Source organism: Salarias fasciatus, chromosome 1 (assembly GCF_902148845.1).
Source record: "Salarias fasciatus chromosome 1, fSalaFa1.1, whole genome shotgun sequence".
In the NCBI taxonomy this organism is placed as follows: Eukaryota; Metazoa; Chordata; class Actinopteri; order Blenniiformes; family Blenniidae; genus Salarias; species Salarias fasciatus.
In genome coordinates, this window is record NC_043745.1 from 5,514,286 (window position 1) to 5,578,247 (window position 63,962).

At 46.8% G+C, this 63,962-nt stretch overlaps 4 protein-coding genes across 7 annotated transcripts; 2 read left to right on the forward strand and 2 right to left on the reverse strand.

The window, feature by feature from the left end:
• Positions 1-2,649: 2,649 nt before the first annotated feature.
• Positions 2,650-10,003, forward strand: LOC115387992 (adhesion G protein-coupled receptor G3-like). Its single transcript, XM_030090907.1, has 12 exons — positions 2,650-2,787; positions 2,955-3,012; positions 3,750-3,837; positions 3,990-4,112; positions 4,211-4,363; positions 4,440-4,488; positions 4,562-4,653; positions 5,531-5,649; positions 5,754-6,034; positions 6,166-6,277; positions 8,521-8,846; positions 8,925-10,003. The coding sequence occupies exons 1-12, from the start codon at positions 2,718-2,720 to the stop codon at positions 9,038-9,040; spliced, it is 1,587 nt and encodes a 528-aa protein (XP_029946767.1). The 5' UTR covers positions 2,650-2,717; the 3' UTR covers positions 9,041-10,003.
• Positions 10,004-19,951: 9,948 nt separating this feature from the next.
• On the forward strand, positions 19,952-22,772 carry slc7a6os (solute carrier family 7 member 6 opposite strand). Its single transcript, XM_030097749.1, has 5 exons — positions 19,952-20,170; positions 20,809-21,138; positions 21,313-21,516; positions 21,662-21,794; positions 22,359-22,772. The coding sequence occupies exons 1-5, from the start codon at positions 19,982-19,984 to the stop codon at positions 22,487-22,489; spliced, it is 987 nt and encodes a 328-aa protein (XP_029953609.1). The 5' UTR covers positions 19,952-19,981; the 3' UTR covers positions 22,490-22,772.
• Positions 22,773-23,072: 300 nt separating this feature from the next.
• On the reverse strand, positions 23,073-32,859 carry slc7a6 (solute carrier family 7 member 6). Of its 3 annotated transcripts, XM_030090705.1 has the most exons (11): positions 32,411-32,522; positions 28,276-28,366; positions 26,696-27,244; positions 26,494-26,619; positions 25,708-25,852; positions 25,479-25,602; positions 25,306-25,409; positions 25,131-25,227; positions 24,882-25,031; positions 24,607-24,790; positions 23,073-24,498 (listed from the first exon to the last, which is right to left on the reverse strand). In XM_030090705.1, exons 3-11 carry the CDS (start codon positions 27,180-27,182, stop codon positions 24,431-24,433), a joined length of 1,485 nt encoding a protein of 494 aa, XP_029946565.1. In that variant the 5' UTR covers positions 27,183-27,244; positions 28,276-28,366; positions 32,411-32,522; the 3' UTR covers positions 23,073-24,430. The 3 variants fall into 3 exon arrangements, with proteins under 3 accessions (XP_029946565.1, XP_029946554.1, XP_029946544.1); XM_030090694.1 differs by lacking the exon at positions 32,411-32,522 and adding an exon at positions 32,841-32,859 and having other exon boundaries at positions 25,306-25,602; XM_030090684.1 differs by having other exon boundaries at positions 25,306-25,602.
• Positions 32,860-33,775: 916 nt separating this feature from the next.
• LOC115387835 (adhesion G-protein coupled receptor G5-like) lies at positions 33,776-59,676 on the reverse strand. Of its 2 annotated transcripts, none has more exons than XM_030090673.1 (15): positions 59,404-59,676; positions 44,490-44,539; positions 42,927-43,192; positions 41,632-41,818; positions 41,097-41,145; positions 40,831-40,930; positions 40,075-40,188; positions 39,885-39,995; positions 38,654-38,693; positions 38,445-38,551; positions 38,237-38,352; positions 36,860-37,122; positions 36,686-36,785; positions 36,322-36,596; positions 33,776-35,998 (listed from the first exon to the last, which is right to left on the reverse strand). In XM_030090673.1, the coding sequence occupies exons 2-15, from the start codon at positions 44,527-44,529 to the stop codon at positions 35,871-35,873; spliced, it is 1,896 nt and encodes a 631-aa protein (XP_029946533.1). In that variant the 5' UTR covers positions 44,530-44,539; positions 59,404-59,676; the 3' UTR covers positions 33,776-35,870. The 2 variants fall into 2 exon arrangements, with proteins under 2 accessions (XP_029946533.1, XP_029946532.1); XM_030090672.1 differs by having other exon boundaries at positions 38,654-38,696.
• Positions 59,677-63,962: the final 4,286 nt, after the last annotated feature.

Here is a 63,962-nt window from a genome sequence, read left to right on the forward strand (position 1 = left end):
TAGCTAGTTAGATTTCTCAGCTCATCTCAGTGTTGTCTTGTAGCCACTCCTCTTCATAAATTGTTGAAATTAAAAAAAGAAATTTTCTTTGACACTTTTACATTTCATTTGGTGTTTTTTCAGACTGAACTGGAGCTTCCTGCAGGCCAGTTTTGGCCCATGGACCATTTGTTTAACACCCCTGTCTTGCAATCAAGAAGACTTTACGACTCTCAATAACTTTTTGCCCCACATCCCCCACCCACAGATCCAAAAATATCTTGATTTTACGGTGAGAAACATCACACCTCCCTTTTTATTGGCTAAACACTTTCATCACATCCTTCCGTCAAAATGTGGAAAGAGAAGCAAACTGAGGTCAAACTGAGAAACAAAGACTTTCGCTCTTTTGTCTGGAGCCGGATTCTGCAGGATGGATGAGAAATGGTTGAGATGTGCACACTATTTTCTTATAAAGACTTTTCTTTCTCAGTAACTGCCTGCATGATGTGAAAAGTATTGCTTAACTTCTTTAGCTCATTTCTGGTGAAACTTTGTTTTGTTGCAATTCTTGCTACTTAAAACTGGAAAGTTGAACAATTTGCAATTTTCAATGTTCTGAGAGTTCTTCACCATTTACTTTGGTCACTTCCTGGAAGTACGGGATCCCCTCAGGTATCATGAATTAACCCATTCAGTCCACAGACAACTGAAGACAAATGTCCATGATTTCATTCCACCTCAGACTTTACTAATATTCCAGTACTGTTTGATATTTAACCTCAATGGCAGAAAATGCAGCTTGAAGTTTGAAAACTGAGGGAAGAAACTACTAAAACAGCAGCTGAATTGCAGCCTATGTGCAAGAATAAACCTCATAAGCATGCATCGTCCGTCCAAGGAAAAGAAACTGGGGAAACATAAACGGAGGCCTCGCCCCTGTGGCTTTTATGTAGAGATACATCTCCAAAAAGGAGAACATGGATGCAGTCGTAGCCAGTTTAACTGGGTAAATCTACCCAGGGTTTTCCAATGGTGATCAGCATCAGTAGCAGCTGTTTTCAGCACCTGACCTGTGACAGTCAGGGAGAAACCCATCAGAGCAGCTCCCTTCAAAGAGGAGCAGACAAATGTTCAACAAAAATTAGGAATTCAAACATCATCCAGGACAAAGCAACACTGCTGCTGCAGCAAACGACAAGGAAGGAATGCTGGGAGAAACCTGTCAACTCTGTTAGTGCATCGCTTGGTGGGATTATATAATATCAATTCATCAGACAACAGAAACAGACGTTTGGAGCAGAGCTTCCTCAGTGTTCTTCCTTTACTTTAATTAATGTGTTGGAATATTAATTCCTCACTGTGACAGCACCAGTAGTTGTGCATCCGATGAATTCATGTTTCTGCAGTTCTGCCTTTAACTTCATTAATCAGATGTAACTGTAGTGGAGATAATTGGACTTGGGAACAAGTGAAGAATAAAACCTTCAAAGCTGAGTGTCAAGTTTTTATTTTATTATGACAAAGGATTTCATCTCTCTCCGAAAACTCTTTCCCTCATGATCTGAGCATCTTCTAAGAATGGGCTGATCCCTTATCCAGAACATAACCTACGTAACTTACCGTGGTGATTTACCTGGTAAGAACCAGCATCACATAGCTGAGAACCGGGGTTAACCCAAAGTCATGATGATGAGAGAAAATCCCACTTCGGAGAATATTCCTCAGGTCTGAGGGTCAGTCTGTGTTCACATACGCAGGTCTAACACTTTTCAACAGCCCAAACAAAAGAAGCAGCCTTTTTTCCCTAGCATGGCCTACTTCCTCTCAGCAGTGGAAGCAAAGGCAGCCATCCACTTGAGGTTCCCAGAGAGAGTGTGTGTGTGTGTGTGTGTGTGTGTGTGTGTGTGTGTGTGTGTGTGTGTGTGTGTGTGTGTCTGTCAGTCAGTCAGAGCAGTCAGTCTTGAGTCTGCCCTGTCCGTTGTGATGATTGTTGGCAGTTCAGGGCTACAGACTAAAACTTTCCACATTTATTCCACAAATACCGATATAACCAATAATAAAGGATCTCTGAACTCCCTTTTGTTGATTTGTTTCTTCATATTAATCATAGTAAATACTGCACATAATACTTGCTCTCTTTTATAATATGTCTGTATATATTAGTTTCTATGTTTTTCTTTGTCTCATTGCTGCCTTGTGGCCAGCGAGTCGATGTTACTTCACACATACATGTCGAAAAAAAGGAAAAAATGAAGTAAGAATAACTACAATTGTGTAAATAATCTCCAGATGATATTTATAGGTTATTGGGTGCAGATTGTTTTTGAATTTCTCTCTTTCCCAACTTCATAAAATAAATGACGCATGAGAGCGTTTCAGTTCCCGCAGAGCTCCTCACCCTTTATGACTGGGATCTTTCGCAACGTTTAGAAACTTCCTCTTTCTTCTGAGAAGCCTCTCATGAGCCCAGTCAGGGTAACAACAGAACAACCGCCTATTTCTACTTTAAACGGAACAAAAACCGATTGATTGTTGATCAGTAGATTCTCCATTGTGAAGCAGTCGTCCTCAAACTGTGAAAGCGCAGACGGAAAGAATCCGATGTAGACGTCGGAATCCTGTCATGAATCACTTCCTGCTGTGGGCTGCCAGCCTCCGCACTGCCTGAGCCATGTGACAGTTGCTGATGTGAAACTCACCTCACCCAGCGGAGCGATGCCACGCGGCGACCAGTCATGACCAGCAACACCATGTGGATCGCTCGTCTCCTCGCTGCGCTCCTCTGCTTCTCGACATCCTGGGCGGGTGAGCAAACTTATCGGTTTGACGATGATCAGAGCAAGAGAAACGTGTTGTTATTTTAGTTCTCTGTGATGAGAATAGAAACCACAACCAGAGCATGAAATAGCCTAAACAGACCATCTTCTGTGTCTGTGACGGTGTTCTGAATTCTGACTGTTTCTCTTTGACAGGCAACTGTCAGCACGTCCTCGATAACTGCTATAGCAGCACAAACACCAGCTGGATCCAGTAAGTCTGAAGGACCATCCTCAACCTGACAGTGACAGCTGAAGCCTTCAGTTCTTACTGTCCACACAACAAAAAATATCCTTATTTATTGATTTATTGGTCTTTTTTAACCACTCTGTATATTACCTGCTTTAACACCGTTGCCGATTCTGTCACACTGTAAGATTTTCTTCTATTTGGCCAGTTTTAACAGCCAAGATACATAGGTTACAGCATCTATCTATGTGCTTCCTGTAATGTTCTGCGCCCTATAGGCACTCCGAAATACCAGTTTCCCATTGTTCAAATCTCCAGCAAAGGGAACTGATATTTTGGACACTCTTTCATGGTTTATCTCACCAAAGTCCCAGAATACCCAACACTCATGACAATAGAGCCAATCAAACACTTCTGTCATGATCAGACCTACTACCTAAAAAAAACCTCCTAAGGCCAGCATGTAATCAAATGTTTTTAATTGTGGTTATTAGCAGAGACTTTAAGGGTTTGGACAGAAAGCTGTCTCCCACTATATCTTCTGTTTACTGTCCCCTTTAACTCTAGACATGGAGTGTTTCCAGTCGCATGTAAGAAAAACTGTCTGATATTGAGATTGTGTCTCTGGATTTGACTGAATTGACAAAGATTTCCATGAAAATGTAGAAAAACATCTAATGGACTCGATCTTGATGATGTTGGAATCTAACTATTCTTGTAGACCTGCAATGGTGAAAAATGCCACGTGTCTGTCTTTGTAGGTGTTATGAGAGCAGAATCTTAAGGTGTTCTACTGGACGTTTGGATATACCCGGCTTTAAAAAAAAAAGGGTCAGCTCATCTGTAGAGGTAAGGAAGTGTGTGGCTGGTAAAACCATCTTTTAAGGCATTTCCTGGAGCTTTGGCAGATTTGCTGGCAGTTTTGTGAAAACGTGTGTGTGTGTGTGTGTGTGCGGGTGTGTGTGTGTGTGTGTGTGTGTGTGCGTGTGTGTGTACTTCAGGCTGAAGCCATTCCTACCCCAGAGCACAGGGTGAACATCCCGTCCTCAGCTCTGCAGAGGAGCTCAGGCTCTTCAGAGGAGGTCGTTCTGGTGGCCACCGTCATCAACAGCACATATTTCCAGGTTAGCTCGCTGTCAGGCCGCCCTGCACGGTCTCTCAGGTCCATTTGATCCACAACAGTTTCACGCCATGCTTCACCTGCTCCTCAATCCCACTGCAGCTGAGTCCCCCCCGGAAGAGTCGGGCCTTCCCCCGGCCTGCCCCCCTGCCGGGCTCTGTTTTAGGGGGTCTGGTCTTGGCCGTGAAGGTGGGAGGACGTCCGCTCCGAGACCTCTCCGAGCGCGTCAACTTAACCTTCAAACACAACAGCAGTGTAAGAAACGGCCGCGTCGGCTGCTGTCGGATCAGGTCTCCGCCATGTTGTGACGTTCTCTGTTCTTGTGGTTCAGGGGGAAATTGGAACGTGTGTGTTCTGGGACGCTTCCCAGGATGGAACAGGTGGGCTTTGATGGCGTTTCTGCTGTGGTGACGTGAGGAAAATAGGTCACGCTAACAGTGCGCTTTTTCTCAGGTCAGTGGAACACTGAGGGCTGCCTTACCGCAGACACTGGATCTCATTACATCTGCAGCTGCAACCATCTGAGCTTCTTCGCTGTGCTTGTGGTAAAGAAAGACAATGTTACACTCTGATAAACTCGTGACAAGTCATCGCCTCAACTTCTCCCACAAACCACTGGGGCATTTACACAACACAAGTACAAATGCTTGTTTTGGCATTTTCTTTTCAGAAAGTTTTTGTGTGTGTGTGTGTGTGTGTGTGTGTGTGTGTGTGTGTGTGTGTGTGTGTGTGTGTGTGTGTGTGTGTGTGTGTGTGTGTGTGTGTGTGTGTGTGTGTGTATAGCAGTGTTTTGAAAAAGTGGAAATTATGTAGTTAGCATGTTTTAGCTATTTGTGTGTACTGTTGGTTGTTTTTGTTAAGGAAGCCACCCACACCATCATAAGAATTTTCAATAAGTCCAACCTTTCAAGCCTGTTTTAAAAAGTTGGATTTTCAGTGACTCTGACCACTGTAGTCGTGGAAACGGACTCCCAAAATGCACTGTGCCTTGGAAATGGGACAGCTCTGCTGCAGCGGATGCGACGCAGACGCGACACAGACGCACTGCGTTCGGTGTAAAATTAGGCCTGAGTCCTCCTCAGTCAGAGCAGTTGTCTTATCAGTTTTAGTGTCTGTGGTTTGGCTGTTTTTTTTTTTTTTTTTTTTTTTTTTTTTTGTGCAGTTTGCTTGTGAAAAACTGATATAGTGGATGGAATAATCATGTTCATTCATTAAAGAAACATACTTAAGCATGCAAGATACCGCTTTCTTAAAGGACAATTACAAGTATGAGTACTAACCCTTAGATACTTGCCGATACACAATACAGATGAAGAGTCCTTATTTAATGTGATTAAACCTAACTGAAAGCAGCAGGGAGCGCTATGGGCTATCGGGCCACACCAGAGGTCGCAGACCTGAGAATACTGTCCTCTGTTACAGAACCCGAAAATTTCACTGGACAGGGAAACTGTGGTGACTCTGAGCTACATCACGTACGTGGGATCCTCGCTCTCGGCGGCGCTCACCACCATCAGCCTGATCATCTACATCTGTTTCCAGTCAGTTTTCCTGAGCAGTGATAAAAGCACCTCAAACATGCTCCATTTTTGTAATGAACTTGTCATTTGTGGCACCTAACTGTCGCTATGGGATTGTGTTTCAGCGGGCGACGTCCTGAGAAGTCCATCGGTGTTCACATGCAGCTGACGGGAGCGCTGCTCAGCCTCCACCTCAGCTTCCTGCTGTGCAGCCTCTGGTCCAGGCTGCAGGGGCGGAGCCTGGACGGCTGGGTCTGCAGCGGTCTGGGCTTCTTCCTGCACTGGTCCCTGCTGGCCGCCCTCAGCTGGAGTGTCCTGGAGGGGTTCCACCTCTACCTGCTCCTCATCCGGGTCTTCAACATCTACGTCAGGAGATACATGCTGAAGCTCAGCCTGGTGGGATGGGGTGAGGACAGGCTGTTTGAGCAGGATTGTTACTCTACAGGCAAAAAAAAAAAGGGGGGGGGGGGGGTTGTCACCAATATGGCTTTAAGTCACACTGAACTCAGAGATTTAATGGGTTTTGTCTGTTGTCAGGTTTTCCCACTGTGGTCGCAGCTGTCTGTGCCGCCTCTGGAGTTTACGGTACTTATAGAGTGAACGTGACGGACACGACCAGTCATGTGTCAGAAGCACCAGAAGCACAGATGTAAGAACACACTCTCTCTCTCTCTCTCTCTCTCTCTCTCTCTCTCTCTCTCTCTCTCTCTCTCTCTGTTCATGATGTTTAAGGCCTGTACTATGGAGCTCGATTTTGTCTCATCGAGGTAACTTCAGGGATCCCGGGTGGATTTTCTGTCTTATGAACAAGACCTGCAGATCCCGAAACAGCCCATGGACTCTAGACTATTTGTTCCCAGACCATGTGGTCTTCTGCTCTCGGCCATGCGGTCACGCTTTGTCTGGACATACAGGTTGATAACCTGCTTCACAGTAACTCTTATCAAGGACATTGAGGATGTCTGGTTTGTCAGTCCAGATAGCAAAGATATAGTTGGTATGATGATTCCAATTGGTGGTATCAGCATTTGTGATTCCTGGCAATTGACAATACCCAACTGCCTGGGAAATTAAAGTCCTGGTGCTTCTAGTTTGGCCTGCTACCCCGGGTGTTGTGGCCCTTGGCAGTTTATGAGGTGCCAATCTCAAGAGTAAAAAAGATGGAGAGGAGAGTTACTGTCTACATCAAGAAGTGGCTTGGAGTTCCATGCTGCCTCACCAAAATAGGCCTGTACTTAGAAAGTGTCCTCAAGCTGCCTCTCACCAGCCTTACGGAGGAGTTCAAGTGTGCCAAAACACGTCTGCAAATGACCTTGAATGAATCCAAAGATCAAGTGGTTAGGGACAATGCACCTATCTTGGCTACTGGGCATAATTGGACACCAGCAAGAGCGGTGGAAGAGGCAACTGCAGCTCCTAGATATGCTGACATTGTGGGGAATGTTCAGCAAGGAAGAAGAGGTCTTGGATTAACAGCCAGCTGTCCAGCTTGGAGAAGTGCTACTGCGCCACCACGGAGAAAGATGGTGGTGGAGGAAGTGCGGCATCAGGAGGAGGCGGCAAGATGGACCCAGGCAGTTGCCCTTGGTAAACAGGGTCTGTGGACGCGGTAGGAAGGAGTTGAAAGAAGGAAGCTGAGTTGGAGGGATGTATGGGCTATGGATGCAAGGGACCAGAGCTTCGTCATCATAGCTACATATCTACATGTCCTTTCAACACCAACTAATCTCCACCAGTGGTTTGGTAAAGATCCTGCCTGCTTCCTGTGCGCCAAGTCAGCCTCCCTCCGTCACATACTCACAGGGTGCAGAACCAGCCTCACCCAGGGTGGTACACTTAGCGGCATAACCAAGTCTTGAAGAGCCTTGCTTCTACACTGGAGAGAATTTGATCCAGCATTAACGCCCTACCAGTGTCAACATCTAATACCTCATGGAGAACTGCTTTCATCCATGAAGGGGCCACTGCTAGCAGGAGCAACTCTACACCATCAGAAAGAAGCCAGCTGTGCCCAGCACGCGACTGGAAAATGCTGGCAGATGTCGGCAAACAGCTGGTCTTCCCCTCAGAGATCACCACTACCACATTGAGGCCTGACCTGGTGCTCTGGTCCCCTTCCCTAAAGAAGGTGTAGTTGAGCCCACTGTACCCTGGGAGGACTCCATGGAGGAGGCATATGAGCGGAAGCACCTTCGGTATTTTGAGCTGGCCACGGAAGCTCGAAATCGTGGCTGAAATGCTGAAATTCGCCCAGTGGAAGTTGGATACAGAGGCTTTATTGGAACATCCACCATAAAACTTCTGGCGGACTTGGGAGTGAGGGGCCACAGCCAGCGCACAGCCGTTAAAGCTGCATCAGAAGCAGCCGAAAGGAGCAGCCAGTGGCTCTGGCTGAAGAGGAGCGACCACAGTTGGTCCCCTAAGTAATGAGACAGGAGGTGTGCGGATATCCAAGGTGACTCATAACTAATTAAACTTGGGACGCAAGCTCAGGACTGATCATCCTGCAGCTGGCCGCCTCTGGAGAGGGTGTATAGTGTTAAAGGCCGAAACACCCTTTGACCCAGAGGAACACTACCGATGATGCGTACCCATAAATTTATTCCTTCTTCAAGTCTACCAGTCACCATTTACCAACAAGTCCACCGATTGCATGTGCTCGCACAAGAATAACAACATCACATTCTTTGTTTTCTAGAATCAGGATGTCTGATGTTCTGGATGTTTGGTGTTCTGCGTGTTTGGTGTTCTGGATGTTTGGCGTTCATGATGTTTGGTGTTATGGGTGTTTGGTGTTCAGGATGTTTGGTGTTCATGATGTTTTGTGTTCTGGATGTTTGGTGTTCAGGATGTTTGGTGTTCATGATGTTTGGTGTTCTGGATCCTCGTCAGATGTTGGCTGAACAGCGACTTCCCACACATGCTCCCGGTGGCCTACAGCACTGTGGTGGTCTTCCCCTGCCTGGTGGTCCTGTATAACACCTGCATGCTGGTCCTGGTGGTGCTGAAGCTGTGGAAGCTGAGGATGGGTGGCCGAGGCTTCGAGCGCGGCTCCGACTGGAGGAAGATGTGCCGCGAGCGGGGGCGCCAGGTGTGGAAGGACTGTGCCACCGTGTTGGGTCTGAGCTGTGTGCTGGGGCTGCCATGGGGCCTCGCTGTCACCACACACATCTCCACCGCCGGCCTCTATATCTTTACAGTGCTCAACTCCCTGCAGGGTGAGTTCCAGAGTGATCCCGCTGCGGTCACTGAAGGTCATCCTCTGGACCATCTGACTGTGTGTCTTCTCTGTTCAGGTGTTTTCGTCTTCCTCTGGTCTCTGGCTTTGACCTGCAAGTCTCGATCCGAGAACAACTCATCAAGCAAATACCCCTCCTCACAGAAAGTCATGACCACCTCCTTCAACAGCTGATAGTCGCTCACATACGCACACTCGTCACCTACATTAGGTGACTAATGGACTCACATTTCTCTGGTTCTTCCTCAATGAATCATAGATGTTAATATTGGATACCTTGTTTGTAAATGTGTTTTTCAATATTACGTAAAGATGATCTGAACTTCTTTCTGAGTTCTTTATCAAAATGACATTTTTCCCAATGCTATCATTGGCCTTCATGAAAGACAGCTATGTAACTGTTCTTCTGAGATTTCTTTTTCTTGGGGGGAAGACGACTGTTGTGAAAACAGACACTTAACAGTTCTGAGAATTTGAGGCAGAGTGAGAGCTCTGTTGTCAGACGTAAAGGCAGAAAATCAGAATTTAAAAAACGACTATTTATTTGGGGGCAATAAGGTGGATAAAGAGAGGCATATTGAGGGAGCGACAGAAAACACAAAGGTGTGGTGGGCAAAAGTAGTGGATAAAGGACAACAGCAGAACTGCTGCCGGTGTAGGTACCAGATCTGTCCAGCCTGCCAAATCTGTCCGGGGGCCCGCGCCTGCCGATGACATGTCACATTCTGATTGGGCCAAATGCGCATCCGATGACGTGGCACATTCTGATTGGGTTTAATGACGTATCACATTATGATTGGCAGTATGATTGGTTGTAAAAATACAGCGTTTGTTTTGATACCGGTGAAGAGCGAGATGATAGCGAACGACATGGAGAATAAGAAGGAGAACGAGAAAGCGTTTTATAGGAGATTTGGGATTTTTTTTTTTTCCTGTGTGTATGAAATGTGTAATATAATTGTGAAGTTTGCAGCTCTTTTTGGTTTCATGTCTATGTTGACTATGTCTATGTTATTTTTTGCCTTTGTCAATGTGAAATTGTGCTGGGAAAAAAAGATTAACAGAAAAACAATATGTTGTAGCAGCCCTGCTTTCATTGCAGTTGACACAAGTATGCCAAATAAATACTGTAGTTATTCTACACTTAAAGGGCAACTTCGGTTTTTTGACATCTGGACCTTATTTCTAGGTGTGTACATGCTCATATACTCACTCAGACAAACATTGTGCAGCACGGAGTCCTTCAGAAGTTATTTAGATCCAACCGATTTAGCCGCGCTTAGCAGGGGCCACGGCAAGGGAGCTTCAGCGTGGGACATAATCTCTGCAAAGTCGCACATTTCGGCTATATTTCTTCATCCATCGCCAGTGTTATCATAAAGTCAGCTCGTCTACTGTCTTCAGGTGGGTCAGCTCAGCTGACAAGCTGACAGTTTTCACAAACTTAGCCACAATTAGCTCGGATGGGAACTTCGCGGAGCTCCTCTCCCGAGCAGAGAGGCACTTTGGCTGGGCCTTGGCTGTCAAGTCGCGTGGGCGTCTGACTTCCAGGGCTGAGTTGGTCCGAGTCGGGGCCGAGGTGGGTAAACGGCCCGGAGTTTGCTCCACGGAGTCTCCGGAGGTCTCCAGGCCAGCCTGGCTGCACCGGGCCGCGGTGCGCGCGGGGACCCGCTGCGTCCCGCCTGGATGTCTCTCCTCACCGAGGGTCTCCGGAGGTCTCCAAGCCGTCCTGGCCACGGTGCGCGCGCACAGCCGCAACGCGGCTGCCGGGTCTCTCCCCTCGCCGGGAGGACCCGGAGGTCTGCAAGTCGGCCTGGGCGCACTGCGTGCGCACCGCGGCCCGAGCGCGGTGCGCCCGGGCCGGCTTGGAGACCTCCGGAGACCCGCGGTGAGGAGAAACATCCAGGTGGAATGTGGCGTGTCGGCCTGGAGATCTCCGCAGACCCTCAGTGAGGAGAGACATCCAGGCGGAACGCGGCGGGTCCCTCCGGAGACTCCGTGGAGCAAACTCCGGGCCATTTACCCACCTCGGCCCCGACTCAGACCAACTCGGCCCAGGAAGTCAGACGCCCGCGCGACGTGACAGCCGAGGCCCAGCCAAAGTGCCTCTCTGCTCGGGAGAGGAGCTCCGCGAAGTTCCCATCCGAGCTAATTGTGGCTAAGTTAGTGAAAACTGTCAGCTTGTCAGCTGAGCTGACCCACCTGAAGACGGTAGACGAGCTGACTTTATGGTAACACTGGCGATGGATGAAGAAATATAGCCGAAATGAGCGACTTTGCAGAGATTATGTCCCGCGCTGAAGCTCCCTTGCCGTGGCCCCCGCTAAGTGCGGCTAAATTTGTTGGATCTAAATAATTTCTGAAGGACTCCGTGCTGCACAATGTTTGTCTGAGTGAGTATATGAGCATGTACACACCTAGAAATAAGGTCCAGATGTAAAAAAAAAACGAAAGCTGTTCTGTTGGGCTTCATTTTTACACACTATCATTAAATCACCATCCAAGTGCACTCTAGCCCTGATCACTTCCCCAATTTTCTCCTGCAGAAAGCGAAAGAGAGCCACCGGCCAGAGGCGGGCCGTGCCAACAGGCAAGCCAGGCAATTGCCTGGGGCCCCGGCTTTTAGGGGGGCCCTCGCAAGGAGGCCCCTGAGAGACCGGGTACCCCAAGTGGTAATACATGTACTGCACAGAAACGACAACAATCCGCATTTATGATGCAATTATGAAACGACGACGTCGCAAACCCCCTTGCGGGGCCACGCACGGCCCTGTCAGCCTTCAGCGCTGTCTGCGTCAATCAGGCCAGCCGCAAGGGTTACTACCTCCGCCAGGAGGTTATGTAATCATGCCGGTTTGTTGGTTGGTTTGTTGGTTTGTTAGCAAGATCCCAGAAAAAGTGACTGACGGATTGCAATGAAACTTTGTGGAAAGGTGGGTCTTGGGCTAACTTAGAATTGATTAAATTTTGGTGATGATCCGGATCACTGTCTGGATCCAGGAATTTTTTAAAGGATTCTTTATCATTGAGAGATAGGGAGTCTTTCACATGGTTGGGCAGGCCCGCCGACAGGGGGGACAAACGCCTGGTTCACAAGGACGCGCCGCTTTCGACGCGGAAGTGAGAAGCGTCGCGCACCGACTGTCAGATCAGTGCCCCTGTTAACCTATCTGACGGTTCATACAAGAGGCGCAGGACAGCGCAGCGTGTGTAGCAGCGTGCGTAGCAGCTCGCGCCGTGGACCGCGGCCGCTCCGCTCCTCTCTATTTTCTCCGCGAGCCGCACGCCGTGCACCGCCAGTTGTAAAGCTGGACAGAGCAGATTGCACCACACAGGAAGTTGGGAACGGAAAATACGAGAGAATCCGGTCAATTTTCAAATTAAAATGAAGTAAAATAACATTAATTATGTTGCTTTTCCGTTTTCCTTTTCAGATAAACACACACACACACACACACACACACACACACACACACACACACACACACACACACATACACACAGGGAGAGAGGGCGACAGGATGACAGACAGAGGCACCGCACGCTGCAGCGCTCGGCTCTGATCACACCTCGATCACAGTGTTGTGTGATTATATATGGTGTTCTTATGGTTGCTGGTGACTGATTTGAGCTGTGGCGGAGGTCTGCGCTCTCTGAGTGCCAAATTCTAGTTGTATAATATAATTATTGATAAGCCAGGGCTTCAAGGACTTCTGTTGGTCCCTGGATCTAAAAGAAGAGATTAGGGGTTCTCTAAGTTTTTCAGTATACATAGTATAGCTGGGCCGTTAACGGCGGTAACGTGCTGCGTTACTGCGAGACTGTTATCGCGCGAGAAAAAAAATGTCACCGTTATCTCTGTTTTTCAAAGTTGGGTCTGGGAGCTATGCCTACACATGCAAGCTATGCAATTCGCTTTGATATATTTTAGTGTGGATGTCTGCCTGGCCCAGCCTGGCTGAATAACGCTGTGGGGGGTGAAAAAGCCGAACCTGTCCTGCCGCGAGAGTCACACCGCGTACACTGCTGAGCGTAAAAAAAAACACACTCGTGCTTTTAGCGGTGAAACACGGTCCATTCCTCATTATTTGCCATGTTGAACTCGGCCGAATTATCAGAAAAATCATGAGGAAAAGGCCGGTATAAGGCACAAACTGAAAGCAGGAGCGCAAATATGAAAAAAATGAAAATCAAACTTAAATTCCGTGTTTTGCCGGTGCACCGTTTCTCCCGCTGGGCTTTCTTCAGGCGCTGAAAACACGCAAAACAAAGTAAATTTCCCTTCAACACACAATCTGGCTTAATAAAGATAAGGATGAGGCACAATTCGGCGTGACTGAATTTATCCTGCCTTCTCTGTCTGAGAGTCGGAGATATGAAGTTTGAGGAAGTGTGTGCTCATAACAAAATTTCATTTTTCATCTGTTTCTGACTTGGTTGATGACACATGAACACAGAACTGTGTCAAATTACCTGTTGTTACCTGTGATGCCTGCTGATTATTTATGTCTAATTGAAGAAACAGAAACTCGTTATTGATTACTTATTTCTTATTTATGTAAGACATACGTTTTGAATGGCCTTGGCTGACTTCAAATGAGCCATTTTAATCACGATTAATCGCGATTAACTCTAGGATTACAATTACTCCCGATTAAGGAATTTAATCGTTGTCCCAAAGAATGTGTGCAAAAAAAACTTTTTTTCGGTGTGCATGGATGGGGTGGGGGCCCGATGAATTTTTTTGCTTGGAGCCCCCAAGGACCCTTGCCCCATCACTGTCACCGGCCCTACTGTTCTAATATCATGGCCTTCCTTAAAGGTGCATTAAAGGTGCATTAAGTAGTTTGCATGTTTTATGCAAAACAGCGCCCCCTGCAGGCCTTGGGCGTAATGCAGCTTAGTGAAAAACTCGTGCCTGTGGCTCGTGTGCACGGAAGAGGGGAACTCCTTCCTCGCTCTTTTAATAGTGCTCGAGTAAAATTTAAGTTTCTTTTACCTGGTGGAGTCTGTGCTGGAGCTGTGGCAGTGCTAGAAGCCAGTCTTTTCTTGCTTTCTGGAAGATCCTGCTCAGTTGTTGCTCACTAAGCATCTGGCGGAGTAATGGCGGACAAAACAAAACCTAACCAGCCGGAGCGTGCATTACGTCATTCCTTTCAAATTCTCCCAAGAAAAATTCTGGTGCCAGACCAGCACTGCAACTTTCAAGTGACAATTTAGCGCTGTAAGAGGTACTTGTAATGAATATGTCAGGGCACATTGTACACATCATTAAAAATGTGTAACATATTTATGGTGGAAAATAAGTATTTTTAAGGTTGTAAAACGAAAGTTACGCATGTAACTACGGTTCTATGAATCCTGGATGACCGCCAGAGGCGGTGCATAAAGCACTGAATGATCATCTTTGCGCCCTCGCAGGTCGAGAATGTATACAAACAAAGTCACCGGTGACCTACGTGCACCTATATAAGTCACGTGACACCGGAAGCCAGTCCCTTAGACTTTCTCGCGAGCACACGAGGATTCCGAGGGACCCGACGCTCTGGCGGTCATCCAGGATTCATAGAACCGTAGTTACATGCGTAACTTTCGTTCTATTTCATCCTGTCAGACCGCCAGAGGCGGTGCATAAAGCACTGGATGACACATACCAACAAAGTCCCGAGGAATCGAAAGCAACCCCCGCAGAACAAGTTCTCACCTCAAGACGATGACTATCGCCCCAGGACCCCCTGAAGCGGATGATGCACCGCCACATTCACTCGGTAGAGCCGGGAACGTAGACGGCGGCGTCCATGAGGTAGCCGCACAGATGACGTGGAGGGGAACCCCGCCATCGCAGCCCATGAAGTGGAGAGCCCCCTGGTCGACTGACACCGCACACCATCCGGCGGGGGATGGCCCTGCGAAACATAAGCCTGTTGAACAGCGCCCACCACCCAGTGAGTGAGTCGCTGCGTGGACAGCACCAGGCCCCTCCGAGGACCGCTATAACATAGAAACAGGCAAGTAGACCGGCGCATCGAAGCTGAGGCCCGGATATACACATCCCAGGCACGAACCGGCACAACAGCTCATCCGCCGTTGGCGGCCCCAACCGTGCCAGCTTGAGGGGGTGGATCTCGCCCCTGGCTGTAGCCCCCCTGGGAAGGGAAGTAGCATCAGGCCACAGTGTAACACCAGAGCCCTCAGCATTCCATTTAAGCAGAACTCATGAATAGACACTGCGTGCAGTTCTCTAATACGTCCTAATAGAGAGAAATAGAAAGTCATTTCAGATCCGCCCGTCCCAGTGGTCAACAGGAGCAGCCCACAGGACCTCCAACACCACCGGCAGGTCTCCCAATGGCGCTATGGGACGTGCCAGGGGATGGAGCCGCCTGGCACTCTTCAAAACAGAGACACATTCCTGTCAGAGCCCACCGAGCAACCGTGGAACCCTTGATGCCAGCAGGAAATCCCTGCCACATACACAGTCAGGGTGGATGGCGAGCGACCCTTATCCAACCGGCCCTGTAGGAAGACCAAGATAGAGGCAACCAGGCAACGAACGGCCTCAAGTTCCCGTCCCCGGCACCGGGCCTCAAACAGTTTCCACAGATTCGCGTACAAGCGCTGCGTGGTGGGGGCACGAGCACTGGAACAGTGCGTCCTACTGCCCCCCAAACTCGGAGAAGGAGACTCCGGGCCCTGCAGTGGCCACACCCACAGCTGCAGGCGCTCCGGACTGGGATGCACCAACCGCCCCCCTAGTTGTGACAGGAGACCCCACCTGGAGGGCAGAGGAACGGGAGAGCTGCAACAGAGCCTGTGCAGCAATGGAACCAAACCCTCCCCGGCCAAAACGGAGCCGCCAGGAGGAGACGGTGACCCCCGTGAAGGACCCTCATCAGAGTTGGAAAGAACAGGGGAATGGGAGGGAAGGCATACAGGGGAGACCGGGGCCAGTCGTGCGCCAGCGCATCCTGCCCCAGTGGACCACTGCCGTCCTCGAGGGAAAACCACAGGGGACAATGGGCGTTGTCCCTGGCCACAACCAAATCTACCGCAGCCTTGCTGAACAATGCCCAACTGCGGTTGACCACCTGTGGGTGGAGCCACCACTCCCCGGCCCGGGGCCGCTGGCGAGACAGAAGATCTGCCACCAAGTTCTGCGTGCCCGGAATATGTGCAGCCCTCAGGCTGAGAAACCGCAGGGCAGCCCAGGACAGAAGCTGCCGCGTCAGTGACACCAACCTTCGAGAATGCGTCCCGCCCATATGGTTGATGTGGTGAACCACAGTGGTGCTGCCGGAACGCACCAACACATGTCTGTGCCACAGTACCGGTAAGAAGTGGTCCAACGCAAGCTGCACTGCCAATAGCTCCAGCGCGTTGATGTGGTCCAGGCGCAACGTCGGGGCCCACGTCCCCCGAGCTGAACGCCCCTGCCACGTCGCGCCCCACCCTGTGAGAGACGCGTCGGTGTGGACCACCTCCCTCCGAGACGGAAGGGAGCCCAGTGAACACCCGCCACAATCTACGCCTGTTCCTCCATTGGGACAGGGATTCGAGGCAAGGGGTCGACACGCGGAGCTGTCTATGCCTGTGCACAACCCTGGCGGGATCCAGGCAAAACCCGTTGAGCCACATTACATCGGCCGCAGGGAAAGCAGACCCAACGGAACGACCGTGGAGGCAGCAGTGAGCTTCCCCAGAAGACGCAGGTACAGGATGAAAGGCAGGAGTCTGCCGGCGCGAAAGAGGCCCAGCATGACCCTGATACTGTCTACCCTCGGGCAGAGGGCTGAGCGAGCATCGTTACCGAATCCAACTCCACCCCCAGAAACACTGTGCGTTGCGCGGGCATGAGACTGCCCTTGGCCAGCTTCATCCGCAGGCCCAGCCGTGCGGCATGATCCAAGACAGCCTGGGAGTCTCGTACAGCCTGAGCCCGAGAGGGGGCACACACCAGCCAATCGTCGATGTATGGGAGGATCTTCAGCCCGGTCGCCTGCAGCGGAGCCAGCGCAGCAGCGACACAACGTGAAAACACCCTGGGTGACAGGGAGAGGCCAAATGGAGGGACGTGAAACTGGTAGTGGCAACCCCTGAATGCAAACCGCAGGAACTGCTGATGCTGTGCCGCAACTGGCACATGAAATGATGCGTCCGTCAGGTCAATGGATGTGAACCAATTGCCCTGGGAAATCGCCTGCAGCATCTCCTGTGTGCGCAGCATGTGAAACGGAAGTCGTTTCAAAAAACATTGAGCCCCCTCAAATCCAAAACCGGGCGCAAACCGCCGGTCTTCTTCAGCACCAGAAAACGAGAGTAAAGACCCCCCGGATCGCGCTGGTGTTGACGGGCATAAAAGCGCCCTTGTCCAGTACGTTGTGATCTTGGCATCCAGTGCCCGTGCTGTCGGAGGGCCGTGGATGACCGTCCACGTGACCCGACCGGGTACGGGTGGCCGACGATGGAATTAGGGGCGGTAACCCCGGGACAGTGTGGCCAGCACCCAGGCGCCCGGAGTGCTGCGGGTCCAGTAGTCCAGCTGCCACTGGGTAAACAAACCCAAAATCGGCCAAATGGCCTCACCCCGACCCTGGGAGGGTCCGGGGGACGATGGCAGATGACGCAGGCCCAGGACACTGAGAGGACTGCCTTCTCCGGACTGTCACGGTTCCTGGGCAATCGCCGCACGCTGTCGGGGCGGGGGCGCGCTCCCACAGCAGGCGACACCCCCGGCCGCCTAATAGATTCCCGACGGGCCGTCGAGGTGCCACGGGCTGACGCAGGGCGCCTATATGTAGGTCCACAAGCCGGTGCCTTGTCCGAGCGGCTTGGGCAGTGCGTTCAAGCTCCGTCGTGTCAGACGGACCAAAAAGTTCGCGAGGAGCAACCGGAACAACCTAACGGTCCTCTGACCCGCCTCTGACCACAGGGACTGCGTCAGTCAAACCTGTTGGCGTGTAAGCGTAGGCGTGGAAAGGAGGCGACCCAGCTCATGCGACATCAATGCAAACACCTGCAGCGATGCATCCAGCAGACCCAGCATCTGGTCCCAAACCGCCGAGGACTTCAGCGTGGCCGAGGGATCCACAGGAAATGGGACAAGGCTTTACCCATCCGTCCCCTACGTGCACCTGCATCAGAAACCCTATGTAGGAGCTCGTCAGTCAGCTGACACCGTGAGTCAGGGCTGTGAGGGTTAGACCGAAGGGCCTCCTCAGAAGACAATCAAAGAATCAATGGCTGGGTCCACAGGGGCATGTGGCCCAGACCATATTGAGGTGCAGCCTGCATGGACGCCGGAGCCCTGCCATCAGACGTCAACCACGACAGTGCCTCGGTATCAGTCCAACAGGCACGCAGTTGCTTGACCTACTCCGAGGACGGAGGGACAACACAAGCCGGCTGCACCCTCTGGTGCTCGAAGAAAACGCTATCTGACGCTTCGGGAACCAGCATAACGTCCAGATGCAGGTGGGCGAGAGCAGCGCAGACCACCGAGGGGCCAAGGGCCCTGTCACACTCCTGGAGACCAACGGAGGCGTGAGACCCACACTCCAAGGACCAGCGTCGGGTCGGACTCACTCTTTACGTGTCTCTTCCGGGTAGCCCCCGCCGGGGTCCCCGTAGCCGGGCGCATCAGCTGAGTGGCTGGCGTGAAATCAGACTGCGCAGCAGTCGGCGGCTCCAGAGCGGCAAGGCAGGAAACGCACACCGCACAGCAGTTGGTGGCTCCAGCGGCAAGGCGTGAAACGCCCACCGCGCAGCAGTCGGTGGCTCCAGAGCGGCACGGCGGGAAACGCACACTGCTCGGGGTCCAAAAAGCAGTTAGGGCAAACCTGCTCCGTAAGCCCCTGGCACAGATGCTCAACGCCCAGACAGGACAGCAAAGGTCATGACCATCGTCCTGTTGGAGAGGCGCCAGACAGGCCCTGCAGGCCAGGGTGTCCATCCTGGCGTCACATCCGAAGTCGCAATCCCTTCAGGTCGGGCAGAGAACGCCCCCCACGACCAGAGCAGACAGGAAGCATGCCGAATCAGGTCGGGCAGAAGACGCCACTCCTGACTCGGGATCCTAGGGGCACCGCCGTACACGCCCCCCCAACCCCCGCAGGCTGCCGAGCCGAGACGCACCAGCCGCGGGGAAAATCACAACGCAGAGCAGAACGAAGACGGCCACTCGTGGAGAAAGTGAAAAAGAAAAGGCAAGCAGCCACACACGGCATCACAGACACACGCGAACACACGCTGTACTGGAGCCATCAATTAACCCACGCAAGCCGAACACAGCTGCTGGAAAACACAATACTCACCACTCCGTCCGCTCCGGAGAAGAAACGAGATGAAAATGAAACCAGCCGTCGGTGCCCGCACCCGCGCGGAAACACGCCGGCCGGCCGAGCCGCTTGAGCAGCCTCTGAAGGGCAACAATGTTGCAGCTCCGACCGAAGTCACGAGGCTCCCAGCAACAAGCGGTAGAAAAACGCTGATATACGAGCATACGCTCACCAGTCCTGATCTCGAACCACTGCGATGCGAGAAAAGAAAAAGGGACTGGCTTCCGGTGTCACGTGACTTATATAGGTGCACGTAGGTCACCGGGAGGTCACAGGTGACTTTGTTTGTATACATTCTCGACCTGCGAGGGCGCAAAGATGATCATTCAGTGCTTTATGCACCGCCTCTGGCGGTCTGACAGGATGAAATAGAACTCCTTAATGCACCTTTAAACTTCACCAATACTCTAAACCCTTGCTCCTCCATTTTCCTACCAACAACTGGCTGCCTCATGTCCTCTTTACACCAGCGTCCTCAACGTCACTCTCCGCCATACTCTCCTCACTCCCCCATCCCACCGATCCTGCCATAAGGCGATCGTTCACAATACAAGTGGAGATTTTGTGGATCACTTTTATCAAAACTCACGACCAGCAGTCAACGTTCGCGCTCCCGCACTCAAGCCTGGAGTTGCTCTACTCTTGGGTCTCAAATTTGAGGCAGAGTGAGTGCTCACTCTTTAGTGAGCGTTCTCGTCAGAATAAGAGGCGGAGTGAGCGCTCTCGTCAGAATAAGAGGCGGAGTGAGCGCTCCATCCGGCAGACAGCAGTCAGACACAACATGGATCCAAACACGACCATCCTCCGAGTGAAGAGAAAACGGGGCACCGACCCCGCAGACGCTCTGCTCCTGGCATGCAAGCGTATACGACCAGAGACGTCCCAGAGCGCCGGTGAGACCATTCCGGAGCCGAACGAGGCCGAGGTGGAGAACTCTGTCTTCAAACTCGTGGCGACCGTAGCGACGCAGGTGAGAGGCCCGAGGTTAGCCCGGAGCTAGGCCGGCTAACCTGCCGCCTGATTAAAGGCTTCTCAGTCCCGGTCGGGCCCGGTACCGGGTAAGCGGCTGGAAACGAGGCCGGCTGGGGGAGTTCAAAGTGATGTTTACCGTTGAAAAAATAAACAAAACAACGCGCCTCTCATGCTACCTGTTGTTAGCTTTATGCTACTTTAGCCAGTCTGTGCTAACATGCTAACTATTAGCTTTGTTTGTTGATGTGTAGCGTAATTCTGACGTAATCTCGGTTCTGAAATACCCTCATTTCTTAAAAACAACAGAAACACACAGTAACAAATACAAAAGCTACAACTATTTCATAAGGAAACGAGTGCAGCCTCATTTTAAGTACAGATGATCAGAACATGTAATAGCCTGTAGAGGCGTCAGACATATTTAAAGTCTGGAAGCTTTGTGGAACCAGATCAAGTAATCTGTATTTTAATTGATCAGGATCTATTAGTCAGATCATAAGGTAACGCTAAGTGTTTAACACTGAATGCGTTGTAGAACTTCTGAATACAGTCCAGATCTGTTACACAATCCTTAGAGATCTAACCCAGTGAAAGCAGGTTGTCTATGTGAATGATGAAGGGAGCTCTCCTCCTCAGGATGCTCCGGTCCAGACGCAGGTGCGACAGGCTCTGGCCCGGCCCCGGTCGGTCCATGCCCTGCGGCCCTCGGCCTCCAGCTCCCTGAGGATAGCGGGAGACCTGCGCAACACCAAGTGGAGCACCCGCCGGGAGGAGCGCTACCGGATACTGTCAAGCCACCGCGCGGGACTGCACAGCCCCACCCAGCCGCAGACCCCTGACACCGTCCCCCCCGACGGGGGTGAGCCGCCCAGGGCGGACACCCCCAAGGGCTGGAGTCTGGGTGAAATCCAGGTGGTGGACCTCCTCCACGAGGACGGGGAAGAGCAGAGCAAAACTTCAGCCAAGGTGAGTCCGGAGTCAGCGATGGAAACGCCGAGGTCGCCAAGGCCTCGTTTCCACGAGAGCAGTGCTCTGATGTGACACGACTTAACGTTGCTGTTCGAGATCGGTGTTCTGGATTAATGTTCTCATCAGATCCGAACAGCTTCAGAGTTTGTGACAGATCTGGTCTCTCCACAGCTGCAGTCGTCGGACCCTGAGGTGATCCTCTGCAACAACACCAAGATGCTGCGCGAGCAGCTCAACATATCGGGCGAGCGAGCGGGCGAGGAGCGCCGGCAGGACGAGGATTACGTTTATGACCTGTACTACCAGGAGACGGCCACGCCGGGCTGGATCCAGGACATCCTGTCCGTCAGGGCCTACGCCGACGAGGGAGAACTGGTGTGTGTGGATGGATGATGGACGCACAGATGAATGAGTGCTGACGTCGGAGTGAGTGGATGGAGTCACGGACTGAAGTCTGCAGCATCACAAGCAGGAATCCTCGCAGGAGGCTTCAGCCTGAAGGTGTGCTGCTCTTCCTCAGGTTCCCGACCTGGTGGTCCACGAGGAGGAGGTGTACGAAGACGAGGACGACGAGAACGAGGAGGGCAACTGGAGGAACGACTACCCAGACGAGGAGAGCGACTCTGACTGCGACCGAGAGGAGCGCTACGGTGGTACGACTGCTTCCTGTGGTTCTCATCTGGAAGGATCCCTCTTTCATTAAAAACTGATTGAAATCACAGCGTGAGGGAAGCTCGGTGGCCTTCAGATCCTCTCCAGACTCCCTGTTGCTTTCACTAAAGGCACATCTTTATCTCACTTTTAGTTCAGTTCAGTGAACTTTGTACTACGAGCAGTGGATCAAAATACAAAACTACATCAAGAACAGCAAAACAAACCAGAGGAAACCTCCAAAATTGAAACTGAAGATTCCAAGAGTCAACAACAGACGGAAGAATAAGGGAGAACTGCTAAATCGGCTCAATGTTGTACAACAACATCAAACTACTGCCATATCTGTATCGACTAATTATTAGATAACTACTGCTAACTACCGCCACCTTGCCTATTTACTGCTGCCTCAGCTAATTCTTGCTAAAGCAATCACATTCGTGTTAAATGATTAATTTTCATGAGTGACGTGGTCACACTGAAGTGTTTTTGTCATTTTGGAGGTGTTACGCAGATCTGTGGTTCAGCTGACCGGCATGTGTGCGTTTGTGTGTGTGTGTGTGTAGGTTATTGGGAGGAGGAGCATTCGTACAGCAGGAGGAGCTGGCAGCGCTACCAGAGGGAGGTGCTGCACGAGCTGGGTTGCCATGGCGACGATGACGGCGAGGACGACGGAGAAAAATACGACTCGGATTGATCCCCCCCCCCCCCCGAGTGGATCTGACCCCTCACACACACACACACACACTCTGCCCACCTCTGTGTCGTCCAGAAGAGCAAATTATTTCACCTCAGATTTTTATCATCCACATCTGAAGAAACTGTTTTCTGTGCCAAAGTGTTTCTCTCACTCCTGGTGTGTGTGGGGGGGTCGCTGGTGTTTGTTTTTTTTTACCGTGGTGGAGTGACTTTGTGCGTGGCTGTTTGTGGACGTGTGTTAGAAATGTTGCTTCGTTCTGTTTCCGTTAGCGAGATGCGTGCGGCTGTGGGGTTTAGAGTGTTTGCTTTTTGTGCATGGTAGTGTGTGTGCGTGCGTGAGCGTGTGTACACTGTGCGTGGTAGTTTTTCTGCACCAGTTTTCTGTTGTGAGTGTGACAATTGGGTTCCGACTTTCTTCACCTCCACCTGTTTTCTCTTGGATGCTTGTTGGATTTTTTTTTTTGTAAATATGTAGATGTGTATAAAAAAAAAATAAAAGGAAAGCTTTGAAAATAACACATTTGACGTTCTTTTACATTATACTGTCGAAGTTATATCAAGAAATGTAAAACACTTGAAGGTAGTGTTGAATTTTTTTAATTCAGTAATTCAGACCTCAATGAACGACATTCAAATGTTTGCGCAGGAGTTAGCATGCTAACCAAGTAGCTCCTGCGGGTCCATTATATATCTGATCCAGCGTGAAGTCCTCAAATGTCAGACTGAAATCAAAAGGAACAAACAAATAAGAAATGCATTGGTCGGACGACAAATGACTCCCTGCTGCCACCCAGTGGACGAAAGCTATATGGCTTTAACACATCAAGATCATTGAGACTGTCAGGCTCTGTTTACATGTTTCAAATGAAAATGCATCATTTAAATGTTGCATCATCATACAGCAGCATTTTTGTAAACTGTTTACACAGAAATGCTGTAAACCATGTTGGCCAGGGCACAAGTTGGTGCTTTGGTTGTTTTTGTAATGAAACTAGACACATTATCTGCCAAGTCCAGCAGAATCTGGACCAGGAGTTAAGACACTCTGGAGGAAAACTTTGTCGATCGACTGAGCATGTGCAGAGGATCTATTTACTTGGTTTCTCGTTTAATTTTCAGTACATCCGACCACTGCTGTGTGAACAGGTTCTGAAAACTCATGACAATTTTGCGTTTTCACTTGAAAACATGTAAATGCAGTGAGTTTCTTCCACTGTCCGAAAATCGTCTCCAAAAAAAGTAGTTGAAAGTGCGAGAGGAGCGAGAAACGCCCCTGTTCACATTCATCTCGGAAAGCCGTTCACGCACAGGGAGAACATGCAAACTGCATATACAAGCACCACCATTCTCCTGAGAGTGCAAACCGCTGGTCCACTGTGCTGCCCGATCTCTCTTCTGAGTCCAACAAAAAAAAACATCCGAGTGCGCTGTGAATAAAATCTGATTTGTAAGCGTCAACAAAACAGACAAAACATTTTCAGAGTGATCAGAAGTAGAAATGTTGATGAGAAAAAACAAGTTTACATTCTTAGAATTGGATCAAAATGTTGAAAAAAATAAGTCTGGAGAATGTTTGAAAATAAATATTGAAGATGAGGATTAAAGAGTATAAAGTTTATTTGTGGATCTAAAAGTTATTTATATATTCTCAACCTCATCGTTAAAGTTTCTCTGCATAAGATTTTCCCGTAGGCCTAAACACTTTGAATGTTTCCCTCCTGACAGACAGAACGAGCTGAAACCAGCAGCAGCAGACAGAAAAGATCCGCTGCTTTCCCTTTGGTTCCCAGCCCGGGGCTTCACTCAGTGACGTGGGCAGGATGCATAGAAGGGGACGGAGCTGACGGTGCGGTTGGTGTCCGTGCACACGTCTGACAGGCAGTGTGGCGCTCGGCTCCTGAGGTACAGTGTTCAGAGTCCTGAGGGGTGGTGGGCGGGGCTACTGGCTGTTGTCCATCTCTGTGAGCACGCAGTAGCAGGTGTACTGAGTCAGGTGAGTCAGAGAACCTGCAAACACACACACACACACACACACACACACACACACACACACACAGGGAAATCTCTTAGAACAGGTGGAACCACGGGCTGAGCCCTGAGCCGGATCGTACTCACGCAGCAGCTTGGTGATGATCGGTGGCCGCTTGGACTCGGGCAGGTGGACCCCCAGGAAGTAGACGGGGACGCCGGACAGGGCGATGGCGATGCCGATCAGGGAGTTGATGGTGTCGCTGTAGAGGGGGACGGCCACCAGGAACACAGTGCACATGCAGAACAGCACCGGATACAACAAAGACAACTGCAGGGGAAGAGACCAAAACGCCGGTTAATGGACCAACAGACGGATGGATGTATGATGGAGAAGACACAGATAGTCCATCCAATGGTACCTTCAGCGGTCTGGGTCTGAGCGGTTCCTTCACTCGGAGGTAGATCTGGCCAGCGATGGACAGACCCATGAAGAACCAGTAACTGAAGCTGTAGTAGTTGATGAGCTGGAAGACGTCCTCCACCGTCAGGTACACCAGTGACATGACACACTGGATGATCAACGGCGACAGAAAGAAAGGAAACATTGGATTCGCTGTTCCCTACAGGGCCATGACTGTAAGGTCCATGTGGAATAAGAGATAGGTTACGTTGAAGATCAGGGCGGGGATGGGCGTGAATCTCTGGATGTGGATCATGGACAGAGCATCGGGAAGGTGACCCTCACGAGATCCCACAAAGAACAACCTGAACACAAGAAGCACACATCAGGACTCCTGCAGCTGGACTGAAGAATAGCTCTGTGGGTTTTGTGCCCTTCCCAACCTGGACGCAGCGATGATGGAGGCATTGAGGCCCCCGTAGCAGGATAAAGCCACGGCGATGGGGATGGTCCAGCTCATCACGCCCAGAGTGTGATCTGCAAACGTCTGAGCATGACACACAAAGTAAGAATCCTGCAGGTTGACGCTGAACACTTCTAAGGCTGGTTTACTCACCACGGCCACTGCGTCACTGGCTATTATCGAACTGACATCCAGAACCGCGTAGTAGGCCACGTTGGTGAGGATGTAGATGATTGTGACAATAGGCATGGAGATGGCGATGGCCAGTGGAAGGTTCCTGGAACAACACGCCATTTAATCATTGATTCACTGAGACTGAGGTATTCTGTTCTGCTGCTGCTCATCAGTTCTATTGATAGGAAGCCAAAGAATGAGGAATTACCTCTCTGGGTTTTTAATTTCCTCTGTTACAAAGTTCAGGGTGTCCCAGCCAGAGTACGAGAAGAGGGCAGAGTACAGGGCCAGCGCAATGTCACCCGGATCTTTGGATGACCCTTGGAAGGACGATTCAAAGTTGCTTGTGTAGCCTGCAGTGGAGATATGAAAGAGGCAGACAGATTTCATCTCCTCAAACTCATGAATGTTTCTTATTCTCTCTATTTTGTGACTGAGAAACACTATTTCCTGTTCTTCCTTCCAAATGCTTCAAAAGTCTTCTGAACTAAATTCTTATCTCATTTCTGGTAAAACGCTCCAGTGGCTCCATTCTTAACTTAATGGTATCTTAATGTACAAGTCTCAGCAACAACTCAAACCCTTGTGTAGTGAAACATGGAATTCCTCAGGGATCTGTATTGGGACCTCTGTTTTTGTGGTATTTTTTTTTCTGTTTTTGTTTTGTAAAGTCGCTTTGTGTTCGAGTTGTGTGTTCGAGTTGCTGTTCTTTGTTATGCTGATGATATGCTGTTGTAGAAATACTGACATCTGGATCTGGAACAATTTTTCTCTCTCCTGCATGGCTGTTATTCATTACAGAGTTCAAATTATTTGTTTTTAATTTGACTGTATCATCTGACACTCATGTGACAAAGGGACATTAACTGAAAAAGATTTGGTCGTCTTGTTGGGTGATCCGTCAACCTATCATGGAACTCAACCAAGCAATTCTGTGAGTTGTGGTTCTGTATGAATGTAATCTGTCTGTTGGATGCCGTGTGACTCCCCTCACCCTGACACAGCTTGACGATGCCAGTGGCAATGATGACAATGAGCGCCGCCACTTTAGCGTAGGTGAAGATGTCCTGCACCCTCGTGCCCCACTTGACGTAGGCGGCGTTGATGAAGGTGAGAAGGCCTGAGGAGGAAGCAGAGCTCGACTCTGAGCAACCTGAACGACCAAAAAGGACGAAGGTGGCGAGACGAGGACTTACAGAGGCAGGCGGCGGCGATGAGTCTGGATGCCACATACGGCGGCTCGCACGTGGGGAAGAGCGGCTGCACCAGGTAGTTGGCGAACGTGATGGCGATGACGGCCTGGCTGGTGGGTTCGATGATCAACAGAGACGTCCACAGACGGATGAAGGCGATGAAGCCGCCGAATGACTCCAAGATGTAGGCATAAGACGCCCCCGATTTGGTGATTGTGGTGCCGAGCTCCGCGTAGCAGAGGGCCCCCACCACCGAGAACAGGCCCCCAATGGCCCAGATGACCAGCGACAGCCCGTAGGAGGCGCTGTAGATGAGCACGCCCTTCGGAGACACGAAGATTCCAGAGCCGATCATGTTTCCCACGATCAGACTGACGCCGTTCAGCAGAGAGATCTCCTTCTTCAGCTGCATGCTCTCCTTGGGGGGGTCCTGGGGCTGTAAGGGGTGGCTGGCGCTGCCGTTGGACTTGTGGGAGTCTTCCCGGTCCATCGCTGCTGGTGGTCTCCCGGCTGAACCAGCCCACAGCTCCCCTCTGGCTCCTCCGGATCAACCTGTCCAGAGTCAGCGATGGTGAGGTGATCGACTCACGGAGGAGGAATGGAAAGAAATTCTGACTTTTTCAGTCTATTCCTGACATCTTTTTATGACTATTGCAAGCCTCTTTCCACGGTTTTCTGGTCATTTTTGGGCCACCCCCCGATCATTATAAGGGTGGTCTTGATTTTTGACTATTCTATCCTCATTTTTGAAGTTTTGGGAACGAGTTGAGTCTCTTTCTGAAGGTTTTTCATCTGCAGTCATTCAGGACTTTCTCGACATTTTAAGTCTCTTTCAGTGTCATTTTGGGCTCTTCGAGGCCATTCTGTTTCTCTGCATTTCTTATGTCACCTCATATTACATGTATATCTACATATCATCTGGATGGAAGATGGTCAGGGCTTCAGACGTGTGTGCAGTGTGTGGTGAAGCTGTGGAATGTGCCGTTCTCAGGACAATACCACAAACAGAAATGAGCGTCCACCACTTGCCCGCCGCCTCCGTGTCCATGTGAGAAACATGCTGCTCTTTAATGAGCCATGTGTTTGTTGGAGCGCAAGAACCTCCACCTGTTCACAGGACCGACAGTTCAGCGGAGCCATCGGCGGCGGCCGGCGTTGGTTTCATGACTCAGCCACACTCAGTCCAGCAGAAGCTGCTGAGGGTATGTCTTTGTGCGTCTGTGTCAACTTGTGCACGTGGGCCTGTGAAATGCGTCAGTTAACAACCCTGAAGAGGGCGAAACATAGGTGTGATGTGCCCTGAAGCTTCTGATCTACTTAAGAAGCTGTAAAACCCAGAAACAGAAGCAGCAGACATTTAACAAGGAGCTCATGTTCTGTTTCTGTTTCTGTCTCCACCGGTACCACAAATGTTCTATAGTATGTTGGTTGAATGTATGTCAGAATAGTTTAACGTATCTTGGTCTAATCCAGTCCCAATCAATTTCAGACATTGTAGACATCGGTTTTTCACTGCTAACATTCAGTCAGAGCGAAGCAATTCTCCCCTTTAGAGGTTCTTCAATAAGTTCAATCCAACTCACTGAGAGAAGCGCGAGGAAGTTCAAACCAGCAGCAGAGCATGGAGAGACCCAACACCGAACGCCGAGTCGATGAAGATCAGGGAGGAGCGCGCTGAAAGAGAGAGACGAGAAGACAAGAGGTAGCAGCAACTGGGAGAAGATTCCACTGACGCGTCAAGCCACGGTGCATCAGAGCACCGAGCTTCTTTATCAGTGAAAACAGAAACTTTTCACTTTGTGTTCAGGGTCTCTTCATGACAGCGCTGCTCTGGGCCTCTGAAAACACAACTCCTTGAAAACCATTCCCTAAGAGGAACTTTTTGAAAATGCTCTTGACTCTGTCTCCGTGGAAACGGAGGGAAACGCATCAGTGAGTCTGTTACTCCTTCTGGCGAGTTTCTGAAAGAATTCAGTGTGATCTGTCTGATATGTTTGATATTATTTTAATGCACGAAGATGATCGAGTCATGAGAACGTAAACAAACTCATCATGGAAGAGATCACAGTGTAGCGGAGTAAGAAGAGTCAGAGTTTCACCGTAATATCACTGTAAAATACATCTCTCAGTTCATTCATTCACACGTGTACGTCAACATTTTGGGAAGTCAGTCAATCAAACTCAAAGTCAAGTTGGAGTCAAAGAGTCTGAGTGAACAGCGACTGTTCCTCATCCAGCTGCAGCTTCCTGGAGTCGGCAGATCTTTGTTCCTCCACTGACAGGTGACTCGGAGTCGTCTTTCCTTCGAAAACATCCAGTTCCCACTTTTTCGTTCCACATCTAAACATTTTGAACCATCCGGAGGAAGAATCTAAACAGACCTCACAGCAGACCTTTTTCACACCAATCCAGGATGAGAAATAATGAGTCACAGCATCAGCCTCTTCACTGTACCAGCTTATGTTTTTTTTGTTGTTGTTGTTATTTGTTTTTTCAAAATAAGAGGTCACTCCATCTGAATCTTTGCATTAGAAGTTTTGCTTGGAGACCGTAACACATGTAAATGTAGGCGTGTGTGCTGTAATGACTTCCTCCAGTTTCAGCGGCTCCTCTGTTCTCCTCACGTGTTCTTCCTGTTCTCCCACTTCATGTTTGTGCTTCAGCAGTTTCTGACTCGCCGTTATTAAAGCTGCACAGTCAGCCTCTGCTTTGAAGAAGCAGTAGAAACAGCAGACTCTTTTCCAGCAGCAGACCTCTAGCCTCCAGCACACGACACACACATTATCTTGAATCCTCTGTCATGATTACTGAGGTGCAGTGAAACACTCCTCCATTAGCTGCAGAGTCTGATTGACTGAGGCTGTTGTTTTGTTTTGTTTTGTTTTGTTTTGTTTTGTTTTGTTTTGTTTTGTTTTGTAGTGTTTCCTCAGATCCGTTCCGCCACCTCTCCACATCCTCTTTCAGTGTGCTGCTGTGTTTCCTGATGCTGGAGGAGCATTCATTCTGTTTCTTCAGTTCATCCTCCGGGAGTAAAGACATCAACATGGTGGCATTTTCACTGAGTTGGATTAAATTCTCCAAATGAGGCACAACATGTGGAGCATTTCCCTGCTTTCCCTTTTATTTTATTTTATTCACCATGGTTTTGGTTGACTCTTTTCCCACACTCCGCTACAACTCCAGCATTTTCAACATTTCGTTTGGGGATTGAACCAAATCCACAGAGAGGAAGGAAACTCAGCAGAGCAGCTCCAGAGAGAAGGAGCAGAGCTTCACACTGTCAATCAATCAGCTGTCAGCAATACACAGCTGAATACACACATCCACAGGCGAGCTTACCTGGAGTCGCTTCAACAGTCTCCCCACACTGAAACAGCTCCTCCTGCTTTTATCTAATAATCCATGCTTGTTGTTTTCTCCTCCTCTTTCCGTCCTCTTTATCAGTATTCATTGATCTGTGAGTTTTTATTGACGGGAAAAGATGATCAACTCATAATCATTCAGCTCCCAACACACAGGAGACTGTAAAAGCTTACTATCCCCGCACGCATCCATGTGATCATCTACCTCAAAACAGACTAAGAGCAGTCCCCGACCCTTCAAAACAGCTCTCGGTTCATTCATGGGTCCCAAACAAACTAATGCGACATAACATTAGTTATATAATAACTAATGCAAATTAGTTATAGCTTTTAACTAGTCATGTATCTTAAGATATTCATAGATTAGTATTAATCACATCGATAAAAGTTTTCATTAACATTATCACTAACCTCAACTTGTTGTACATGCATCAGAAAAAAAACTGAGTTTATAAAAATATCTTTGCATAATTATTTCAGGGTATTTTTGTCCATTACGCTTAACTTAAATACTTCTACTTTGTTAGCACCAATGCTTGGGTCATCTATTTATTATTATTATTATTGTTGCATATCATTGTCATAATAAAAATAATATAAATCTATTTTGTAAAGCGCTTTTCAGGACATTTTAAAAAGCAAAAGATAAAAAGGAAGCAAACCTTTGATTAAAAAAAAATGTATAAAAATCAGAAAGCTTGCTGGAAGGGATCTTGAGCTGTAATGTAATGTTTAATTAACACTGTGGACTCAATGAATGAAAAAAGAGAATTCAAACTCCTGAAAACTAAACTAAAGCGTTTTTCTGATGTTGACAGTACTGTACAGTGTTGAAGGGGGCGTGGCCAACAGCTCCCAATTATCATTTAAAGAGACAGGCACCTGAAAATAATAAAAAAGAGAACCAGTAGAGTCAGGGGGGAAATGAGGCTGTTTAGTTTTAGTTCATTGCGTTTTTCTTTTTAATTGAAAGTCTTTAATATTTAATCGGAACAGCCAGGACTGAAAATATGGTCAAGCTGAAAATGAGAATCAGCTTGAAGACAGATGTTCAGTTCTGCTGTCTGTGAGGGAAATCCAGACTCGTCACCTTATTTACTGATAAACAGATTTATTGATTTATAATATCCAACAGCGAACAGTTAATAAGGAGAATGGCAGTGAAAAAACCTGTCCCATCACACCGCAGCCGGCTTTTCCTCAAAAAATTCAACGTCAAGTTACAGCAGACTAATGCAAATTCCTGTTCGGACTTTCACAATAAATCAACAAATCTGCTGGCTGTTAGATATTTAGTTCAGATAAATGCCAGTTATCATAGATCATTGACAATGACATGAGGTTTATTTAAAGATCTGTCAGTGATTCTGAGATTAAAGGCGGAAATACGCCGTTTAAAAAGCATTTTTACCAGGGAAACACTGGTAAAAATACCAGTGCTGACCTGCTACTTTCTTAAACCGATTTCCAACACAAACACTTATCAAATACCAGAAATCTTTATTTATACTCCATCTCCACTGCAGCCACCGACATGAATCTCCAAACCGTGGACATTGATGATCCTGCCTTGTTTCCTTGCTGCTGATGTTGCTGAGAAATCACATAGAAATGACATCTCCTAGTGTACCAGTACCTCATGTATCAGTATCAGACCGATACCCGATACTGGTGATGGTTCTGGAACAATGACACATAATACAGGTTATTTTTATTATATATAATTTATTCTATTCTAATGAAAACATGTTTCTCTTAGTAGTTTATTATTTCATGAACTGTAATTTTTCAGTTGAAAATAAAGACTTTACATAAATCAAGTATAAACATAAAGGACAAAGACAAATGAGCAGGACTTTAGACTTTTCCTATTTACTATATATTATGCTAGTTTAATAAGCTGTAAAATAATGTAAACAGGCTTGATTATCGTGGAGACAGATAAAATAGACCACGATAAGACATGTAAACAGAGGCTCCAGGTTACCTCAGGTTTTAATGGTTTCGACCTCCGCAGCAGCAGGACGCGCTGCCCTCTGCCACCTGCTCCGCTCAGATATATACATAAAACCCAGCTGCTGCCATCACCGCTCTCTCCTCACATCGAGCCTGAAAACGCAGTTTAACCAGGGATCCGTCGCAGACAGGAGAGAGGAAGAGAGCGCTCCCTGTGAGCGTCGCCTCGCGGCCGGCTGTGCGTCGCGGCCCGGCGCGCGCCAGCTGGACGCGTCTCTTCCTTTTGTCCCGTTTGTTCAGTGATTCAGCTCGATGCTGAGTGAATAAAACACGGAGCCCGTTCCCCCCCACACCACCGTCACCACCGGGGCGCTGAGGGACGGGGGGTCCGCGGTCCTACCTGCGCTGCCTGCGGCTCCGCTGCGGGGTTTGGCGACCGGCGGCCGGCTGCGGGGTCCGCGCACGAAACGCATCAGCGTCCGTAAACAAGACAAGAGCCGCGTCACGTGACGCATGTACAGTACCCATACAGTGTGTGTGTGTGTGTGTGTGTGTGTGTGTGTGTGTGTGTGTGTGTGTGTGTGTGTGTGTGTGTGTGTGTGTGTGTGTTTTACATTATTAAAAATATGTTAAATTTTACTTGTTTTTAAAAATCCCACAAAAACTTACTAATTTCAAAAATAAAATAAAATAATTATTCTGGTTTGAATCCATATATATTATACATCGAGAGAGTTATGAAGGAAAGACAATATTTTAAATGTGAATTTCATGTTTTGTTTTTCGTTCTAAGTTTAGTAGTAATTTGAGTTCGACATGTCCTCACTCACCACTGTGTTTGAGGTTAGTTGTTGACAGAATGTTCTGGAAGGCGTGAGTGTGAGGGACTGTCTCTCTGTGACGGACGGCCTCGGAGGAAAAGGCAGGATGGAGAATCATAAACACCCAGATCTGATTCAAAGTTTCATTTGGCTCTGAGCTCCATTTTCATGTCAACAGACACCCAAAACACAGCGGAAGCTTTGAGTTTCCACTTGAAATAGTTCAAAACTACACTTCATTCATCTCATCATGACTGATTCCCTCTGTAGTGAAAACTTCAGTTCATTGGAGAAAGCTGAGCTGAGCAGTGAAGCTCCATTCTGCCAGTGTGTGAAGAACAGGCTGTAATTAGAGAGCTGCTGTGAGGAGGTTGGGCCGGAGGGGACGGACCCCCCAGCGGCGTGCCATCACAGTGTCAGTCAAGTGTCAGGGCCGGAGGACCAGAGTTCACGCAGGACAGCTGATCGCTCCTCCACACGCCACCAAACAGGGATCTACTGATCGGTGGATTAACGCTGAGTTTTCATGACTGACATGGGCCCACTTCCTCTTTGATTACTATTTTCTGCTTTCTCTTATATTCATTCTCTTATCAGAAAAGTAATTATTTGAGAAATTGCTCCATTTGTTTCAAAACTAGCACAGATGAGTTTTATATTTTCTATTTTTGTTTGGCTTTAAAAAGTGCATTCATCACTGATTCTTCTTTGGTGAAGATCACTGGACGTGTTGAACTGAGAAGCAGAACGTAACGTACCAACGAACACACTCAGACTGTGTTTAGTGGACATTTAGGACCGTGGAACCGTGAAAGCCTGTGAAGTGCTGGACAGGAGGGCGGATCCAGACTGGGGCTGTGTGTGAGAGCAGGACAACAACACCAAGCCACAGGGGAGGAAACTCTGATAAGAAGGCAGGAAAACACACCACACACACACACCACTGCTCAGCAACAATGTTTTATTAATCTGCTATATACACAAGAATCTGAGTCACAAAAACAGAAAAGTGCAAACATCACAGTTTCTAAAAGCTCACACGAAAAGATGAAGAGCATAAAACTCTCTGAAGGGTTTGGAATGAGGACATGAGCACATCATTCAGAGGGAGCTGGTCCTCGTCTGACATGTCTGGAAATCAACAGTCACAAACACAACTTTATTCTATGGAACGTTTTCCTAAACTTCAGCTCGTTTTGAGAAAGTTTTCTGGACACACTGTGGAAGAGTTTTACAGAAAGTTGACCTCAGAGCAGGAGGAGTTAGCCCAGAAGCTAAGGAAGTTAGCCTCAGAGATAAAGAAGTTCACCTCAAAGCAGTGGCAGCTGGTGGAAAATACTGTGATTTATGAGCTTTGCCTGTTTACATGGGGCTTTTTATTCCTCTATAAATCCGAATAAAGCCTAATACTGCTCTAAAATGAAAAAAGGAAACGCCTGAAAACTTTATTCAGAATCAAGCTTAAATTCGAAGACATGTTTATTCTCCTCAGGAAACGGAATTATACGCTAATTGGACGCGACTTCATTCTGCGCATGCTCCGTCGTGATGACGCAACATTCCAAGATGGCGGCCCGCAGTCCGCTTTTCGACTCGTATGGAGACGATTTATTCAACGAAAGCTTTAGAAGAATCAGATATTATCAAATGAGCGGCTCGCTTAACAACGCGTTCATTTCCAAAGCTGAAGTGTCAAAGTTATTTGAGAGAGAAAGAAGAGAAAAATGCTGTTTACTTCCGGGAGACGTCAGTACATCACGGCCGCCGCCTGTCCAATCAGAACGCATCACTGACCACGGCGTGAGAGAGGATTTAATCCTAGTTTTTCCCCATGTAAACACGACGCTCATTAATATAATTCTGAAGTACTTACTTAAGAATAAACCAATTCTGAATTAAAAATGCCATGTAACTACACTCACTGTCTATTTAAAGTCCATTTCAAGAACCATCCCAAAACAACTGAACACAAACAGCTGCGGTCTGCTGCTGTCTGTGAAACAGTAATCATTTTACTCAAAACATAACATATTGCACAAACATTTAGAACCAAATTCACTCATTAATTATTAGTTTAACACACTTTTATTTTAGCTGTTGACAGTCATAGCAGACGAACATTTTTTAATTTTTAAAACAGAAATCCTACAGCGCCCTTTATTGGCCAGCTGCCACTGCTGAAAAAAGCCACACAGGTTAGCTTCGAACTTAAAGAGGTTGGCTTCAAAAGTAGAGAAGTTCTCTTTAAAATTATAGAGGTCAGGTTTTAAATCAACAGAGATTAGCCTCAAAGTTAGAGAATCCGGTCTCAGAACAAGAGAAGTTTGCTTCTAAGCTAGACAGGAGCCATTTTTAACCAGATTTTAATGGTTTTGTCTCCTGTTCCTTCTCCATTTGGTTGAATATGATGTGGACACAAATAGTGCCTGGAAACATCTTGACTAAACAGTGAAAACTTTTCAGTCTCAGTGGAACTTTTCAGTCTCTTTAGATAAACTTCAGGGTTCCCAGTAATGGTGAGTAGGATCGTAAATAAACTAAAGTTTCTTTTAAGAAAACACAATTGTTCTATAAATACACCATTTTAACAGTAAAATACTAAAGTGCTACTGTATAAAAAATTAGCTATAAAAAACATATAAAACCAGAAAAAAAAGCTTATCTAAGGTTTGAGGAGCTCTTCAGTAATAATATCTAGTTTCTCTTTATGCACAATACATTGCAGCACATGAAGCTCCAGTCATTTATTTTCATCCCAGACTGGAATCAAAGCTTAAATCTATCTTTAATTTTCAGATTCTTTCCCTTCTGAGTTTCCTGTGAATCTGGCTCCAGGCGAGTTTTCACAGCTCCTGAGTGATTGCAGTTTCAAGTATTTGCTCCCTTTTTTTGATTTCAATACTTCCAGCATTTCATATTTTACAGTAAAGTGGAGCTCCAGCTGAACGCTCATCGGAGGACGGGCTGATCAGGGCAGAAGTTCTCACACAGTCCCGTCTGGATGTGCACGTCAACAGTCTTTGTACACTTCCAGAGCCTCTAGCTCTTCTCCTGGGCCTGCAGCATGTGCTGCCGGGTGGAACCGGTGCTGCTGCTGCCCATAACCGAGCCCCCGGCCTGCTTCCTCATCCAGTCCAGCATGAGGAACCTCAGCATGAGGAAGAACCCTGCAGGAAGAAAAACACATGTGCGTGATGAGTCTTCAGAATTAACCATGGAGTTCCACAGGGGTCTGTCCTTGGACCTGGAGTCTTTTTGCTTTATCAGTTGAGAACTTCACCACTGCCGTTTGAACAGGCCTTGAAAACTATAAAATACTGAATGAGTTGTAATACTCTGCTCCTGAACTCAGATAAGACAAGTTATTATACTTGGAATAAGGTCAGCCAGTTTCTAATCCTCCGAGTCTGGTTCTGCAGGTTTCTTACTGTAAAACAGAGTTTTCGGTGAGTTTCAGTGAGATTCTCTAAGGTTCTCTGGGAGCTCGGACCTTGGAACGCTGTGAAGATGCAGGCGAGGAATTGCATGGCGTCTGCAGCCGGGCCGTAGGTTATCATGGCCAGGACCCAGGGGATCCCGAACAGCACGCTCAGGCCCCAGATGCTGAGGAAGGCCACGCCTTTCTGCTTCCACTCGTCCCGGGTCCGGATCTGCCTGTAGACCAGGAAGAGCATCACCGAGCCCGACAGCACCAGCACACCCATCACAGACCAGTTGATGACCTGAAGAGCCAGCCAGGAGTTAGGAGTGTCGGTAAACCAGCACCTGGAGGAAGAACCACAGCTTTCAGAACAAAACATAAAAGCGATGCATTTTCACTTCAAACGCGGAAGAAACGGAACCTAAAATCTCACATGCGATATGGTTCAGAGGCTTCGTCCACTCCGTACACCTCCATCAGGCCGTAAAAGCCTCCGACTGCAGCCAGGATGAGGACAGGCAGGGCGGGGAGGACTGCAGAGGACACACATCAGGGTCAGCTCAGTCTTCAGAAGCTGCTCCTCAAGACAAAACGCCTCCACACTCACCGAAGCCCAGCAGCAGCCAGACGTAGGGTCTGGGCGAGGGGCTGAAGACCATGTAGACCAGCCAGAAGGTGTGGATGACCTCGATCCCCATCCAGGCGAAGGAGCAGAGCAGGGCGTAGTGCATCAGCGCCCCCACCCACACACACACGTCCGGACCCCCCACGTTGGCCAGGACCCCCGTGAGGAAGAAGAGCAGGCTGAGGATCCCCACCGACACCGAGAGACTCAGGTGGATGAGGAAGGACTGCTCCTTGGACCGCCTCCTGGACGGGGGGAGACCGTATTGGTGTAAGTGCATCACATGACGTGACAGAGAAACAGCCATAGAGCCCTGATGTATGTCAATGAATGTAGAAATGCTGTCTTCAGTGACATATCACATTTGATTGGTGTCTTGTATTATCACACAGCAACATTTAAATAATTTACATGAATGGAGCGTTTCCTGTTTAATTAATCAATAATGTTTAAACGGCAGGGTTCTTCCTTATTCAAAGGGTGTTTTCCTTTCCACATGTGCTCACTCATGTGAAACTGTTGGGTTTTTATCTGTAAAGTGCCTAGAAATAGCAGTGTTGTACTAGGCGCTCTATAAATAAAGCTGAAATGAAATGAATGGTGAGTTGTGTTAAACATATTACAATGTTGTGATAATTCAAAATAAAAGTGCATAATGTGAAATAATGATATTTTCATCAAATGCTTAACAATTAAATTTGCTATAATGCTCTTTATTGTGTTTTGTAAAAAAAAAAATCAATGTTGCTTTAAAACTGATACATTGTTGCCAACTCCTCAGTCAGGAAAGTTCTAAATGATGTAATCATACAGAAAGAAGCAATAGGATTGGTTCAAAGTGCGTCATGTGACCTGATCATTAGAGTAGATAGAGATACAGCCATAGAGAGACCTGATCATTCAACGGCAGCTTTTAAATGTAAGTACAGGCGTCTGTTGACATACAATTACCCTGTTGTGTTTTATTATTCTTTTACAAATGTAAAAATCTAGTTATAAATGAAATGTGATTAGTGTCTTGCCTCATATTATCACACAGCAACATCTGAATAACTTAGATTAATATAGTTTTTCTGTTTGAAATTTATTCTGTCAGGTGTCCATTTATTTCATTAATCGTATATTCAGTTTCATAATCAATAACTGAACATGTATCTAAAAGTTCCATTAAGAGGAGATCCGAATTCTTTGACATATTTAAACACATTTTCTTAAGTAATTCAACAGTATCTTTTCCGAGAAATTAGTTACTTTTAAAATATTAGAAATCAGTTACTAATTCAGTTATTTTTTGGAAAAAAGTAACTAATTACTTTTTAAAAGGAATTTGCCCAACACTGATTGTGAAAATCAAAATACCTTTTCCTGAAGAGATAAACACTGAGAGCCACACAGCTGATGAACGACAAGGCGCAGCCCAGAGAGGTGATCACTGTCAGAGCCAGCAGGTGGCGCACCGGACGAGGCATCAGCTCCTGGAGGGGGGCGGCAAGTGAGAAGGTGTGTGTGTGTGTGTGTGTGTGTGTGTGTGTGTGTGTGTGTGTGTGTGTGTGTGTGTGTGTCTCACCACCATCACGGTGAAGTACGTCAGGTGGTTACACAGACAGTCGGTGTGTGTGTCTCCTCTCTGGACAGTCTCACAGCCGTCCCCCAACCAGTTCACCAGCCAGGGGTCTACACACACACACACACACACACACACACACACACACACACACACTGAGTGGAGTCACGTTAGACATCAGAAGAGCTGCTGAGTCAGCGAGCTGCTCTCACCCTTCCTGGTGTCCCATGAGACACACCTCCTGGAGTGAGACTTCTGGGGAGAAACCAGAGAATCCACCGTCAAGTTTCACCTTCACATTCATTTCTTTACCGATTCTTCTCTATTTTAAACATTCTGAAACATTTAACTGCAGAGAAATACTCTTTATAGAGGCCTTTATGCTTAAATGTGTTTTCAGACAGATGATGTAACTCAGAGGAACTAAAATAGAAATAACTCTGCGTACGCACACACACTCACACACACACCTCAGACAGTTGAGTGAAACACATTGATTGAGTATAAATAGTAAACAGTCATACATAATGAAAGTATGTAAATTATTGAGAGGCAGAGAGAAGATATACTTTAATATAGTAACACACGGCTTTTCTATAAGCAGTTTTTTAAAGTTTAAAAATTCCCTCCTCTCCTTTGTGTCATGCACGTAAATGATTCTTATCCAGTTTGCAATTTATGTGACATTATTAAAACCTTCATTGATGAACCCAACACCGTGAATTACCCTTTCCTTTTGCAAGTTGTTTTCTCACAGTACAACAAATTTTAAGAATTAGGTGAATTTAAAGGTGCTGTAGGCAGGATTTTGCTAGTCAATACTAATTTTTCTGTTTTCTTTGGATTAAATGTCAGAGTATCCATTGATAATCCTTTAGGAGTGTAGTATAATTGCACTACCGCGAGGGCGCAGCGTTTCCATCTGTCTCTGTTCTGAGCTGAAAAGGATTCTCGACCGCTCCCGGTATGTTTGACCAATCAGAAGAGCCCCTGAGGCTCTATCCTGATTGGTCGAGGGGCGGTGCTTCAAAGCTCTGCTTCTCGTGAACGCGCATGAGGAAGTCCAGGCCCACATATTTACCTGCCTCGTCGGACATAACATCATCAAAACACCACGGAGGACACCGTCTGTTTCTACTGGAATTCTTAAGAAAAGGCTCTGACCCCAGGCCCGCCGTGAAAAGGTCACAGGTGAATCAACCCGCCGGCGCAGGCGGCCGTGACACTGCCGGCCCCGCTCGGCACCCCGAGGTGGGCACAAATCCGGGTTTCAAATCGCCATCTTAGATGGGTCAAATCGCCATCTTGCCTACGGCACCTTTAACTCTAAGAACATCTCAGAGGAGTGTGATGTTCCTTCAGCAGTCCGGTGAGAGAATGGTTGGAGCGTGGCGGTCCAGACTGAAGCAGAGAGTAGAACCCGCAGTTCTGCTGTGGACTCACAGGTTCGTGCTGGAAGGCGATCCTGATGGGCTCGGACAGATCGGAGATGATTTCATTTCCCACTTTGATCTCCACCACGTGTCGGAGGACCTTCACGTCCGTGTAGCCGTCCTGGAACAGAGAGACTGTCAGCTGGAGGGGAGCGGCGGTCCGCTGCTGCTGGGCTGGGGTCAGGGGTCAGGGGTCTCACCTGGAACAGGCTGTTGTTTGTGTGGAAGGTGACGGACGCGTTGCCTGTTTTGGATGCGAGGGTCAGAGCCGGAGGCAGCTGGACGCTGACGGCAGGTTCTCCACCTTCAGACTCCTGCAATGCAAGAAGAGCTTTTCACGCATTCGACAACAATTCAGGATTTTACAACAAAAACTTTAAAGCTAGAACAAATACTGTGCAATACTCCACTGCCTTTTTACAATTGAGGCCCCGTTTCCACGACAGCAGCACTCTGAAAATGCCCTGATTCTATGTAGACGTCGAGAATGCAACTTTTAGTAGCGTTAGAGCTGACAGTCGCCATAATAAGAACCCCGCCTTACCGTCTGTCCAGACGAATGTCCGTGTGTCGGTCACTTCACGGCTGGAAGCCGCTTCACGTGAACTGAAATCCTTTTCTGTCTGTGCTGAGTGACATGTTGTTTGCTCTAAGACTAAACAGTCTTAGACCTGTGTGAACCTGCACTGGTCTGAGGACCCATCTTTGTTTATTCCGGTCTAAAAATAGCTGAACTGTTTAAGGAAGAATCAGACGACTCCTTAAATTAGGCTGCATTCTGTGACAGGTCTCATCTTGCAACATGCTTTGCCGCATCTTTTTCAGTGTTTCTGCTGTTTTCTGAAACGACGTGCTTTGACCTGAAATGTGTGTCTCTCGTGCTGTCTGCCGGGATTTAAAACAAAAAACAAACAAACAAAAAAACTAAACCAACACTTATTGTGTTTTTCTCTTACGGGAGACGTGATTTTCTTCATCTCAGACTCCTTCGTCTGCACATCCACCCTCTCAGCGCACGGGTGCTCCAAGTTCTGAAGCTGCACCGTCCTGTTCAGCCTGCACACACACACACACACACACACACACACACACACACACACACACACACACACACACACACCATCCTGTTTACATGCTTAATCAATTGGTTTCACATCAGCAATCAGCGCAGAGGGGCGGATCGCGGATGCTGAAGTTTCTGAGGTAGAACACTGTTGATTACATGTTGCCGTACGGAGATCCGCTGCTCACTGCTTGATCACATAACGCCTCTGAAAGAACAGAAAACAAAAGATGAGTTTGTGGCTTCTGTGGATTTGGATTTTAACGTTATAGTTAGAAAATACAATTTATGAATGTGGTTATGTTTTGCTCTCGGTTGGATATGATGAAAGTTACAGTGCATCCATTTACAGATATTCAATCAATGCATAAAAGAAGTTACATTTAGGCTATTGTTTTGCAAATAACAGATTATATTATTGGAAATCAGTCAAAAAATGTGGGGAAAAAAAAGGAGAATTTGTTTCCAACAGCTACGTTTCCAGCAGGTTTTCATATAAATGGGTTTAAAGGATGAAAAAGGCTCGTTTGAATGCTTCAGTCTGTACACCGTGTAAGAAGTCCTGTTGAATTGATCTGAAAGCTCAGCCTACTGTGTGCACTCGCACGATTCAAAATAACATTTTTTAAAAGTTCAGCGATAACGATGTGTTTGAAAGAGTGGACAGTGAGGAGTCCTGATGTGTGTTTCTCACTGCAGTCGGTGAACTCTCCATAGAAGTTGTAGGCCGTGCGTGTCTGACTGACGACTAGATCTCCCCGGATCTTCGCGTTCTCGATGCCGTACTCTGCCTCAGGCATGTTGGAGCCGTAAGTCAGATCGGTACAGCAGGAGTCTCTGGGACGGGCCGGCCAGCACAGAGTCAGGTTTTTACCTCCGATCTGTCCAAAAGAGAAGAGGAAAACAGAGACCACAGAGTTTATATACTGTCTAACATGTACTGTATAAACCTTATGAGCTCCAGGCTGCATCTTCAGGCTCCAGGCTGCAGCTTCTTCACATGATCCAGTGACGGGGCGGGTTCATCTTCCAGTTTCACTTTTCACTTCTGGTTTCTGATTATCATCTGAGCTGCAAACCCAATCAAGTGTTTTAACCGCATTTTTTAAATTTATTGTGATTAATCACACTTTAAAAATATTTCTGCTTGTTCTCAATAGATGTGTTGCGCAGATAGACAATCCAAATGACGACAAGAAAGTATTTGGTTTCAAATTGTTCTTCTTATGTGTCTTCGGCTCCGTTTTCACAGTGTTTCAAGTGAAACGGACCATTTTTTGTGGTTTTTTTTTTTTTTTCCGAAAAGTTTCGCATTTACATGAGAACATTAACAAAATGATGTTTGTTTACATGAAAACGGCAGAAATACAGAAAACTGCAGTTTTCATGTTGGTCCACGAGGTGGTGCTGTTGTTTGTTTTTTGTAATAAACCCACACACGCACACATGCACACACACTGCAGAGAACAACATGCTAAAAACATTAATGGGAGAACACGGACAGAGTCCCAGGAGAACGTGGACTAAAAAATTTTGAAAATTTTCAAAGTTGGAAACTTTCCATGGAAATAAAAGGAAACTAATGGGAATGAAGCAGAAATGTATTAAGTTGAAGTTAAGCTTTTAAAAGGGAATTTAGATATGGTTGATGGAGAAATATTCGAGCTTAATCCAGAATTAAAAAAAAAAAACAGATTTCAGCCATTTCTTAATCACATGCACACACAGCCCTGTCTGCAGGGCTGATGAGGCCACGCCCCCTACATGCACCGTGCACTCCTGCATCACATGCACTGATCAGTTCAGCAATCCTGGATGAAGCAGGAGCACCTTCTCAGCTAAACTTCCTGTGGAAATGAAATGGAAACATTAGCTGGGCGTCATGCCGTTGTTCCATTCCGTCTATCTGCTCGTGCATGAGCAGAACAGCTGTTCACTACAGGCGTGGTGTGCATGTGCAGTACCAGTGTTTCAGGCAGGTTGTGTTACCTGTAGAATGAGCGTGTCCAGCAGCGGCTCCCAGAACACGCAGAAGGGCGAGTCCCCGTCCGACCGCAGGCCCAACGACTGGAGGGGCAGCACGTCGTCCCTGGAGCAGCGCCCGGTGATCCGGCCCCGGACGGACAGCGAGCGGCGGTCGGCCGACACGGACAGGCCGGCGCAGCCCGGGAAGACGCTGACGTTCAGGCTCAGCTCGCCGCCGCCGTGACGCCACGTCCCGCAGAAGTTCAGGAACAGGTCGTTCTCAGCGGACGCTGGAAGAGAAGCACCTTTCAGTCCACAGGAAGCAGAATCAACTCTCCACATCATCTCTGCGTCTTCCGGCAGGATCTGTGACAGCTGATGAGCGTTTAACTCTCCACATCAGGGATCAGGCTACGGTTTGGTTTGCTTGTTGTTTTCTTTGTCTCACCTCTAGCGCTGCGAGTCTGGACCTGCTGCAGGATGCTCCCTGCTAACAGGGACTTTCCTTCTCCTCACCGAGGGCTTTTCTCTGGGTTTTACTTCAAGCTGAGCTGACGTTAATAATGAAACGAGGGTCTGATCTGAACAGTGAACAGTTAAAGTGTTGCTATGCGGAAGGAACCGACGCAGCCTTGACCCCTGAAGACCTCTGGTTAAACTTGAGCTGCAACGTTACACCCACGGAAGTGAGTCGTCAGTTGAGTTCGCGGCTCGGAGGACACATCCTGATTCTTCAGCGACCCTGAGAAACCTCCGAGCCGTCAAAGCGCTCCCCGGGTACAGCAGAAGGTCTTCCTGCAGCTCTGAGGCCTTCAGTTCTCAACACTTCACACTGCGATGTGACACAAGTTATTCCATGTAATAGATCAATAAAGATCACTCTCACTGTTAAAGTTTATATTTAGATCTACCCTACATGTGCATGTTTGTAGCTAATGAAGTGATTATCTTGGGTGTAATACTCACTATATAAAAAAAAAAAACTTTGACCACGTCAGTATTTTATAACTGAACTTAACAATTTTGATTGAACCATTGCATGAACTATTTTTAACAGCAGTTCATCCTTAATCATAAATGCCAAACTTGCATTTATTTTACATTTTTAACTCTTTTTAATAGTTTGTTCACAAAGTCGCTTCATTAAATGGAAAACAAACAAAATATTGAACATTTTCAGCATGAAAACTAGAAGAAGAAGAATGGTTGTCTCTGGACAGTTTAGGCAATGCTTCCACACAGTGCAGTGGGCCTGGAGTCCGAGATGAAGTGCATATTCTAGTCGGAATTGCCATTCCCTTTTTTTGTTTTTCGTGTTTTTAATGTATTTTTAATAGAATAAAAATAATTCTGACAAGAATTTGAGAAAAAATAGGATCAACAGGACGAGTTTACATCTATTTCAAGGTAAAAGGGAAACCTTTCACTGTGTTTTCATGGTCAGTTTATACGACCGTGGTGCTCCAAGCCACTGAAAATGCAGTTTTTTGAAACTTTCGTAGCTGTGCTGGACTCCAGATTTCTCCCACTGACTGATAATTGAGCAGGAGTAAAGAGCAGAGAGTGAGGACGAGGAGGCGGTCTTACCTATAGAGAGCAGGCCGATCAGGAGGAAGACCACCGCCATCTTCAAACCGCTGCAATCAACAAAACATTCACACGTGGTCAGAGAACAGGAAGAAATATTTAATTTCTGCATGTGTGAGGAGAACCGCCCTGAGCGAGAAAACAGAAACACAGCACAAAGAATTCAAGCTGAACACAAACATATCTGCAGTGTTCACACACATCCCAAGTAAAACATTTCTGTAACGATACTGTTCTGGAGCGGACGCCTGCTCTTTATCCACACGCCGCTATCAATGAATACAAATGAGTCCAGGCCCAGAATACACACACACAGACCTTTATGAGCTCTTATCAATGGAAACAGTCTTCCACCCATACACACGCACGCACGCACGCACACACAGACACACACACACGCACACACACACATACACCCATGTGCACATGAACGTGCTTGTACAAACACACACACACACGTGGATAGAAACATAGTGACCGATAAACACAGACACACACTTACATGCACACATTGACCCATGCACAATGCACGTACACACACACACACACACACACACACACAGACACACACACACACACACAGGTGAAGAGACACAGACACCAACACACATATAGAGTCACGCAAAGAGATACATGGACACACTTACAGGCACACTTACCCACACACACCCACACACACACACACACCCACACCCACACATACGCACACACGGTTGCAGCTGCAGGATTCAGAGCCTGAGAAACAACCTCTACAGAAAAAAGCAGCAGTACACACACCGCTCCATATGCCTGCCTCACAGCGGTATTCTTGATTCACACATTTGCGACTGAGCGTCTCCACCTTCGTCTGCTCCCTCACACCACAGCGGCATCGCAGAGAAGCTAAATTCAAAGAAAACGTTCATCATACAGACTACTGACTGTGAATGGAATATGTAAATATCACTGAATTCTGGTTTAACACACATGATCTGATAAAGAAAAGTATTGAGATTCATCGATAAAAAAACTAAAGCAATTAACTATTTGTAACTGACTTTACTGGTGTTATTTTTTGGCCACAGAGAGTGCATAAACACCAAAAAAAAAAAAAAAAAATCCTTAAAAGTCAAAATCCAACTGAAAGGGTATTGTTAACGGTGCAGTACATATGCCAGGCCTGGAGGTGGCACTGTAACTCTGCCACAGAAATTTAAAAACAAAAAAAAACAGAGAAGAAGACACAGAGCGAGCACGTCAGGCTTGACGTCGCCTTATACCCCTTTCCCATTGCAACTAGCGGGTCGACCCGTGTCTGCGACCCGCCAACTATCGCCTTTTTAGACGCCTTTCCCACCGCCTGCTGACCCGGGTCTCACCTCTTGCCGGCGAGCCGCGTCGCTGCGTTTTCCCGCACTGATGGTGTCCCACGTTGATGACATCATCAGCGCGACGGAGCAAAACGAAAGTAAACAATGCAGCGGAAAACAGTCCCTGTTACCTGTAGGCGAATCTCCTCTTCCCCACGGATCAGGGGAAGCTCTCTGGTCTCGCTATCTTGCCACTGCTGGGTCATGTTGACGAAGGAAATCTCACGCTGTGTCCAGAAACAACAACTAGCGCGCTAACTTAGCCGCGCTGCGTCGACGTCATCATGTAAGTTCCCGGATGTGTCCCTCCTACTAAAAGCCGCTACAAACTCACCCGGGAATTTACCGGGTCGATTGCAGGGTCAATGACCCGGGTCGAAATTGCGGGTCAAACCTTTTCCCACTGCCATGACTTAGCGGGTTTAAACGGGTTTTTTGGCCAGTGGGAAATTAAACTAAACAGCATCAGAGCTTCTGCAGCAGTTTTCAAAACAACGCGGCGCCGTGCGGATGATCGGACAAAAACGATGCGGTTACATGAAACGGCGTTGTCATTAAAAACACAAAATATACTCTCAGTGTAGTGGTTCTGACCCGGACAGAACAAGAGTCCAATGGAGACAAATCCAAAAACACATGAGTGTGTGTGTACATGAGTTCTCTGATCGCTGTGCGTGACAGCAGCAAGGTTCTAGAGGAAGTAAAAGAGAACGAGGCCAATGTCTCCAGACAGACAGACAGGAACCAGAGAACCACAGAACCACAGACAACAAGAGGGGGTGGGGGGGGGGGGGGGGGGGTGGGGGGGGGGGGTGAAGAGCTGAAGGATCGGAGCTATGTTGAAACACACACCTGATACAGGAGGAGTACTGTATACACACACACACACACACACACACACACAAACACACTCTGACATTTTTAAACCGTACACAGAGATGGACAGCAGAGACGGGTGTAGCCTGGACTCGGAGCTGCAGCGGCAGAGAAAAGCGAAGGCATTCAAACTATTTGTTGCTGTTGATGTTTATACACAACAAACAGGCCGAGGCAGAGGATGTCTGCGTGTCCCCGCCTGCCCCCACCCACCTGAAACACACTCAACATAAAAGCATCGCTTTGACGGGCTCTTCGTCATTCTTGAGGCGAGTTCCAGCAGCTGGTTTCCAGTCAGAGACAGACTATATCATGTACCTACAGCTGGCAGCTTCTCCCCGTTTCTTACATTTAAAGATAAACATCTGTTCTCGTGAGGTTTTCAGAACCAGAATCTGGAGCTGTTCACTTCTGTTTTATCAGCGTTTATACTGTGATCAAGAAGACTAATTCTAAATCAATATTTCTGTTTTGATTAGATGTTTCGTACCAATGGAGTAACTTTAAAAAGTGCTTCAGTTTAAGCTGATTCCACCCAACCATCCATCTAACAACACACCCATTAACCCATCCATCCACCCAACCTTCCATCAATCCACCCACCTGACCCATCCATCCATCCACCCAACCACCCAACCCATCCATCCATCTACCCACCCAATCATCTCTCATCCATCCACCCAACCATCCATCAATCCACCCACCCAACCCCCCACCCAATCATCCCTCATCCATCCAACCACCCACCCACTAATCCATCCATCCACCCAATCATCCATCAATCCACCCACCCAACCCATCCATCCATCCACCCACCCAATCATCCATCATCCACCCACCCACCCATCCATTAATCCATCCACCCACCCAACTATCCATCATCCCTCATCCATCAATCCACCCAACCATCCATCATCCCTCATCCATCAATCCACCCAACCATCCATCATCCCTCATCCATCAATCCACCCAACCATCCATCATCCATCCAACACCCATCCATTAACCCATCCATCCACCCAAACATCCATCAATTCAAGCACCCAACCAACCAAAAATCCATCCATCCATCCACCAAATCATCCCTCATCTGTCAATCCACCCAACCATCTATCCATCCCACCATCCATCAAATCATCCATCCAACCAACCACCCATTAATCCATCCATCCACCTGACCCATCCATCCAAAATCAAACATCAAACTGGAGTTTGTATCAGCAGGCTAGGCCACGTTGAGAAATCCGAAAATGTTTGAATGTTTTTAGCCGTTTCAACCCATTTTCATCTGTTTTTACTTATTTTGTTTGCACCTTTGAGTCCATTTTAGCCATTTACACCTATTTTAATTGTTTGTGTTGTTTTGTCAGATTTGTTCCACTTTAACAGTTTCTTTTCACTGATGCAGTTTTAGCTGTATTTGTAGTTGTTGAAGCTCTTGTTCTTTTCTTGTTCTATTGCTAATTTGCTCTCACATAAACATGAACATAGACCAGCAGTGAAATTCATTTTAAGCCCATACTAATTCAAAAAAAATTCGATTTTGGGGATTTCGAGGTGTTGTTTAAAACTCAAGACACTGACCACCCTGATAAAAATCCTTCTTAAAGACAGTGCAATTTAATGCTTGTTCATTCAATAGGAGAAATGTTGCTGGAGGTGTGATTCTGTGACAGTGACGAAGCAGAAGAGCTGCGAATCACTTCAGAGTTGTGGTTTCCTTTTTCCAACGGAATACACATAAAAGAAGTGAAATTCACATTTCAGCGACAGACGTGTTAAAGTGTGTTTTCTGTGTGAGCACACAGGAGGCGTTCATGTGCAGGGCGGATCAAAGGCTGCGCGTCTCTCGATGACTGTGTTTACAGCCATAAACAAGAGGGATATGGCCCACATGATGCCGAAAATTATACGTGTGATTGAGTGAAAGAGTTAACTACATGGCAGGGCGGCTGCTCTCGGTAATCACCACCATCCCACAGGTCTGCAGGAAAGTGCCGCCGCCAGAATCCCTTGATGCTATCAAACTCATCACATGAGGGGAAATAGTTCAATCGGGTTGTTTTTAATTCTTTATTTACAGTCTCACTGAAACATCCAACAGCAGCTTCTGACTGTAACGAAAGAAAACCTGCTTCCAAACTGCGAAGAAGTGTTCTGACCTTTTGACTGGAGACTCATCGTCAGAGTGTCGTTAGGCATCGTTTCTCTGCAGGTGATGGAGTGAAGGTTACAGAAGCAGCCTGGGGTTGTCCCCCCCCCATGTCTACAGAGAAACACTTGGGGCATTTTCAACAAGTTGTGTTTTCGGTGGCTTCAAGCATCGCACACCCAAAACACGAAGAGAGAATTTTCTCTCATTTTCACCTGAAATGTTTTGCAAACGAGTCAGAACCCGTCGGGAACTTGTCAAACTCCCGAGATCTTGGGTGAAGATTGGTACAAACAAAGCAAAAGAAATCCAAACAGGAACAAACTGTGATATTCTCATGTTTAAAATCATTCTGTTTAATATGTGATGTTTCAATTATCTGTTCGTAGATATTTTCTTAAATGTCAAAATGTGCTAAAGTCAGACTTTCAGTCAGCTCATAGCTTGCAGAGAGGAGCTGTTTCTCCTCCATCCTGACAGGTGAAGCATTATTTTTGTGTCTGCAGCAGATCTTTGCCCCCGTCGCCCTGGTTTGTCTCTGGTGGTCTGCTGTGTCTGCACATGTGGGGACTCGCTGGAAGCTATAACGTCCTGTTCGACATGCCGGCTTCACCTGAACCGGTCCGAGTGTTTTTCCCACACTGCGCTGCTGGTTTAACTTCCTCCTCCAACATCACATGTAACACTGTTTGCTTTTCAGTTGGGGGACAGTAGCCTCAGTGACGTCAACCAAGATAAAGAGAGAACTGAATCCTGCTGATATGATACCACAAAGCACCATTAAAACGCCGTTCAAAGCCCATTTCAACAAAAATAGCCACTTCTCTGAAATGACAGGCTAATACAGTGATCTACCCGCAGACGTGCGTCTGGTTGATCTATCTTCTCACGCCAGGATGAAATAAAAAGCATCAGACTCCTGGATGTCCAAGCAGGCGTCTGTCCCGGTCCTGCAGGGCCACGTTACTGCAGGTTTTCAACATCTTCCTGCTCCTGCACGCTCATGATGCGCTGCGGAAAACCTGATAACATCCTGATCGATACAACCACTAAACAAGATTTAATGTATGGACAGTGAACCCACGCCTTTTAATCTACTGCCTCTGTTCTTCCTACCGCTGCAATGTTACAGGAAGTCTAATTTACAGGCAAGGAACCAGACTACAGGATCAATACCGGCCTGTTTAACCTCATCTCATCATTTAAAAACCTTTTAATTCCGAACACTGGCCAAGAACACTCTACTGTTAAATTGAAAAGAAAAAGGCAAGATAGCAACAACTCAGAAGTTAATCTACTTACTGATCATTCAAACATCAAACTACAAGCATTTTTCAAATGACGACTAAATCCTCTGAAAAACACCTGCTCATCATTTACACAAAACCGACTTTAATAAAACCTGCTGGTGCAAAACACAGCGAAATGTTTAAAAAAGCTGCAGCATTCTGCATGTTTTTATAAACTCGCCCTGACAGCAAACTGAGGCCAGTTTGACAGAAATGAGGTGGGCAGGGGTTTGACACCTTTCTGTGTGATGCACCACAATGATGAGATGTGTTACAATGAGACACAATCCACCACGTGATAATAAAAACACACTTTGGTGCGACATGGCACATTATTATCCACTACGATCATCTGCATAAAACACACGAAGGCTGCACAAAATGTATCGTATACATGTCACTGGTGACTCACTGACGACAGATTACTGACAAGTGATGAATTACATTTAAATCCAGTTTAGATTCATGCTCTGCAAATTTAACACCACAGGATTGTAAATATGAACACAAAGTGAAGGAAATCATGATGAATTCAGAAAAACTGAAATCAATCAAAAAACGTTAATGGACTAAAAGAGAAAGTGCACTGCTATTTGGACAGAATGAAAGTCACAAAATGAGCAAATGAATCCTAATCCATGATCAGGTTCATCCTGCATCCTTACAAAACAAGACAGCACAACATGCTGATGAGCTGCAGTAGGTTACAACATTCATACAAGATCTAGTTTAGTGTTTTCATGTCAGGAAAATTTTGCGTTTAGATTGCAACATTTTGAAAATGACGTCCGATTTCAAGGAACGAGCAGAAACATTGAAGATGATGTTGTTGGCATGAAAGACCATGAGCTGGAGCGACCAGGTCCCAGGAGAACCCGGACTGGGAATGGTGACACTGGAGGGAAACACTGTTGGTTTTTGTCCATCTACTGAGCATGTGCAGAAGAGCTGCTCACCAAGACCATGGCGCACGAGTGCAATAGCCTCATTTCAGAAAAGCTGGGTTTCTTATCACTTCTACCAACTAGGGCTGCACGATTTTGACAAAAAACCTAATTGCGATTTTTCTGACCAATAATGCGATTTCGATTCAAATTGCGATTTTCACATTTTATTCTTTCAATTGCAGAAAACAGCTGAAATTATGGTCGAAAAAAATTGTTACTTTTACATGGTCTTGCTCAAGTTGACACATAAAATAACCTAATGTAAACTAAACTGACAAAGCTTCAGGCAGCCGAGACCATGCGTGTCTACATCACGTTTAAAAAAAAGTGCGTTGTTTCAATTAAATAACAAAATAATAAAAACCCGATGCTGTCGAAATCGTAATTCAATACTGGTCTTGCTTGCATGGTTCACAGAAAATTACTTAGACAACAGTTTTCAACGTTAAATAAATGGAAATTAAAAACCAGAACCGCATATAGGCACCACTGTGAAACCAACTTCAACTCGCCAAAAAAAAAAAAAAAAAAAAAAAGAACTCGCCAGCCTCTACAGATAAAGGGTAAAAAAATTAATCCTTATTGCTGTAATATTTTTAGATCACAATCAGTTTAGTAATCCTACTCTGGGTCATCTTCCCTCACATTCTTGGGCTGCGCTTCATGTTTTCATGGAGAAAGATGAGAGCATCCACATGCTGGATGAAGGCTGAGCTGTCAGGTGAGAGAGAGAATAACCTACGACTTGTTGATGTTTCTGTAATGTGTAGCGGTGAGTCTTCAGGTGTTGGTACAAATTAGACGTGTTTCATCTGGATCTGGCTGCTGCACGGCGACACAATCTACATTTGGCTCCACGTCCTTTTTTTTTTCAAACCCAAAGTCAGTCCAAACAACTGAACTACGATTCTTTTTTAATATCAACTGCTCCGCTCCCTCCTCTGCTGTCATCTCAGTCCTTTTCACACCGTGGACGAGTCACACTGAAAACTTTTTGCTCCTCACGACACCGCAGAGCACACGCGCAGGGTTTGCTGTTAGCAACCTGACGCTAGTTAGCTGCAGCAGTGCAGTGCATACATACTTGCTTCCTGTTGTCATTTCTGATTGGTCGCTGGCCCGGAATGTGAGACTCGAACGTTTTGACTGGCTGATAGGTCTGTCACTCAAATGCCGCGGAAAAACCTCAGCCCTGTGCAGTTCAGTTACTGCAGGAGTTAAAACCTCAATTTCGATGAGGTTTCGGTTAATCGTGCAGCCCTACTACCAACTCTGAGTGTTTTGAAAAATTCCCACCTTGGAAGAAGTTGTCTAAAGGTGAATTTGATATTGCATCTACTTTTAATTTCAATTTTATGCCACAAGACAGTACAGTGAGACATTATCTGGATTACCTTCAAATTTTCTCGTTGTCACCACCCTGTAATCCCAAATGAAACTCTGGGAGCCGACATTAACGTCGGATTGAAAAAACAGTGGCCATCGGCCCAGTTTACATGGGCGTTTTTTCAATCTAATTGAAAACAATCATGTTAAACGTGCGTGTATACATGAACAGCATACAAAGCGATCCACAATGAATCCTCGTTTACAAGGACCCTGGGTGAAGCGGATTATACACGTCCTGTGACATGCGCACAAAGTCTCTCGAGGAACTTTCAGGTCTTTGTCTCCGCAGCAGCAGTCCTCAGCGCCGAGCACAGAGTTTTTATCTGCTGATATCTGCTCAAATAACGTCCCAACATCTTCATGATAGTACTCCGGCTGAAGGAGCGGCTGCTCCAGCCGGAGTACTGTCCCGCCGGTGCAGCCCAGTGTGAGCACCGGGGCTCCGCTCCACCTGCCGATGTTTCGAATTAGCTGGTGTCCATGTTAACTTGTGACCAACAGATGTTGAAATACAGACTGAAACTTGTAGTCATTTTAGCGAGCGTCGGCTATCCACAGTTACAGTAAATTCATAAGTTTAGAGTGTTTTGCGAGTCTTACTTTAACATTTGCTGTTACCAGCATGTGAGCCGTCATTCGTTAACACGGGAACCAGTTAATCCATAACACCGGCCGGGCGGTCGCTCATAAGTCTGCTCCCGAGTTCTTTGAACAACTAGCTGTTTCGCGATTTGCGGCTATCTCGCCTCTCCAGTGTTTGTTCTATCTGGATTTTTATATAAAAAGTGTTTTTCAACCACGGTCGAGTTCTTCTGCTTGTTTTTGTCTGTCCTGCTTCCTGTTTAGTGCGCACGTCATCACGTCACTATGTACGAGGGAACGCATGCGCGGAACAAATAATCCCTCGTGTAATCCGCTCCGCTGGCAGGCGGCGTTTATATGAGACACGGAGCGGATTGTCGATCAGGGTACGCCGCCTCGTACAATCGGAAGCGGATCCACTCGGGGGTTTACATGACACATTTTACAATCTGCTCCTCCCTACAAGCGGATTATACGGGTCCCATGTAAACGTGCCTAGTGACTCAATGCTCCTTTTCAGTGTCTTCGTCTGTCTTGTCAACAGACGCAGTTTTGCATTTTCACTTGAAGTCGCTGTGGCCTCGGTGAAGTGTGAAGGCCTCGGGTTTCCACCAAGCCAGCAGACTGTGGATGGTTCGGTGATGAAATGATGAGACACAAATCCACACGAGAATCTAAGCATCATCAGGAGTTCACACCACAAGCAGAGAGACACAGATGTGAGTGTGCATGGCTAGATAACCGAATATTTCTTCACTTCTGTTTTTTTTTTTTTTCACAACATGCTGAAAAGGCACATCATGTAAACTAACTCCGCTCCACTTCTCACACCCTCACCATTGTTACTGCTGCACAGCCGCCAGGAATCAAGTCAGCTCAAGAATTTCCCCTTTCTTTCACTTCCCAGCGCTGTGTGTCTATGTGTGTGTGTGTGTGTGTGTGTGTGTGTGTGTGTGTGTGTGTGTGTGTGTGTGTGTGTGTGTGTGCGGACGACTGAAATCGAAACTTTAAAACAAGCTGAGGCACCAAAAGCAGGTTGAACAACACTCATTTTGAAAGTGTCAGCCTCTAAAAAAAGGTCATTAATGGCTGTGTATGTGTGACTTCAAACACATCTTCGTTTTCAGGATCTGAAAAGAAAGAGCGGCGTGTTTTTTTGTCAACTTTCCCACTCAAGCCCCTGTTCTCATGTGGCTCTGACTCACTCATCCTCAGTGCTGATCGCCTCTGCTCTTGTTGGACGCCACACTGACGTGTCGCAGACGACGGTGAATGAGTCAACACCCGCATTAAAAGATGTTGAGAGATAACACTCTGTCATCATTATAATAATTCATTGAAGTATGGAATCAGTCTGAGCAACACGTGCAGACTGAAACACCAGAGCAGCTGCTACATCACTAACTCCCAGCATAATGCGGGACGTTTGAGCCCCGTTTACATGACATTTCAAGTGAAAACACACGGTTTACACAGTTTTGTTTTAGAAAAGTTTCATGTTTGGATAGCAATGTTTTGAAAACATGGAAATAACGTTTTCCCGTAGGGCGGCCGAAATATATAACCCTGCATAGCAGATGGGCCTGCCTGCTTCAGTTCCTGAAATCCTGCAGATCCCATCTTGTAGCGCTCCGTTGACCAATGGTTTCACCCGGTTAAAATTTTACCGGCCCAATCAGGGAAAAGAAGCGCGAGATGCGGGATGAGCGGAAGTGATGAGAAGATGTGGCGATAACGGACGTGGCGACAACAGACGTAACAACAGCGGGAAGCGCCTGAAAGTTGGAAAACAATGGCGGCGTGAGAAGCGATCTCCGTGGACACGGCAACATCTGCAGTTTTATCAGAAATCGACTCAATTTCTTCTTTGAAAGAGGAGCAGAGAACATCACTTCAAGCCTTTTTTTCAGGAAACGATGTCTGCTGCTTCTCAGCTTGCAGCGCACAAAAGCTACGTCATACCATGGTTTCATGTGGATTGGTCTGTGGTGAGTGTGTCGTGTGTCAATCAGAACGATTGTTCAATCTTCTTCTTCTTTGGTCCGAACGGTCGTCCAATCGCCAGCTACTGATTGTTTTGAATGTCCCACCTCTGAAAACAAATCGGAAGAGCAGCTACCCAGATGGATGTGAAATATTTCCGTGGCGGACAGATGAAACTGTCCATCTGGCGCGTCAGTGTACTCAGCTCTGCGGGCCTATAAACACTACAGCTCCTACAAATTGTCGTTTTGGCGTCATCACATGTGGAGAACGACTAACTGTAGTGCGCATCTGCAGCAGCGATTCAGAAAAGCTAAGCTTTCCGGGTTTACATGTAAACAGAGCGGGAGCGTTTTGAAAAAGTTCTGCTTTCAGTAACAAGATGTACCATTGTCGTGTAAATGCACGCACAAAACGCAACAAAAGTCTGCTGTCTTCACTTGAAAATGTGTATATTGGACCTTGGTCTATAGGTGGTTTGGTCTGATTTGGTCTGTAAGACGTTTGGTCTGCAGGACGTTTGGTCTTCGGGACGTTCGGTCTGCAGATAACTAATTACTTTCACACCAGCAGCTTTAAGAGCATCTCTTCAGACCACAATGCAGATCAGTTTGGTCTCACCAAAGACCAAAACCTCAACTAGGTTGACCAAAATACAACCATTGTGGAAGCATGCAGAAACCAGTGAGGGAAAGATGAGCTTGTACGAATCTTTAAGATCCAGTAAAGAAGTCTGCATAAGTCTTTCATGAGAAATAAGTCTGCACAAGCACTTTTTTTGGGAGGTGGCTGCCTCCTAATCTTCTTCTAGAGCGTTTCCACTGCTGATTACACACCTTGATTAAACAGTGAAACCGAGCTGGTTGGTTGAATGAGTTTCTGGGAGAAGTTGTAGCACGCCATGTGAGACGGGAGGATTGTGCGCCCACGTTTCGCCTGCTGGAGGTTGGTTTCCCGTTGCAGCGTTCACTTCCACATCAGCCAAGAATGTGGCGGCGGAGAGTAATCCAAGGAACAAAAGCTGCTCTTTGTTGTCGGGCTTTAGAGGCGAAGTGACAACCAGCATGAATGAGGGTCAAAGAGCACGGGCTGCTGCTTCGGAGACTGTTTAAAGCGCACGCACACACACACTGAGTGAAGAGAAAAGAAAGTATGAGGAGCGAAGACAGCTGAGATAGGAGCTTTTCTTCCTGGACTCTGGTATTTTGATGGGTCCGTTTTGTAGCTGAGTAACAGACCAACTCACACTGATGGCATGAGAGTAACACACAGACAGAATAGTGTCTTCTCACTCACGTGTATGTGTGTGTGTACAGGTCACTGCTGTGAAACACTGCGGCCAATGTTATCCACCCATAAATCCAGGATTTTTCTGCTTGTCTGGCAGGAATAGATAATTTATAGAATCTATCTTCTGTCAACCTCCTTTAAACTGTTTAGGTTCACTCAGTACGAGTATGACAGAAATGTAATCCCTGTATGCAGATGATGGTGTGGTAAACAGTAGGAAATGTTCACTTTGGCAGAGAAGAACTGCTAAATTCTAACAAGCAGTCTGAATAATCCATTGTTTATTCACATGTGGAGTTTCGCTGAAGTGGTGTTTTGAGGTGTTTTGCCTGTTAAGGAGACAGAAGCTGTTTTAAAGACTTAAAAAGCCTCCAACAACAACATCATGCAAAAAAACTGAGAAAACACACTGAAAACTGTTGCTGTGGAAAGACAGCCATGTTAAGAGCATCTTCCTCCTCTAACATTCAGATTATAGAGCATCTTCCTCCACTAACATCCACATTATATATCCTCTTCCTCCTCTAACATCCACAATATAAAGCATCACATTAATAAAATGAATTAAGTAGGTGAAAACTCACATACTGTAAGTAAGACATTAGGTACTTTTTCAGGTGATCATTCAAGTGAGTCTCGTACTTTTTGCAGAAGAAACCACTACCTGAATGTACTTCACAGCTCCCTGTCAGTGTGTGTGTGTGTGTGTGTGTGTGTGTGTGTGTGTGTGTGTGTGTGTGTGTGCTCTCATCGAGCTGACACACAGCTGGTAGCACTGAGCAGGTCGGGATTACCCGTCATACAGTGAATCCAGTCAGAGCAGGCCGGAGCGCCAAAGGTCTCGAGGACACAAATGTTTCAAGTTGAAGTGGAAGACTGGGTGAGGAATGCACCCGGGGCCACGAGTGTGTGAGAACCTCGCACAGCTCCTGATAACACCACAGACGATGCAGCCGGTGCTCACCGCTCCTTTATCTTGGCATCCTGCACGAGGAAATTGAAGGAGCAGGTGGAATGCTGCAGATATGTCCTCCGGGGGTGTGAATAAATCAATAAAACAACACACACAGGCACGCAAAGCCAGCATGTTATTAAAGCCCCTGTCTGTCCCCTCCCCCTGCCCCCCCGGAGGGGCCCGAGGTGTGGGTCACCGGCCTCAGATTGCCCATCACAGGCTCTTTTTCTCCTCATTATGGAAAAATGAAGTCCACACAAAGGAAGAAGGCTTCGGCAGTGAGTCACGCATCCTCTACTGTGAGGGCATTCTCACTGAAGGTTTCCATTCTCGGCTGCATGTACTTAGTTCCACCTTTCCTCTGATCAGGTTCAAGACGGTTCACATTTACACTAGGGTTTTTTGAAGTGAGTGCGGGGTTTTGATTGCTCGCCTTTACAGGAAACCACACAAGAGAGCTGTAAAGAAAGTACTTTTCAAGCTTTCAACACCAACCTGCCTGCACGAATGATCTGATCTGGTTACTGTGAACAACACCAGTACAGAAACAAACAAGAAATAACACTTTCTCTTGAAACACTGTAGTGTAAATGAATCCTCAGAGTAATGCTACGTTCACACCGAAAGCGTCGCGGGCGTCGTCGACGCTTGCGACGCCTCGAAGCTGACGCTTGTGACGCTTTAAACACGACGCTTGACACCGGGTGGTCACAAAGCTCGCGACGCTCGCGACGCTCTTGATGCACGTCAGTTAATTGGCGCGCTGGAGGCTGATTTCTGTTTCCAGCTATGGCGGATCGCATCAGGAGAGCGGCTCGGCTTTATTTGTTAAATAAAGCTAGGCCGCGTCGTTGTCGGAAAAGTCGCTATTGGCTGCTCTGCTCCTCTCTGCTCTGACTGCAGCGGGGAGCGCTGCTGAGACTGACCGCTTGTGAGCGCTTTGGGACGGGGGAGGGGCTCACGCAGCACCCGCTGCTCATGGACGACAGCAACGAGACGTCCTGTCACGTCTCCAGAGCACCGGAGAAAGTTGCTAGATTTGTCGCTAGTTGCTTTTGACAAAAAAACGTCGCCAAGAGGCTTTGGAAAGTCGCCAGATTTAGCGAGAAAGTCATCAAGTTAGCAACACTGGCCGGCCCGCATCGGTGCTCGGACCACTCGTAGTGACGTAGTACCGGAGGGATCGTCTCTGATTGGTTGACGCTCAGCGGCAGCGCGTCGAAAGTTCAGTTTTCCCAACTCTCAAAAAGCGACGCTCACGACGCTCCTGACGCCGGGGATGAGCGTCGTGGGCGTCGACGCTCGAAACGCTGGAAAAGCGACGCTCATGACGGTCCTGATGCGCCGCCCCGCCGCCCGCCGCTCCACGACGCTCGTCCACCATCGACTTTGCATAGAAAAGCGACGCTCACGACGCCCGCGACGCTTTCGGTGTGAACGTAGCATAAGACTGACATAGAACACATGAAAAGAAAGTATATTTCGTTTCTTTTTTTTCTTGTTTTTTCTTTCTTTTTTTTTTTTTGGGGGGGGGGGGGGGGTAACAACTGTTATCACTTAATTGTCCACTTAGTCAATATTGAAAGAATGAAGTCAGAGAGAAATTAGTAAAAAATTAGTAGTCCAAATTCTCTGTAGTAACAAAGCTTTGAACAACTGAAAAATTAATTAATTAATTAATTAATAAAAGACCCTTACCACAAAAAGAGGCAAATCAAAGAATAAAACGCACAAGAATTAAATATTAAATTCTTTTTTATACTGTTCTCATGATAAAATAATGTAAAAAAATACATATTTAAATTCAGCTTAAATTTTGTCCCGCATATACAGATATAAGTGAATGAATATGATCGTTAATTATTAATTAGTACCAAACCACACCTCATTGTGCTGTCTGGCTGCTTTACAGCGAAAAACCAATAAATCGATTAATATATTTGAATTCATTTACGAATATCACGTTATCTTATTCACACTGTGACATTTTAATTAATTACATGTCAAAATGCGTTAATAATGAAAGCCTGAGGAGCAGACATTGACATTAACAGTATATCTGAAAGGTTTAGCGGCAGCACAGCGGCGGAGATCCAGCTCACCTTCAGCGGTTGTCCTGGAGGTGTGTGACCGGCCGAGGGGCTCTGATTCCCGGGTAACCTCGCTCTCTCTCCCCGCTCCTGGAAACACCGCGGGCCGGAACACTCCGATCCGGGGACGCATAAAAAAAAAAAAAAAAACTTTATGATGGAAAGTTGATATTCTCCCCCTCTGTGTGTTTTGTGGAGTTTCTAAGAGTCAAAGTTTTCTCCAGACGCAGGTGTAAGAATCCCCCGGGCAGACGGAATGGACGCAGCCGCCGTGCGGAGCGCAGTTCTCGGGCAGACTGTGACTGACGAGCCGCTGTCACTGCGGTTCAACCTGGAGCCTCGGCTTCCGGCAGGCCCTGTCACAATAAAACATCCGTATCGCTTTAAGCCGCAAGATTCGCTACATGACTGAAGCCAATCTAGTGTGTAATTTTGATGAACATGCTACATGTTTAATGGCTATAAAATGAATAGTGTCATCTGATTAAAGGCTGTGCTCTTATTTATGGTTTTGTGCTTTGCCTTGTTTTGTATTTCATAGTTTTTATTTTCATGTTGTGCTCACATCCAGTCTCAACCACAGTTTCAAAGTATTGTTCTTCATTTCGTCTCTGCTCTTTACAGTGTTGGTCTGGGATGCTCTGGTTTTTGTTTTGACTCAGTCTGGGGTTACGTGGCCTGCTAGCTTCTCTTTTATCAACCACGTGTGATTCACATGTTTGCTCATCTCCTCTCATTCCTGGCATCACTTGTGTGTCTCCTTTTTCAACCATATCATTTCAGTTTGTTTGGGATTTTTGTTGTGAAATCCATTTCTTTCTTCTTGATTTTTTTTTTTTTTTCTAATTTGATGAGTGAAACTGGAGTTTAGAAGGCTTAATCTCTTAAGTATGTTGGTAATTTCAGACATGGATGGAAACCCCTGTATTAATATAGATGTCCTGAAATATTTTTACCGACATCTTCATCCATCAGATGTATTAATCTGCACCTATCTCCTGAGTGAATGAGGAATTTTTCCCCTTCTGCAAAGGGTTGCTTTTATTTTGAAATTCCGGTGATTTCCCAGTCTTGCTGTAAAACACGTGCTTGACCGAGGGAGAGTTGCAAGGTGTCAGACAGCGAAGCCAGTCTGGCGCTGAGCAGGAGGCCAACAGACGAATCCAGGCTGAGACACACTGCACCACCTCTTTATCAACGTATTTACAATCAGCTTTAATCTTTATGGCGTTCAGAGGCCACTGTAGTCCAGATCATACACTTGTATAAATGTATCCAGTCCACTGCAATGAAATGATCATCTTTGGGACAGCTCCAACTTTTACTGCAGCTTCATGATAACAGTCTGACAATAGAAGGTTACAGGCTTCAAATGGAGACTTCGTTTTAAACGCTGGTGTTGAAGAACTCCTGACGGGTCCAGACACTGATTCGGTCTCGACCTTAAAGTCTCAGTCTTGGGAAACTCTGGTTTTGCTCAGTCAGGGGTTAATCAGGTCAATTAGATCTCTGCAGTGTTTTTTTTCAACCATGCAGTTCACTTAATACAATGGCTTCTATCATGGTTTCACCACAGACCACATCAGCATCATCTGCCGGAGTCTTTGATTCAGACTGAGAAATCACAGCCTCAGTGTAATCCTCCGCACGGGAGAGGAATCCCACTGCAGGATGATATTCACGTCAAACAGAGAACTGAAACTCAGCTTCGGCTCTGGTGCTTCCCTTTGAGAGAATAATGACAGGAAACAGTCAAGATCATAAAACCGTGCTGACTTTGTGTGAGTTAAAGCTGAAATGTGCATCATTTTGATGTTGTAGCAGCTGAGTTATGAGGGAAGTGTGTCAGTCGGATTCAGGACGTCAGGATGAAATGATTCCTGTGAAGTCTCAACAAGAGAAATGAGCCAGAAGAGCAGTTTGTTCCAGGACCAGCTGAGATCTGTGGAAGGAAATAGGAAGTCTTTTGAGGAAACGATTAATTTCTATTCAGGTTTGACACTTTTACAGTGGATATTTTAAAGTCATTGTGGTTCTGTTGGATTTGTATTTTAAAGTAACAGTGCTCTTTCTCTTCCTAACCTACTGCACAATGCTTCTTTTTCTTCTTTCCTGATCAAATTTACATTTGCAGTTTAAGAAGCACATTAGTTTGTTGAATTTGTAGTTTTCAGTTTCTTTTTCTTTTTTTTTTAGCTTTGAAATAAAGTAGAAGTATTAAAGTGATATACACTGTGGTCAGGAGTTGTCTGATTAGTTCAATGTACAAGATCACAAATGTTTTTTAGGGATGTAAGCACACAAAGGTTCAGCAATAGCACAATCAGTGATTGAGAAGCATTATAAGTGAGGATAAATACACACAACGGTGAAGAATAGAGTATTAATTGTCATTTATGATGATCACTAAATTGTACGTTGCAGTGCAGCTTACTTAAAAAAATGATTAATTCATTTATGATAATTAAATCCATTCCCATATGGTTGTGTTTTATGATATAGAGAGGAGCTACAATATAAAAAAGATTAAAATAGCCTGATTTTAATCTAGATGCTCTGGTTTGTGTAGTTCAGGTGGGTTAAATGCAGGTGATTCATTTCTGACATGGATGAGTAAAGTATGTTTCCTTGCTACTTGTTTTTCTCATATTTCTGAAATGGTTCAGAGAAAAGATTTTTCTCTGAATGACTTGTGAATTCAACCTGAACTTTAATGTTTGCCTTGAAGGTTTGTGCTGTTTTCAAGGTTCTGCAGGTGTAAAAAAAAAAAAACAAAAAAAAAACTCCCTCAATAAATGTCTGTCTGTGACGCAACAAGTGCGTTAACAAAGACTCCAGTCCTACAGTTCAAATACAATGACCTGTGAGCAAACACTGTATTGTAACCGAGGGAAACAGCGGGTCTTTACACATGTGGTGGAGTTTTTTGTTTTGTGTATGAAGATTGTGACTCGGAGCAGTGAACTGAGACATTAGGTCTGGGTTTTTTTAATGTGTCCTGCAGCATAGCGGTGGAGACACGCCTGCAGCAGGTTGGCTAATCATTAAACTCACTGCAATAAATCTGCAACTGTCCATTCTAAACACATTTCCCTCAATAAATCTCTCGAAATGGCAAATTCTGCTCTTATTTTTTGGTCCTAAAAGAAGAGATGTGGGAAAAGAAAGCGGTGTATCTTATCATGCATCGGCATACCGAACCATAACGGACTCAGAGGCCGACTGGAGGGTTTTCTTAACAGATAAGCTATCCGCGGCGGGGCGGCGGGAAAGAGCAGCAGAGCAGGAAACGTGCACCAAACACTGGACCGTGAATGTGTGCACGCACACACACACGTGCACACAAATGAGAATGTGACCAAGCTACTTGAAACAGGGAATTTTGATTTGCTGCATCCCAAAGTATCCAACAACCTTATTTTCCTATTATGGGACAAATATCATGAGCGTGTGTTCTAAGTGTTACCATGCAAACACACACACACACACACACACACACACACACACACACACACACACTTCCTCTCTGTCGAGCTGTCTCATCCATATAATGCATTCACTATAAGCCTCTTAGCTGCACTTTAATCATCACGACACGGCAACCAGCATAACCGTCACCTTCCTCCCACCTTCAGGAACACCTGGGAAGAAGGAATTCACCAGTTCACACGAAGAAGCTTCGAGTAATGGCTGTTTGTGCAACCTTTTTGTCCCAAACAGTCATTTAGGTTGAGTTAGTCTGGTGCAGCATCAGGTTACCTTAAAGATCACAGCTCATGAAACAAAACAAAACAAAAAATAAATAAATAAATAAAACAACTGCGGGGTGTGTTGCAAGTATCAAATTGATCAAAGAAACAGTGAGTGAGTGGGGCGGACAGGTAAAATAGTGCCATAATAACCTTTAAAATTCAAATTTTAAAGTCCTTTCTTGTCTTGTCCCGTCCCATATCGTCTCGTCCTGTCCTGTGTCGTCTCGTCTCGTCTCGTTCTGTCCAGTTATGGGATTCCGTGTTGTGTTGTGTTGTGTTGTGTTGTGTTGTGTTGTGTTGTGTTGTGTTGTGTTGTGTTGTGCTGTGCTGTGCTGTGCTGTGCTGTGCTGTGCTGTGCTGTGCTGTGTTGTGTTGTGTTGTGTTGTGTTGTGTTGTGTTGTGTTGTGTTGTGCTGTGCTGTGCTGTGCTGTGCTGTGCTGTGCTGTGCTGTGTTGTGTTGTGTTGTGTTGTGTTGTGTTGTGTTGTGTTGTGTTGTGCTGTGCTGTGCTGTGCTGTGCTGTGTTGTGTTGTGCTGTGCTGTGCTGTGTTGTGTTGTGTTGTGTTGTGTTGTGTTGTGTTGTGTTGTGTTGTGCTGTGCTGTGCTGTGCTGTGCTGTGCTGTGCTGTGCTGTGTTGTGTTGTGTTGTGCTGTGCTGTATTGTGTTGTGTTGTGCTGTGCTGTGCTGTGTTGTGTCTGCTCATCAAGAAATGAATTTTAAAACAAAAACCAGGGTTTTTTCTTAAAATATGTCATTGTAGTTTTTACTTTCGACTCTTGTTGTGTCAGTCCATTTTCACTCTTATAGTCACTGTTAAGCTT

Bases quoted from the DNA above. Each gene is read 5' to 3' on its own strand.
- LOC115387835 (XM_030090672.1), bottom strand. From the start codon at position 44,529: ATGGCGGTGGTCTTCCTCCTGATCGGCCTGCTCTCTATAG. The intron at 39,996-40,074 runs GTGAGACCCCTG...TCTCTGTTCCAG, and splicing joins CAAACAACAGCCTGTTCCAG to GACGGCTACACGGACGTGAA. The intron at 38,353-38,444 runs GTGAGACACACA...GCCCCCCTCCAG, and splicing joins CGTACTTCACCGTGATGGTG to GAGCTGATGCCTCGTCCGGT.
- slc7a6os (XM_030097749.1), top strand. From the start codon at position 19,982: ATGGATCCAAACACGACCATCCTCCGAGTGAAGAGAAAACGGGGCACC. The intron at 21,517-21,661 runs GTGTGTGTGGAT...GCTCTTCCTCAG, and splicing joins ACGCCGACGAGGGAGAACTG to GTTCCCGACCTGGTGGTCCA. The intron at 21,795-22,358 runs GTACGACTGCTT...GTGTGTGTGTAG, and splicing joins CCGAGAGGAGCGCTACGGTG to GTTATTGGGAGGAGGAGCAT.
- LOC115387992 (XM_030090907.1), top strand. From the start codon at position 2,718: ATGACCAGCAACACCATGTGGATCGCTCGTCTCCTCGCTGCGCTCCTC. The intron at 4,113-4,210 runs GTTAGCTCGCTG...ATCCCACTGCAG, and splicing joins TCAACAGCACATATTTCCAG to CTGAGTCCCCCCCGGAAGAG. The intron at 4,654-5,530 runs GTAAAGAAAGAC...CCTCTGTTACAG, and splicing joins GCTTCTTCGCTGTGCTTGTG to AACCCGAAAATTTCACTGGA.
- slc7a6 (XM_030090694.1), bottom strand. From the start codon at position 27,182: ATGGACCGGGAAGACTCCCACAAGTCCAACGGCAGCGCCAGCCACCCC. The intron at 25,853-26,493 runs GTGAGGGGAGTC...TCTCCACTGCAG, and splicing joins CATCGTCAAGCTGTGTCAGG to GCTACACAAGCAACTTTGAA. The intron at 24,791-24,881 runs GTACCATTGGAT...CTTCCCCTGCAG, and splicing joins TCAGACCCAGACCGCTGAAG to TTGTCTTTGTTGTATCCGGT.